General features: G+C 39.7%; 14 protein-coding genes across 21 annotated transcripts; 4 read left to right on the top strand and 10 right to left on the bottom strand.

Annotated features, from left to right (window-relative positions):
- Positions 1 to 13,928: 13,928 nt before the first annotated feature.
- LOC6579194 (lysosomal aspartic protease) lies at positions 13,929 to 15,370 on the bottom strand. The gene has a single exon (XM_002005055.4). The coding sequence runs from the start codon at positions 15,246 to 15,248 to the stop codon at positions 14,070 to 14,072; it is 1,179 nt and encodes a 392-aa protein (XP_002005091.1). The 5' UTR covers positions 15,249 to 15,370; the 3' UTR covers positions 13,929 to 14,069.
- Positions 15,371 to 25,561: 10,191 nt separating this feature from the next.
- Positions 25,562 to 37,950, bottom strand: LOC6579193 (diuretic hormone receptor). 4 transcript variants are annotated; one of them, XM_044010781.1, is made up of 12 exons: positions 37,590 to 37,950; positions 29,843 to 30,295; positions 28,888 to 29,089; positions 28,717 to 28,810; positions 28,464 to 28,638; positions 28,261 to 28,337; positions 28,087 to 28,197; positions 27,811 to 27,999; positions 27,614 to 27,729; positions 27,413 to 27,475; positions 26,162 to 26,378; positions 25,562 to 26,074 (listed from the first exon to the last, which is right to left on the bottom strand). In XM_044010781.1, exons 2-12 carry the CDS (start codon positions 30,174 to 30,176, stop codon positions 26,048 to 26,050), a joined length of 1,605 nt encoding a protein of 534 aa, XP_043866716.1. In that variant the 5' UTR covers positions 30,177 to 30,295; positions 37,590 to 37,950; the 3' UTR covers positions 25,562 to 26,047. The 4 variants fall into 4 exon arrangements, with proteins under 4 accessions (XP_043866716.1, XP_032586188.1, XP_002005090.3 ...); XM_032730297.2 differs by having other exon boundaries at positions 29,843 to 30,263; XM_002005054.4 differs by having other exon boundaries at positions 25,562 to 26,071; positions 29,843 to 30,263.
- A 2,288-nt stretch (positions 37,951 to 40,238) lies between these two features.
- On the top strand, positions 40,239 to 41,941 carry LOC6579192. Its single transcript, XM_002005053.4, has 6 exons — positions 40,239 to 40,346; positions 40,927 to 41,048; positions 41,110 to 41,181; positions 41,261 to 41,380; positions 41,452 to 41,608; positions 41,670 to 41,941. The coding sequence occupies exons 2-6, from the start codon at positions 41,001 to 41,003 to the stop codon at positions 41,882 to 41,884; spliced, it is 612 nt and encodes a 203-aa protein (XP_002005089.1). The 5' UTR covers positions 40,239 to 40,346; positions 40,927 to 41,000; the 3' UTR covers positions 41,885 to 41,941.
- A 614-nt stretch (positions 41,942 to 42,555) lies between these two features.
- LOC26528040 lies at positions 42,556 to 43,142 on the top strand. The gene is made up of 3 exons (XM_044010888.1): positions 42,556 to 42,703; positions 42,768 to 42,930; positions 42,993 to 43,142. Exons 1-3 carry the CDS (start codon positions 42,605 to 42,607, stop codon positions 43,109 to 43,111), a joined length of 381 nt encoding a protein of 126 aa, XP_043866823.1. The 5' UTR covers positions 42,556 to 42,604; the 3' UTR covers positions 43,112 to 43,142.
- A 170-nt stretch (positions 43,143 to 43,312) lies between these two features.
- LOC6579191 lies at positions 43,313 to 44,132 on the bottom strand. Its single transcript, XM_002005052.4, has 3 exons — positions 44,038 to 44,132; positions 43,872 to 43,967; positions 43,313 to 43,818 (listed from the first exon to the last, which is right to left on the bottom strand). The coding sequence occupies exons 2-3, from the start codon at positions 43,947 to 43,949 to the stop codon at positions 43,450 to 43,452; spliced, it is 447 nt and encodes a 148-aa protein (XP_002005088.2). The 5' UTR covers positions 43,950 to 43,967; positions 44,038 to 44,132; the 3' UTR covers positions 43,313 to 43,449.
- A 543-nt stretch (positions 44,133 to 44,675) lies between these two features.
- LOC6579190 lies at positions 44,676 to 45,392 on the top strand. The gene is made up of 3 exons (XM_002005051.3): positions 44,676 to 44,802; positions 44,861 to 44,944; positions 45,002 to 45,392. The coding sequence occupies exons 1-3, from the start codon at positions 44,713 to 44,715 to the stop codon at positions 45,365 to 45,367; spliced, it is 540 nt and encodes a 179-aa protein (XP_002005087.1). The 5' UTR covers positions 44,676 to 44,712; the 3' UTR covers positions 45,368 to 45,392.
- Positions 45,380 to 47,092, bottom strand: LOC116804184. The gene is made up of 4 exons (XM_032730770.2): positions 46,903 to 47,092; positions 46,695 to 46,811; positions 46,260 to 46,585; positions 45,380 to 45,672 (listed from the first exon to the last, which is right to left on the bottom strand). Exons 1-4 carry the CDS (start codon positions 46,996 to 46,998, stop codon positions 45,390 to 45,392), a joined length of 822 nt encoding a protein of 273 aa, XP_032586661.1. The 5' UTR covers positions 46,999 to 47,092; the 3' UTR covers positions 45,380 to 45,389.
- Positions 47,093 to 47,179: 87 nt separating this feature from the next.
- LOC6579189 lies at positions 47,180 to 48,257 on the bottom strand. The gene is made up of 5 exons (XM_032730769.2): positions 48,139 to 48,257; positions 47,967 to 48,080; positions 47,674 to 47,858; positions 47,492 to 47,602; positions 47,180 to 47,435 (listed from the first exon to the last, which is right to left on the bottom strand). Exons 1-5 carry the CDS (start codon positions 48,241 to 48,243, stop codon positions 47,273 to 47,275), a joined length of 678 nt encoding a protein of 225 aa, XP_032586660.1. The 5' UTR covers positions 48,244 to 48,257; the 3' UTR covers positions 47,180 to 47,272.
- A 138-nt stretch (positions 48,258 to 48,395) lies between these two features.
- LOC26527892 lies at positions 48,396 to 49,638 on the bottom strand. Its single transcript, XM_032729844.2, has 3 exons — positions 48,808 to 49,638; positions 48,636 to 48,746; positions 48,396 to 48,577 (listed from the first exon to the last, which is right to left on the bottom strand). The coding sequence occupies exons 1-3, from the start codon at positions 49,038 to 49,040 to the stop codon at positions 48,400 to 48,402; spliced, it is 522 nt and encodes a 173-aa protein (XP_032585735.2). The 5' UTR covers positions 49,041 to 49,638; the 3' UTR covers positions 48,396 to 48,399.
- Positions 49,639 to 49,728: 90 nt separating this feature from the next.
- Positions 49,729 to 51,168, bottom strand: LOC26528522. 2 transcript variants are annotated; one of them, XM_015163545.3, is made up of 5 exons: positions 50,860 to 51,168; positions 50,683 to 50,799; positions 50,163 to 50,395; positions 49,993 to 50,103; positions 49,729 to 49,934 (listed from the first exon to the last, which is right to left on the bottom strand). In XM_015163545.3, exons 1-5 carry the CDS (start codon positions 50,962 to 50,964, stop codon positions 49,757 to 49,759), a joined length of 744 nt encoding a protein of 247 aa, XP_015019031.1. In that variant the 5' UTR covers positions 50,965 to 51,168; the 3' UTR covers positions 49,729 to 49,756. The 2 variants fall into 2 exon arrangements, with proteins under 2 accessions (XP_015019031.1, XP_043867038.1); XM_044011103.1 differs by lacking the exon at positions 50,860 to 51,168 and having other exon boundaries at positions 50,163 to 50,623; positions 50,683 to 50,767.
- Positions 51,169 to 51,269: 101 nt separating this feature from the next.
- LOC6579188 (general transcription factor IIH subunit 1) lies at positions 51,270 to 53,870 on the bottom strand. Its single transcript, XM_002005049.4, has 6 exons — positions 53,777 to 53,870; positions 53,350 to 53,603; positions 52,946 to 53,284; positions 51,930 to 52,886; positions 51,691 to 51,866; positions 51,270 to 51,623 (listed from the first exon to the last, which is right to left on the bottom strand). Exons 2-6 carry the CDS (start codon positions 53,501 to 53,503, stop codon positions 51,498 to 51,500), a joined length of 1,752 nt encoding a protein of 583 aa, XP_002005085.1. The 5' UTR covers positions 53,504 to 53,603; positions 53,777 to 53,870; the 3' UTR covers positions 51,270 to 51,497.
- Positions 53,871 to 53,949: 79 nt separating this feature from the next.
- On the bottom strand, positions 53,950 to 55,130 carry LOC6579187 (chromobox protein homolog 1). The gene is made up of 2 exons (XM_002005048.4): positions 55,020 to 55,130; positions 53,950 to 54,951 (listed from the first exon to the last, which is right to left on the bottom strand). Exon 2 carries the CDS (start codon positions 54,733 to 54,735, stop codon positions 54,193 to 54,195), a length of 543 nt encoding a protein of 180 aa, XP_002005084.1. The 5' UTR covers positions 54,736 to 54,951; positions 55,020 to 55,130; the 3' UTR covers positions 53,950 to 54,192.
- Positions 53,958 to 60,668, top strand: LOC6579186 (calcium permeable stress-gated cation channel 1). 3 transcript variants are annotated; one of them, XR_001449242.3, is made up of 4 exons: positions 55,874 to 56,028; positions 57,564 to 58,377; positions 58,440 to 60,040; positions 60,103 to 60,668. XR_001449242.3 is itself a non-coding variant. In XM_015163544.3 (3 exons), the coding sequence occupies exons 2-3, from the start codon at positions 57,626 to 57,628 to the stop codon at positions 59,983 to 59,985; spliced, it is 2,298 nt and encodes a 765-aa protein (XP_015019030.1). In that variant the 5' UTR covers positions 53,958 to 54,047; positions 57,564 to 57,625; the 3' UTR covers positions 59,986 to 60,668. The 3 variants fall into 3 exon arrangements, 2 of the variants coding, with proteins under 2 accessions (XP_015019030.1, XP_015019029.1); XM_015163544.3 differs by lacking the exon at positions 55,874 to 56,028 and adding an exon at positions 53,958 to 54,047 and having other exon boundaries at positions 58,440 to 60,668; XM_015163543.3 differs by lacking the exon at positions 55,874 to 56,028 and adding an exon at positions 55,702 to 55,788 and having other exon boundaries at positions 58,440 to 60,668.
- A 569-nt stretch (positions 60,669 to 61,237) lies between these two features.
- Positions 61,238 to 65,591, bottom strand: LOC6579185 (cullin-4A). Of its 2 annotated transcripts, XM_015163542.3 has the most exons (11): positions 65,331 to 65,591; positions 64,790 to 65,255; positions 64,454 to 64,698; positions 63,928 to 64,388; positions 63,680 to 63,866; positions 63,423 to 63,615; positions 63,198 to 63,334; positions 62,750 to 63,139; positions 62,381 to 62,659; positions 62,169 to 62,321; positions 61,238 to 62,098 (listed from the first exon to the last, which is right to left on the bottom strand). In XM_015163542.3, the coding sequence occupies exons 2-11, from the start codon at positions 65,115 to 65,117 to the stop codon at positions 62,003 to 62,005; spliced, it is 2,469 nt and encodes an 822-aa protein (XP_015019028.1). In that variant the 5' UTR covers positions 65,118 to 65,255; positions 65,331 to 65,591; the 3' UTR covers positions 61,238 to 62,002. The 2 variants fall into 2 exon arrangements, with proteins under 2 accessions (XP_015019028.1, XP_002005082.1); XM_002005046.4 differs by having other exon boundaries at positions 64,790 to 65,591.
- Between the last annotated feature and the right edge of the window lie 231 nt (positions 65,592 to 65,822).

Below are 65,822 nucleotides of genomic sequence, written 5' to 3'. Positions count from 1 at the left end.
TTTCATTTATTTTTATAGGGTATTCGCCGACTGAGCTGGGCCACAGCTTTCCACTAAGCCATTCTAGTTTGTTACTATTTGATTATGTTTTGTATTTTTGGCATGCCAGTCACAGCGGATGTTGTGTCTGTGAACGTGACACAGCCGTGTGTGGATAGGCCCATAAAAACGCCTACTCACACACACACACACGCACGCACACTTAAACATGTATAAATACATATGGAGACAGACGGCGTTTGTGTGGGAGCGGCATATGTAGATAGCTATTAAGCACGCAAGTCGCTTAAACTAACGCGTTGAATTTGCAGACAGCGGGCTAAAACAAGGCAGGTTAATTTGGAAAATGGTCTCGAAGTCGACTCGTTGACATTGTTGTCATTGCCCCCTCCCCCACTGCCCTCGCCCAACGCAGACTGTCAGAACAGTAGCTGTAACAGCAGTCGTAACAGCAGTTGAGTTGTCAAGTGTTTGCTCGTTGATAAACAAACACAAGCACATACACACACAGAGGGAACAATGCCAGCCGAAAGGTAATCAACCTGGCCTCTACGGTGCTTATTGTTATAGATGTTTGGCTTTAGTTAACTTTTAAATGGGGCAAAATTATTGCCAAGGTAAGAGATAGGGAGAGTTCGGTTAGCTAAACAAGGCAATCAGTGTGCATGAGATAATCACACACAGTTTCCATTTCAGTTACAGTTTCTAGGGACATGCCTCCTGCCAAAAACAAAAAACAAAACAAAAAATTGTGCTGGCCTTTTGTTCTTGTGCTTTGGCACAAAATGAAGATAAATGCTTGGCCAGAACGCTCACAAGTTATGCTTAGATAACTAATGGATATGCCCGAGCGCCTAAATGCTCGCACACGTTTTGAGTGGCTGCGGCTCAGAGCCATTGTTGTTGTTGGCCCGGCCAGTTTAGTTTGACAGGTCTTTAAGTTGAGCTGGCCTCACCTCGTCTGGCCCGGCCCGGCCTGGCCTGGCCTGGTCTGGCCTGGCCTGGTTACTGGAGCGCACTTAAAGTAACGTCAAGCTGTTGCCCTCAATATATCCAAATTACAAATGCAAATCAAACTGTCCGATCTGCTTGGTTCCGGCTCTCGACAGGATTTGCCTTTGGCTTCCAACATACTGTTTATAACATCTATATATATATATATATATATATATATATATATATATATATATATGTATATTTGTATAGCTAAAGGGGCACGCCAGGATGTCAGAGTAATGTGCAAACTATCAGGCATGCATAAATTACAGGGTGTGTGGCCGTTGCTGTTGCCGTTGCTGTTGTTGTTGCCGTTGCCACAGCAGTTATTAAATGCATTTCTGGTTGCAAATTTAAGCTTTAGCACGTTCCCTCGCTTGGCTGCAGCGCACAAACTCAGCTGCATTTTATTAAATTGAATGAACAACAAAATATAAAAACAGAGCAAAGCAACAGCCACAGCCACAGCTACAGCAGCAGCAGCTGCAACAGCAGCAACAGCAACGGCTGGTTAAATGCACTCTGAGTGCCTCTGTAATGTCCTCGACTGCGCTTCAAAGGAACAATTCCCGTTTGCCCTTTATTGTTCGACTCGTTTGTTAAATTAGAGCTGGACGCGTGCTCTGTGCTCCGCTAATTGAGATTCAGGCGTCGAATCGTATTCTTCTATCAAAGCAAATTGCAGGATTTAATCAAAAGAATTTTTTTTAGAATACTTTTAATATTTTTAAATAAAATTAATTAGGCTTTAATATAAATTTTATATATTGACTACAAAATTAATAAAAAAATTTTATATTTAATTTTTATTTACTTTCAAATAAAATTATTTATTATACAAAAGATAAGAAAATTATATAAATTTTATTCGTGACTTAAATATGTCATGTAATTTATATATAAAAAAAAAAATCTTCAAGATAATACAGTATAAATTATACTATGAATTTTCTTCCTCTATTTGATTTTTTTTTTTTTTTTTTTTTTTTTTTAATAACAAATTTTGAAGCTAAAGCAACAAAGGCCTTCAAGAGGTCTATTTAAATTAATATTTATAATTGTAAGCAATTGTAGGGCAAGCCTCTAATCAAGACGATCAGGTTGCAAGCAACGATAAGAATTTCAAATCTGCAGAGACTGAGCAGCCTTTCTGGCTCTAAGACTTCTCGATTCTATCAACAGCAGACATTACCATCCAGACCACTCGTTCGTCATCCTTCTGCTAGACTGGCTTATCTCTAGCCAGTTGTAAACTATGTGGTTAGCACTTATGCAAAGGCAGCCGAACGAGCCAACCAGCATCCATTCTCAATGGCAATGCCGAGCCCTGATGGCATGAAACTGATTAGTGAGCGAGCGCCGCTATCAGCCGCAAATAATGTTTGTCTACCAATTGTGTCTATAAAGAAAAAAAAAAGCCGAAAAGGTCCTGTTGGCGAATCTTTATTAAAATTTAACAAAAACGAATGGCAATCTGACCGTCTGGCATTTCACAATTGGTTTATAGCGACCTTTCTATTTTAAGCTTTTGTGTTAAGTTGTCAGGTTCGAGGTCATGAATTAGTTCAGAGAAAATAACCACAATTGTAGCATTTTATTATATTTAAATGTTTATTCTGTGTTTTCGCTAAGGTCACTGCTCGATATTAGAAGTTATGTTTGTTCTTCTCCTCAGCTCCAGTTTCATTTATAGCGAATCCTAAGTGTTGAATCATGTTTTTGCCCATTGACAACAAACAGACGAGCTTAGAACACGTTTCCATCTCTATGCCGCAAGAACTTTCGAAACTTTTAGCTACAACTGTTGCTCCGCTCAATTTATAAATATTACATGAGCGAATGCGAGTGCGAGTGGCTACAAAATATGCAACTGTTGAATTCCTAACATTCAAGTGGAGTCTCTCTAATGCGTATATGCCATATGCCATATTCTTAAGTGCTGTTGAAGTAAATTAGACAAGCAAACAGACAGACAGACGGCATTGAGTTGCACAAATGCTTAGAAACCATCTCTTATGTGCTGCACATGTCTTGCATTCCAAAATTATGTATGCATTGTATTTTTGTTATTGCTGAGAACCTTCAACTGGTGCCCTTCATCATCTTCGTCCTGTCATCTGCATACAGCTAACAACATTTTGCACTCTCATCTGCTGAGTCTGATTGTGGGCGTGGTGGCTGTGGCCCCACCTTTTCGCCTGACTGTTAATTTGTTGCTATTGTTTGCTGCCTTTGTAGTTAATTAATGCTGCTTGTCTGCACACACACACACACGCACACACACACACACACGGACAGAGACATTCTTTAATACCATATTTGTTATTTGATATGCATGGCTGGGCCCTTAATAACTGCAACAATGTTATAAGCACCGTACGAAACTTCAACTGCGTCTTTGTCTTGCCAACTGCTGCTCCTGCTCCTGCTCCTGCTACTGCTCCTGCTACTGCTCCTGCTGTTGCCTTTCAGCATAAAGTCAATTTCTAGTCGGCAGTCCATTGTGTATGCAGCTGCATTGTATATAGCACATTATGTTTATCAAGTAAGACGAGGCAACAAAAAAGTAGAAAGAACAACAAACTCTGATTAGATGACTATGCAATGCCCTTACCAGCAGTTGTTAAATAAAATATGTAGACATATATGTATGTATATACATAGCTGCAGTTGCTGCCGTCTCTCTCTCCCTCTCTCACTCTCTCCCTCTTTATATATCCACAACTTTCTCCATATGTTACGTATTACAACACTCTCTGGAAATACTCCCCCCGCCTCTAGAGTATTGTAAACTTGCTGTTTTATTAGAAAATATGCTGCAGCCATACGTCTGTTCAATATTGCTCATACGCCCAGGGGCGCTGCAGCAAAATTGCAAGTTTTTCCCCCTTATTCATTCACACACTAAAACTTGCTTCGCCCTAACTTTAATTGAAAATTGATTAAGATTCAACTTGAAGACAGTTCAGGATTCAAATGAATTTATGAGATAATTACAAATATACACTTATATACATATACATATACATATACATATACATATACATATACATATACGTATGTATGTATATATTTATGTTATTGATTGTTAGCATATGGCCTAATGGATAATGATGGCTACGCCCCAAGTTACCTGACTTATGCATGTAACAACGTAGATAAGAAAAATGGAAAGACATTCGCCACGCCCCTGCCAGCTGGTTGAATAACCTCCTCTGGCAGACAACCTGTTCGCATTGATTGCCAAAGCGAAACGATTGCGTTTGCTTTTCAGTTTGCGTTTGCAACTGATTTGCATTTCAAATGAAGGCCAAAGCAAAAATTTAATATCTATTCAAATTCGGTAGCGCCATCTGAAAATATCAAATTTGTGGCCGCCCCTTGCCACGTGGCATGTGCCCCATGCCCCATGCCCCATGCCCCATGCCCCCTGAGCCGTGGTACTGTTGCTTGGCACTAATTAGAAACGACTTTGCTGCGTATTAATGTCCCATTAAATATTTCATTTGATTTGTTTTGCCCGTTATTAAAATTCAATTTCAAGTGTTTACGTTGTCTATTTTTGTGCTGTTTACGCAAAATTCGTGAGACGCTCTCCTGGCGTTTCTTGTGCCTATAAATCGAAATAAATTTGTTACGCCCATTAAATGGGGAATGAACAGGGGATAACCAGGGCGCCACAAGCACACATATATGCTATTTATGGAGCATGGGCGGGGCTTAGCCTAAGATTTATGCGCTATGCGGCGCAGACTACAGTTCAATTCTATGCCTGGGGCTGGCTTAGACATAAACAAAGTGAGCCGGTCGGGTCTAGGTGAGTTGCTGCTCCTGCTGCTACTCCTGCTGCTGGTGCTGCTGCTGCTGCTGCTGCTCCTGCTGCTGGTGCTGCTCCTGCTGCTGCTGCTGCTCCTGCTGCTGGTGCTGCTGCTCCTGCTGCTGCCAGCTGAAACATTTCAATTGTTGCCACATTTGAGCGGAAATTGCGCGGCAAACACTCCACGCCAAATGCTGAGCTGATTGCCTCAAATATTTTACAGCTGTCGCCACAGACAGCAGCCAAGCTGTCAGTTTTCAGTTTTCAGCTTGCAGCTTTTAGAACTCAGCTCTCAGCTCTTAGCCAAATGCCAGCTTTAAATTGCCGCATAAAAATATCAATTGATGCATATAAATTTTATTCAAATCAGCATTTCATGTCTCTGTAAAACTCTCGTCTAAGTAAAACTCTCGATGGATTTACGCATCAAACATTCCAATTTGCTGAGGTCCTTTTGAAGTTCAGCTTCAGGATTCGCACAGCTGGGATTTGCAACTCGATTGGCGGCATATGTGTGAGAGCCATTTCTTATTATTATCGGCTTGCTGGACAGTGCGACGGTTGGGCTAATCAGATGCGGATGAGGCGAGTTCTCCGGGGACTACTGGCACATTGGAGTGCCTCAGTAACTCTTAAAGTTGCTGCAATTTTACAATTCGTTTGTTCCGCGCTTGGCACTTCACATTTTGCGCAAAGTTTTGCGAGTTTTGCACAATTGTTGCAATGAGACAAACATGCTAAATAGCTGCGCATATTTAACACTGAAAATGTTGCACAAATTGTTTAACATTTGTTGCTGCACTCGAGTTGGGTGTCAGAGCAGCAGCAGCAGCAGCAACAATGGGGCGACAACAACAACAACAACAGCAACAAATACAATTACAAGCAAGTAAATATTGTCAGGCAAAAGGGAAAAGCGAAAAGCAGGAGCAAATGATTTATATAGTATTACAATTTTATGCTGATGAACTAGAAGAATATCTCTTAAAATTTTTAAATATACATATGTATTTTAGTCTAGGCTAAAAAATCGGAAAAAAAATATTTACAATTACCCGAGTTTCCTTTAGCTAAATGAGTTAGTTGTGAAGGACTTGGGAACTTTATTGAGTCATCAACGTGTTCATTTCCGAACTAGTTCATGTACTAAGAAGTTTATTTGTGAACTTGTGCATGTCGTGATAAATGAGTTGATTTGCAAACGAATCCATTTATGAACTTCCATTTGGAACTATTTCTTTTGTATACAATGGAACTAATTCTTTGAAATTTAGTTAAAGTTGCATTATTAGAATTAGCATATTTATATAAATATTTACAATTAGCATAAACATCACACATGTCAGCTCCATCAGACCCCATGTCAATGCCGTCTACAGGGTATAGGGACACGCAAAGTTTTGTTACAAATTTTCCAAATTAAAAGTTGCAGGGTCTAGCCAACCAGCAGCTAGCAGCCAGCAGCCAGCATGGGAATAGCCAAGAGGAGCCTCAGCAGGAGCAGCAGCAGCAGCAGCAGCAGGAAGGAAGAGTTGTTTTGCTTTGTTCTGTTTTGCTCTGCTTTGCTCTCAGTGCTGGAATCCCAAAGAGCGAGACCCTCAAAATAACCAAGCACTGATTCCGATTCCAATTCCGATTCCTATTCCGATTCCGACCCCAAGACCCAGCCAATTCGACTCAGTCATGCAGTTAAGCAAACAAATTTTCGTGTGCTGAGAGCATTTTGGGCATTGAACACATTGAGCACATTGTCCGCCTGCTCCGCACGTCTTTTGGGCGCTGAAACTGGCGCCGTTCTCCATCAAAGTTGCACAAAGCTCGGCGGCTGCTGCTGCTGCTGCTGCTGCTGCTGCTGCGGCTGCTGTCAGCATTTATAACCAACTGCCTGTCCACTGTCTGCGCGTATTGCCTCTGGCTAAAGCTGTGCAATATTTCCATTGAATTTTTTATGCCTCACGGAAGCTGCAACTTTGTCGATTTGTTCGCATCAGTTGTAACGGGCTATAGATGGATTTAATTGCAGCCCGTGCAGTGGAAGCGAGACCAGGAAACTACGTTGTGGAAATCTCGTTAGCAATGCACAAATACAAATGCATATATCATGCATATGCATATATAAATCAACGAAATATTTTCGCGCATTTCATTTATTTAAATACTTCCACACTTTTTTCACTTTAATCAGCTTAGCACGCAAATGCAATTGGGATTTGTGACAAAATATGTGAATATATTTGGATATGTATAATTCAATTTTATTATTTACAGAGCAGGATGGAAATAAATTATTATTAGCTATTGCAATGTAAGCTAGGCTTGCAGATATCCTGGACATACATATGACATGAGGTAAGAGTGTACAAAAAATTAAATACATAAATAAAAAAAATATTTTCTTGCACTTTAACTTTTATTGTGAAATGTAGTTAGATATCAGGTTTTCCTACATTTCGACAAATGCCTATTATGGAATGTCCATCTTGTTGTCCAACCCTCTGTCCGCCTGTCCACATGTACAATTAGAGCTTTGAAACTTGAAACATATATTTGGTATTGCTGGTATTGTCTCATGCTACAAATATATTGATTGTTTTGTTACGCCCACAAATGGCGTGGCAGTAAGAGAAATGCCATTACTTAAGATGCAAGAGACTTGAAATTTAAAACATATGCCCGCGTTGACAGACAGATAAATAATATAATATATATATATTGTATATGAAATTGTCATGTATTGTATATTACTTTAATTTTATTAATAAGAATAATTTTAATGACTGAAAGGAAAATATTATTTAGTAAATATGTAAGCCATTATATATTGATATCTATTATGTTAGATTTAAATTTAAATTATATTATTTACAATTATATTGTACTTCCGTATAAATAAATAATTTATGCAGTTCTCAGCTTCTTCTTTACAGGTTTTCCTTTCATAAACATCAATTAGCCTTAAAGTTAGATAAGATAAACTTAAATTTAAGTTCCACGTAAATTCACAAATATTTTGTTTGCTTTTTTAGGAACTTTTGAACTTTTCCTTTGTTGCTGCCCTTGAAGTAACACAATGAAATGCTTAAGGCACAAGCTCTTGCTACTTTATCCGAATAATCAGTATGGAGAAAAAAATAAGAGAAACCAGAGGAAAAATATACAAGTTGAAAAGCCTAGCGGACAGGCTTAGGGCGTCCATTTCCTATTCCAACTCGCTGGAGCATACTCGAGACAGGTAGAGGATGAAAAGCGCAAACTTTCTATATACACACAGTGCATAATTCTAATGCTAAGTAAGCAGGTGGACCGAGCAATGAGAGAGAGAGAGGGAGGAGAGTGAGAGAGGGAGGAGAGAGGAAAGAAAGTCAACTCGAAACGGCAAAAGCCACTCGGAAGACCACATGCACATTCGAATGTCATCCGCAACTTTTATGAGAGGTGCCCCAACAAAGGCAACGGCAACAACTGCCATCGCCCATATCGTATGCCAGTTGCTGTTGGCCATCTTCTGACTGAGAGCAGCGGCAGCTGCAACGGAAGTCAACGTCAATGCCAAACACTTTATCAAAAGTGCAGAGCGCATAAATCAAATTGTGGCCGCAGCAGTTGCTGCTCCAACTGTCACTCCCATATGAATGGCTGCTGCTGGAACACTCGAGTCACTCGCAAAAAAAAAAAGCAAAAAACAAAGACAAAAATCCAATAAATGTTCAATGGTTAAACCATTAAAATTGGCCCGGTTAAGCAAGCGGTTGCTCTGCGTGAAACCGTTCAATTATGCGCGCTTCCTTTGCTCCACTCTGACAGCTTGATGTGGCAGCAATAAAGCATGAAAGCTTTTTAAAAGGCAACAGCTATTCCTGTATTTGAAAGGAATTGAGCAGTATTCAATAAGAAGAACATAAAATAAAGTACAGTTCTTGAGTCTATATGTCTGTTTTGCATGTATGTTAACTCTGTCTCTTGTAGCAGCGCAATTGCCTGATCCTACTCTCTGTTATGTTAACAATAACTTACATAGTTAACAGCGCTCATTAACAATCGCTGTTAATGGGACTGTTACGAGCAGAACTGCAATGTTAAGCCAGATTCAAGCGAGCTGAAATGCAACTACTTGCCTCTAGGTTAACTTTAACTTAAATTTTAAAGCATTTAATTTGTATTTTTTTATTGCGCTTCATACGTCTAAAAATATGTGTAAACGTTCATATTTTCATTAACAGAAAGCGCTTTAATTATTATAATATATAATTATATTATTAAAGTTTAGTAAATGAAATTATAATATATAAAATAAATACTTCTTAACTAATATTAATATTAGTATATATTTTATATTTTATTTATGTTTAATTTACATATATATCTGCCTTCTAGATCTGCCTTCATTATGGGCCTGCAATACAACTTCTTATACATCTAAATTATATAAAAGAGAACTTACTTACGCAGAAGAGCCTAGAACTCTTACAAATGTATATTAATATTAATTATTGTGAAATGGAATGAAAATGCAATTGAAATGTTTATCCCTTGAAACTTTTTGTACTTATACAGCTTCTGCGCATCTCCCTCACTTTCAAACTTGCGCAACTTTATCAAAGTTAAATTGATTTTTTGGGGCTTACCAGCTCCCTCAGATTTCCATTATAATTTCTGTTTAAATATATAATAGACATTAAATAAAAAAATTTCCTTTTATATTTCCAACAGATTTCATTCAATTTAAATGCTTCCTTGACTTGTTTGTGGCAACTCAATTAACACAGTTGGAGCATGATTTGGCACTTAAGGCCAACTAAATTATATAATCACTGTCACTCATAAAAAACACCCAACTAGCTGAAACATGCCTGATTTCGTATATTTACCTGACAGGTTAAAGAGCTTTCCATGAAATTGCAATTCAATTAGCTGCACTTTTGCCAGCAACTTTTTGGGAAACTGTGAAGAGAACTAAAACTCGTTTATCTTCTTTTTAAGGGCGACGCAAGTTTTAGCATTTTAGACTGAAATCGCAGCCTGGCAGCTGAGGTTTGGGTCTCACTGTGGGTCCCAGTGGGTCTGGCCGTAAACAACTAAAAATGACTTTGCGCTTTTTGACAATGGGGCGCCAACAAAGTTACATTTTTTTTTTTTCTATTTTACTGTTGACTGTCAAGCACACACTAACACACACAGAGATACTCATACACTCTCACACTGAAGTGCTGTCAAGGTGTTAAATATTTTATGGGGATTTGCTTTGCTGGCGCCCTGCGCTTGACGCTGCATGCCACATGCCAAATGCCACATGCCACTCCAATCCAGACTATCCTGCCAGTCACTAGCTCTGCAGCGCCAGTGCCCTAATTAGGCTCCACATTGCAGCTAGCAGTTCAGTTTTTCAAGTGCGAGACATTCGTAAATTCGCATATTCTAAAACTCGCGATTCAAATTCAAATTCCCATTGAAATTTCACAGTTTTATTTAGCGCTAAGCTCGTAAACGTAAAACGCGCCTGATTAGCTTCATTATGCAGCATTTTCGAAAAGCCATTTTAAGCTGCGATGCGTGTGAGTATGCGTGCGTGTGCGTGCGTGTGCGTGTGCGTGCGTACGTGTGTGTGTGTGCTTGTGTCTGTTTTTGAAATTTTAAAGCCTTGGCAAACTGCTTAATTAGTATGCATGTCACAGGCGTGCGAAACGAGCTGCACGCCAGCTGCTTTGACAGCTTACAAAAGGCTCAATGCCAATGTCAAACAAACACACACACACACACACACACACACACACACATGCGCACAAAAATTGAACTGTGCCCCAGTGACTATCCATGAAGTGTTCTAATTGCTGCAATGCAATCAACAAGCCAACGTTCAAGCAGCACCTGCCATACGCTGCGTATGCGTAATATATGGCTTTAAGCACACCTTAAAGTCCAAGGAGCTGCTGATCGATAGAGCGTTGTCATCGGCACGTTTGTCGCTTAAAAAATGAGGCATGCTGACAGTTGAAGTTGTTGCAACATTATTGGAAACAGACCAACCCACAGGTCTCTCTGTGTGGGTGTGTCTTAAGGACAGATGCTAAGACTTAAGTTAAGACACGTAATCTTGCGAGTAAGAAAGCCAAGACAGGACCATACCTACGACCAAATATATTGAGCAGCAGCAGCATGGTTGGCCACCGCGAATACGGCAGCCGAGCGCCATTTGAAATGCCAAACTGTTCGAGCGCCACTCGCCAGGCGGCTTAGATTAATGTGTTTTAGCTGCAGACACACAAAAGGATTTTTGATAAATGATGTACAATTTTTTTACAGGCAGCTCAAGTTGTTATACCTTAAAGCACTTGCACTTAAACTAATTGCCAGCATTGCTGCAGACTTCAATTGCAATGATTGACAGAGTATTCAATATCTGAGTGTGTATGTGTGTGTGTGTGTGTGCAGCAGCTGTGCACACATATATAAGTTTAATTGCTATGGGCTCAAAAACTAATTGACATTTACAACGCAGACAGGTGTCCACATGGCAATGCAAACACAGGACACGAGCTACCTAGCTAGCTAGCTGCCTGCCAGGCCAAGCTGCCTATCAAAACAGTAGACAGGCTAGAAACGAGACAGATAGAGGGCGAGAGGGAGCGGGACAGAGCGATTGTTGTGGCTAAGCAAGGCATTTCACATAAATGCCATATTAAAGTAATTAAGTGGCATAATAACTTAGGCATAGCCTACTCCTCCTGTCCCTCTCTCTTTCTCTCTCGCTCGTATCTCTCTATTCTCATTGCGTGCGGTCCCTGGCCACAGCTCATTGAAATTTTTTGCCAGTCGGCAAATTGCCTTATTGACTCATTAGCCCAATTTTTGAGTGTCATTAGCTTTGGGCTTTGCTTTGCCGCCGACGACCAACAAAAATTTAATAAAAACAGCAAGCAAATAAATTTACATAGAAATGTTGGGTCCAGGCAGGCTGGCAGGACAATGCCACTGGCGATGACAATGTTTGCATAATCTTATCGAATGATTTAATTCAGCTGTGGATGCTGCTGCTGCTTTTGCTGCTGCTGGTGAGCCTGTCAGCGGCAGTCGCAGGCTCTTTGCCATTTAGCTTTGTGATGCTTATCGCGTTATCCTGTTGCCCAGCCACTATTGTTAAAACAAATGAGCTGGCTGTGTGGGTCTGTGTGTGTGTGTGTGTGGTTGTGTGTGTGTGTGGACTGTAAGCTGCCTCAGCCAATTACTTACTTACTTTTGCTGACTGCCTGATTGCCTGACTGGCTGGCTGACTGGCTGTCATGGTGATTATGTGGGTGTTTACAGTTTACGGTTTACAGTTTTTTGATGGCCTTTTCGGGCCGCCCAAAATATGTGACAAACTGTTTCACATATTACAAACCCATGCACACTTGATTCAATTTGGCCGTTTGGCGCTTGAATTACCAGACAAGTGTCGACACAAGTGCTTTTTATTAAAATACGTACAATACGATTTTATAGTTGTACCATTTAATATTGCGCGCGTAAGTATGCTACACTTTATTTTTGGACAAGTATTTTTTGCTGCGCTTAAAAGTATGCTACAGTTTATTTTCGACCAATTGCTTTGCTTTGCACTACGATTTGGACACGTGCTTACTCTTTTTTTTTTTGGGCGGAGACTCACTGAAGTGGCAGTGGTTTGCTTTATTTTACATAACTGATTTTCACTTGAAGTCCTGCTTGTTGCTGTTGATTGCGCAAATCCCCAGCGCTCCGTTTGCGCAAATGCTGCAAGAACTGGCCACAACAGCCACAGAAAAAATGCTGTGAAATATTTTGCGCTTTAAACGCAGCCATTCGTATTGCACAATGCGAAAGTAGCTTAGAGTTCTTACTGCTGTTGTATTGGTAACTGGTGGCCAGCAAAAAAAATACACAAAAACAAAAAAAAAAAAAGGGCTTAGCATTTAGCAGGCAAAGCGTCTGGCGATAAAAACCACTTAGAGTCCCAAGTATTTTGCAAATGGATTTTATGTGAGGTAACTTTCGGGTTCCAAGTAAAGGAGACTTGCAAGCAAACAGAAAATCGACAGCATGCTTAGCATAGCAAGAAAAAAAGTCAACATTGGGCTTGCGCTCGTATATTGACCACTCATTAAGGGCCAAAAAGGAATCCACAATTCCCTGTTTTACTTTGTATTGAAATTATGAAAAGAAAAGGTTAAACGAACAGCAATCAAAATCAACAATCTTAAAGCCACAACTATGCCGGGCGGAACGATGAGTGGAAGGCTTTAAAAAGGCCTCAAAAGCAGCTCGCCAAGAGGCAAATATCAATAAAGGTCTTGTAAGCCACAGAAAACCAAACAAGGCCCATGCTAAAAAATTTAAGTACCAAAAACCAAATATACAAAAAAAAAAAAAATTGGAAGAGAGCTGTGCGACTAACGGTTACCCTATGCCGTTGCATAAAATAACATCTATGCTGTTGTGTTTATATAAGCGTGAGATTTCGAGCATAAAAAATAAAAACGTCAACTCGTCTTTCACTCAGAAATGCGAAGCGTTCTATGTGCGGTCGTAAAACTCGCTGAAAAGAAAAAAAAAACTCGTCGAACCCTAAAACGTGAAAGCTAATGGATGCTTAGGGTGCAGGCAGAACTCGCGCGGGAGAGGGTGTGGCGGCAAGGAATCAAGGAATGCAGAGAGATTGGTGTAGCGGTTTGCCAAATTTAAATTCAAATGCGAACGCAGCGCATCAGTTGTTAACTTAAAGCTATTCATTTCAGTTTTTAAGCAGCTGCGTCTGGGCTCCAGGATGTGGATTTGCGGCAAAGGACATTGTTTATTTCTGGGCAAATCAATTACAGCTGTACAACTCCGCAAGGCAACTTCGTCGCTCTCTTTTTTTTTTTTTGTCACGGGCTTCACTTGCTGCGATTGCTGGGAGCGAGTTTTGATTAGCTTCCGCCCACGCAGCTTGGCGGACATTTGACGTCAACGTGGCGTATACGTAATACGATTGGTCCGGATGGAGCCTGGGCCAGGGCCAGGGCCTGGGCCTGGACCTGTATCTGGCGCCTGTCTCTGTGCCTGCCTGGGTCTCCCTCCCCCGCTTGCCGCTTCGAGCAGGTAATAAAATAATAAAATGCCGTTTTCTGATGTTCCCTTAAATTTGCGTCAACTGTGCAGACTTTTCGCTGTCATGGCAGCCATTTAACAAGAAGAAGAAGATGAAGAAGACAAAACGCACACACATAAAAAACAGAAGAACACTAAAGCACTTAAAGCTAATTCAAGTGATGGCATCAGCGAAGCCAATGCGATGATTGCCCATGTCAAACTCCGTATAATATTTGCCCAGAAATACATCGCCCAATATCCAAAGTGGTCCGCTGGGCGAGGGCAGATCGACGGCAATGAATGCCGAGGCGCAGACCGTGCGATCCGGAAAGATATCATGGAACACATAGTCCTCGCCCTTCAGCTGGAAGCGACGATTGCCCAGGGTGAAGGTCAGTGTGGGCAAGTGGGCCACCTGGTCGCAGGGCACCGAGAACTGGCCATAGGCAGCGGGCGTGCCGCCTATCGACTCGTTGATGAGTATCGCCTGCTCGTAGGGCACGGCCAGGAAGGAGGTGCCCGTGTCGATGATGACCTGGCAGCCGTTCAGGCACAGCTGCAGCTTGCCGATGCGCGCCGTCTCCAGCTTGACCTGCCAGTAGGCGCGATGCGTGACGGGCACGTAGGTGAAGTTGCCGCGATAGTAGCGCGAGCTGGAGCCGCCGAAGAAGAGATAGCCGCCCTGGTTGCTGCCCAGCTCGCGATTGAGATAGACGGAGAAGACGGGCCGCTTCAGCAGATTCTGCTCCATGATGGCATAGAAGGGCGGCTTGATATTCTGTATGGAGATGCCGCGATAGCCCAGCCCAAAGATGCCATCGAATTTGGCTGCCAGAAAGATGGGGCCGGGCATATCCGTGGCCTCGGCAAACGTCTGATTCGGTATCTCCAGCCCGGCGACGCGCACCGTGTCGTGGGACAGATATCCGGCCAGACTGCCCGACCCGTATTGTATATCGAAGCGTTTGCCATTTGACCTATAGCTGCTCGACTTTTTGGCATTGAAGCGACTGTGTATCTGGCAGGCGAGCTTCTTCTGGCACGACTCCGAGGGCACCCACAGGTTCGCCGAGCCCGTGTCGAAGATGACGTTGAACGTCTGCTGGGGCGTGCCAATGCTAATGGGGCCAAAGTACTGTGCGTCCAGATAGTTGCTCAGCGGCACACTGCGCGCCTCCTGCTCGTTCGCCCAGATGCCGTACCTGAGCCGCAGCCGATCCATGCGTATCCCGAACTGCTGAAAGCGATGCCGCACCGACGCGAACCGAATCAATGGCACGCGATACAATTGGGAGCCCCAGCCGTCGGCAGCGAGTGCCAGCAATGCCAGCAGCAGCAGCAGCAGCTTCATTATGCCAGCCAACAGCTCAACAATACTTGTAGCTCTTAATATTCAGATGTTGCTGCTGCCTCTCCTGCTTCTCCTGCTGCTTGGCAGAAAAATCAAAAGCTGATATGCTTGACTGTTGCCGACTTGTTATGAGTGTATAATACATTGCATTTAACTGTTGTCAGCAGCTTAAATTTCTCATGCATAAGAAATTTTATTTGAGTCGAGAAAGTGTGAAGCTGGCAATGCCCGACTAGCAAATACCCTTGAACTGCAGTTGCATTTAGTTGGTGTACAAAATGTGAAATTCAAGTGTGAAGTGTGAACTAAAATTTGCCGATGCTCGACTGGCAAATACCCTTTGAACTGCAGTTGCATTTAATTGGCATACAAAATATGAAATTTAACTAAATGAAGCGTAAGTTTAATGATCTTAGATCTAATCTAGTACAGCTTATTATTTTTATTTGTTGCATTTTATGGCATTGACATAGTATTTAAGAAGATAATATCAAATTATCCCAAATTTAGTGGAACGAATGATGTAGCAGCTTATTATTTTATACTCTATAGTGCCTTCTGCTTTAAGCCTTAATGAGTGGGTGAGTTATTTTCTTAGACTGTACAACCCATTTATTAAATTCTATTCTGCTACATTACAAGCTCATCAGCTTCTCCTGCTATGAAGGGCATATTATTCTTTCCGCCCTCGCCTGTTTTTATTGGCTAGTCAGATTAGATGGGAGCTGCTTTGGCTGAGCTGTCAGTCCTTCCGCGTATTCGGAGCTATGGCTCCAAATGAGCTCTGCATTCGTGGGCAGAACTAAATCCTATATTAATCCTCATAAACCAGTCAGCTGCAATCCATTTTCGCAGAACTTAATTCAGCAAAATTTAAATTTCGTAGTTATTAAAACGCGCCGTAGTGACACAGAGAAGCATTCCTATATAGACTATAGCCTTGTAAATGCTGAATTTTGCTGTTTAAACATAATTTGCTGGAGGCTCTGAGCATCGAATTCAGTTTGTTAAAATTTAAATTTTATACATGGCGATTACCTGACTTATTCATGAAGTCTGCTTAATCTGGATAGAGATGAATAGGCCATTAAATTATTTTCATAGAAATTTGTATTTTTATTTTTATTCTTAAAATTTTTAAAAATTTATTTCATTCTTTTATTTTATTTATTAGTGCTCCGCCATTTTTAGTTTATTTTATTATTAAACATTTTTTATGCTAAATTAATTTTTGTTTAGTATTATTAGAGCTTTATTTTTATGGAAATTTCATTTTACTTTATTTTTTTGTTAAACTACCTCGTATGGTTTTAATAAATCAAAAAAAAAAAAAAAAAAACTTTATTTTTGTTTTATTGTATTTTCTTTTACGTTAAACGTCTGCTTTTATTTTCATGATAATTTTATTATTATTTTTTTTATTTTTTTTTTATGAAATTATTTTTTTTTTTATATTATTATTTTTTTGTTGTTTTTAATTAATTTAAATTAAATTAATTTTTTATTATATTTTTATTTATATTTTATTATTATTAAGTGTTAAATCATTCCCATTCAAATTAGGCATCTTAACAACACAATTAACCGAAATGAAAAAGTTCTCGAAAGGCAATAAACCAAGTAGCACTGCTTTACTCCTGCTCGAGTAGGCACTCTTCATGCCTTTAACGTCTGTCAGCCACGCGATAATATCCAAAATTTCTCAGTTTCAGTGGGCGCAGGGTATATTAGACGTAATTGGAAATGTGAGAGCGAGAGGCACAAATGAAATCCAGCGCAGCCCTGGCAACAGCAAAGCGAGCGAAAGTGTGCCAAATCGAAGTGAGCGTCGCTGCGCTGCTCCTCAATTATATTTTTGACAGGCAGCTCGATCTATGCTATGCTCAATTACAGCGGAGGTGACCCGGCCATGATCTAGCTATAATCAATCACATTAAGCGACACGCCCACCCACACAGCCAGCAGACGTTCGCCTTTGTGTAGCATACTTTTCAGCGCATTGCCAAAGATTTCTGACAGATTACGACAGAAGCAAACGAAACTTGATTTGTTTTGTGTATTTGTCTTAAATGTTAAATGAATGACTCACTGACTGACTGAGTTGACCAACTTGAATGACTTTTCGAGCGAGGGGGCGGTGGGCGGGGAGCTCTGGCCATTAGAGACGAAGTATGCCAATCAAGTCAAGAGCGACAGAGCCGTAAATCACGCATTCGCCTTGTAGCACGCTGACAAATGTGTTGCAATTAAAATGACACTACGGCTAATGCGGCAACAACAACAACAGCAACAGCAACAGATAAAAGAATAAAGGAGAAAAGGCCACCAGCTGCTGGTGCTGTCAATGGCAGCACTTACCACACCTGCCACACGGCAGGCTAATGGCCAAAAGCTAGACGACAACAATGGCTTGGCGCTCCGTGCTTGGTGCTTGGTGCTTGGCATTGTTAACTGCTCTCGGCTGCTGAGGGCTTGCCAATATTTGAGGGCAGGCACAATTAAATATGTATGGCGCGCGCTCGTTGTTCTGTTTGCTTTGGCCTGGCAGCAAAACAAGCCTTTGATGTGATATATAATTGACAGCGCTACCAAAAAAGAGAAAGCCAGAGAAAGGGGGGAGAGAGGGGGAGAGCGCGAGGTGACGTAAATAATATTAAATAGTAATTGAAATTGCATTACTGCCATTAGCAGCTGGCTGGACAAGCTGTCAGCTTCTGACAGAGCTCTCATTGAATTAGTAGCAGGACTCAGGACGCAGGACTCACCGGGCGCAAAGAACTTTTGGCCAGGCGCCGAACAAGTTGTCAGCGAAGTTTAGGCCAAAAGTTTTCAACAAGTGTCAAACTCAAACCGACAACAGGCGCCATTGTGTGTCAACACTTGTTGCCCCAAAAGCAAAAAAAAAAAAAAAAAAAAAAAAAAAAAAGTGTAAAAGGTAGCCGGAGACAGAAATAATAAGGTAAAAGGCTGAAATGAAACGAATCTCAGACCGGAAATTGCGAGGCAGCATTTGTATCCTTTTGATGCTCTTAAATTAAGTTTGCCCAGCAAAGTTTTCATTTCTCTTTTTCATCCTTTCTAATAATGTGGCCAAACAGCCTTAAAGTTTTTTATGCTCTGCAGTTGACCTTTCGCCAAGGGACAAGCCTGCGCCTGTGCTCTCCATTTAGCTGGCCGCCCATAAAACTGCAAGTTCATGCGGCACTTGCAACTTGCACTCGGGCACACTGAATAAACTCTAAAGTGCTCGATGGCACTTGAGTCTTTGATGAGCTTTGTGCTAAAGCCAAAAACCCAATTAAATGGCCAGCAAAACCAAATACACTAAACTTTATCAAAAGCAACCACAAGCGCAGCTCAATGTGGTCAACTCTCTCCCTCTCTCTCTCTCTCTCTCTCTCTCCCCTGGCTCTCTGTTTCATGTGTGTGTATTTTTTTAACTACCAGCTGAAGCAGCCAAGTTTTCAATACACAACACAAAGCTCGAACTTTGATCTACCCAGCCGTCCTCATAGATATCAGATGGCAAACGCCCAACCACAATGAAGCTGGAACCATGCCTAAAATAATATTTTTGGCCGCAAAGTTTTGTAGGTACAAGTCGAATGACTTGTTGCCCTATGAAATATCAGCAACAGGCCGCATTATTAATGGCCCAATTAGTGGTTCAAACAGGTTGCAACAGTTTTCCGCACGCTTGCGTTCAACGGCAACAAAAAAAAAATAACGAAAAACAAAATGGTAGGAAGGAAGGAAGAAAACTTTCTGCAGCACGCACAAAAGTATGCTACAAATTCTGCTGGCAGCCATTTCTCCCCACAGAGTTGTTTCTGCCTTTACATTACGCTACGCACGGCAGCAGCTGTTGCTGCCGTTGCTGTTGCTGCTGGTGATGCAAATGTCGCCGCAGCTGCTGCAAAATATGAATATATTGCCGATGCGCCGGCGAGTGTCGTATGTTAAAGCTGAAGTTGAAATAGAGCACCGCGTTGCATTAAAGTGTCATCTTCTGTTGCTTTATTGACACACACACACACACGTACACACACACACTCTTACAGCAGCTACTTTTACACTTCACTTTGCTGCTTGAAACGTGTTTGAGCAGCTAAGCTTACTTGAGTGCGTTGCCTGTTCGCGATAACCCGTTAGCCACAACAACACACGACGTTGGCTTATTAGATTTTGGCACTCAAGCACTTGCAATTATGCGACATTTTAACTACCCAACTGACTGCAAAATTTAACTACATAAACACAGCGTCTACTTATTGAGGTAGTTAACGCATTCAAACCTTTGATTGGCAATAACTCAATTTTACAGTTTGAAATGAGCTTAACTGTAAGCTGTTGCTATTGTCCATTGCTATTGTTGCTGCGGCTGGCGCAGGTTGCAGCCTTTGTTGCTGCTGCTAAGATTATACACAGCTGTTGATTATTTCAATGTTTGCTCTCTGCATAGCTGCAGCTTATGTGTTAAAGTTTTGTTTAATAATCCCACTACTGCTGCTGCTGATATTGCTGCTGCTGCTACTGTTGTTGCTGGTGCTGTTGCTACTGCTGCTGATATTGACTGGTTGTTTGCTGGTTGCTGCTGTGAATGTGGCAATTATTAGTTAAAGCTAAGCTGCTTCTATTGTTATAGAAACTATTGTGGCTGCTATTATTGGGTGCTTTGTATTCAATGTTGCTGTTGCTGTAGCTGTTGCTGTTGCTGTTAAACTGTTATCGTTGATGTTGCTGTAGTTACTATAGTTGTTGTAGTTATTGATGATGCTAAAATTGCTGATATTGATAATGATTTTGATGTTGCTGATGTTACTGATATTGCTGATATTGCTGATGTTGGTGATATTGCTGATGTTGCTGCTGTTAGTGATGCTGCTGATATTGCTGATGTTGCTGATGTTGCTGATATTGCTGATATTGCTGATATTGCTTATGTTGCTGGTGCTACTGATATTGCTGCTGTTGGTGATATTGCTGATATTGCTAATGTTGCTGATATTGCTGATGTTGCTGATATTGCTGATGTTGGTGATGTTGCTGATATTGCTTATGTTGCTGATGTTGCTGATATTGCTGATGTTGCTGATGTTACTGATGTTGCTGATATTGCTAATGTTGCTGATATTGCTGATGTTGCTGGTGCTACTGATATTGCTGCTGTTGGTGATGTTGCTGATATTGCTAATGTTGCTGATGTTGCTGTTATTGGTATCTGCTGTTGTTATAGCTGCCTTATATAGAGCAATAAATTCTTGTGTTGCTGCTACGAATAGAGTTGTTACTGATGCTATACATGTTGGCGTTTTCTCACTGCTCTACTGTTGTTGCAACAGCATAAACTGCGACAGTTACCAATGCTACTCATAAGAGTAGCTGCTAACAGCTGCTTTGTTGCTGGTGCTGTTATTTTAGTTAATGTTTCGCTTGCAGCTGCTGAGGATATTGCTGCGGCAGCTACAGATGGCCATTGCTGCTGCTGTAGTTATTGTTGTTGCAGTGCTCTTAATACAACGGATGCTGCTGCTGCTCAGATTTGATTTCCTTTGTGCTCATTGCTATTGTCATTGAAGTAGCTCCTTTCGATAATTCTATAAATGTATACCTATCTCGGATATATGCTCCAATCGTTGTTGTTGTTGTCACATATGCTGCTGCTATTGTTGCTCTAAATGTTCTAGTTTAAGTTGCTGTTGCTGTTGGCAATACTTCGCTAGTTGTGGCTCATGTTTTTATTGATGTTTGCTGCCATAGCAATAATTGGTGTTGTTGCTGCTGCTCCTGCTGCCGCTGCTCCTGCTCCTGCTGCTGTTGTTATTGTCAGCTGACTGGCACATGCAATCAATTAAGTCTGCGATTGATCTGATGTCAAATGTTTTGCTACTTTATATTGATTGATTTCTTCCTTTCGCTGTGTGGCGAATAGAAAGCAATCTTGGCTGAATTCTATGGAAACGCCGCAATTGTGCGCAAAATGCTTGGCGGGCAGGCAGCTCGACTGAAGGCGGAGCTCATGAGTTGGCAACTTGAACGTTTAAAGAGTATTTATAGACGGGCTATCAAAATAATTGGTATGCATGACAGCCAACAGCCAACACAGAGTGTAAGCGAATAGATGATAATACTGATGATATACCCTGTATAAGGAAGTGAAGTGAGAGTGGTTAAAGAAAAACTCTCTTTAAGACTGTTAAAGAGATTTTTTGCCTATGGTTTTTCTATGTCTATGCTAATTCTCAAGGGCATTGGCTATTGAGCCGGAGACATAGCTGGACACGCTTCGACCATCAATTTACATGTACGAGTATAACTTTATACATAGTAACTAAATATAGTCAAGTTGATTGACAGCCAATTCCATTTTGTTTTGGCGGAAATTGTTTTTTAAACGTTAACGGGCAGTGCTTGAAGTTGTCAGCAGCAGCAGGAGCAGCAACTTCGTCAGTTGGCGACAGCAACTTAACGGGAAGAACTTTCTTCACTAATCTCTCGACAGCAGTGACATGCCTTTGGTCAGAGCGAAAATATTTAATTAGCTATAACACAAGACACGCCCTGGGGACTGTCAGGCGGCCGTCCGACCGGCCAGCCCGGCCTTGCCAACCAGACAGTCGAGCAGTCGAGCAGTCGAGCGGGCGACTGCCACATCCTGTGCCTGGCGGCCCAGGCACATTTTCCGTGGCATTGGAGCGTGAAACCATGTCGATGGAATTCATTTTGTGGCCGCTAGATTAAAGAGAATTCCCCAAATGAGTCGCCAACTTGGGCGCACAAAGTTCAAGCTTTAATGCCAGCTACTCAAACTAAAATAAATGTGCGAGTCGAGCATAATTAAAATGGATTTGCCGCGACGTGCCATAAATCACAGCAGCATATACCAGAGCGCTGAGTGTTACCTACACTCGAGCTTCATTAATAAGAAATAACTGTAATAAGTTGCTTAGTTATTCATTAAATCCTGGAAATTCCACTGAAATCCATTTTGACAGTCTGCTATGAGCTATTAAATAATTTTTGTCAAAATAAATCTATTTCAGGATCTTAATTATCTTGCCTTTTATAGTTCGACATATGAGCTCAAGGGGCGTAATAATTCTTAATACAATTATTATTAAGATTTAATATTTTTTATTCTTAAATTTAAATTTTCTCTTACAAACACAAACGCAAAAAATATTTGCGTAAAAATTTCATTGCATACCCAAAGAAATGACACAAACAAAACCTTTGCCTCTCTTGAAGTAGACCTGTATATTTATATACTTATATTTTCTCGTATAATGCTTTCAGGGTATGACTGTTTTATAACTAAAAAAAATATATGTATATATATATTAATTTCATAAGAAATGTCAAACTCAAACTTTCAGAACTCGCATCTCGTAAACAGGAAATTATTTAGTTTTCTCGGCATGTTCCAGACAGAGAGTTATTACTTCGCTCTACCAACTGCTAACTTTTCAATAAAAAACAAATAAAATTAAATAAAATTGTTTACAAATAAAAAAATAAAAATAAAAACAACCCTTTTAAGAAATAGTTTAATAAAACATTAAAAAATATATATTAATTTATTAAAATATCAACTAATAATTTTTACGAGCTACAAAGGGTTTATTTAAATACCTCGTATGGCTTTACTAAAAAAAAAAAATTTAAAAAATTAATTAAATTTAAAAAAAATTTAAATAAAAAAAATAATTTTATAAAAGCATAGCTAAATAAAAATAATTTACAAAAATGTATAATATAAATATCCAAAAATGTGAATAAATGAACATTGCTTAAGCTTCTTTAATTGATTATTAATTTAAGCATCAACTTTTTCTTGAAATAATTAAAATTTCGTGTTGAACTTAAAGCTGGAATTATGTGCTTTAAGGAGAACCAAATGAAATATTGTAAATTGTGTTTTGTGTAACTTGGCTAATTATTTAGCCCTCCGCTGCTGTAGCTGTTGTTGTTGTTGTTCTGCTGGCTTTGTGGCAACATTTTGCGGCCGTCAATTTGGCGACCCAGCCACACGGCTGACCTTAAACATAATTTTTGGCTGGCAGCGGGTCGAGTGGGTAATGTAACTCACTTTTGATAATGCGGCAACTGGAAATTATGCTCGCCCGTCCACAGTTAATTAAAGCGCCTTCAAAATTGAGTGTGTGTCTGTGTGTGTGTGTGTGTGTGTTTATATCCTCAACAGGCGGCAGCAATTTGAGCGTCTAAGCGACTTTTAATTGAGTTTGCATTTCGCGCTCGTTATGTTGGGCAAGCTTTTGTGCTTCTTTGTTGAAAGGAATGAAGGAATGAAGAAAGCAACGCACAATTTGGTTAATTAAAATGTTACAATTGACGTTGGCATTTTTGTGGCAGTTGCCAGTTAGCAATTGCCAGTTGCCAGTTGCCAGTTGGCATTCTGCGGTTATCATTGTGCGGGGCCACAAGCAGACATACTTTCAAGTGGAAACGGCGCAGTCAGGTAGCAAGTGCCAAGTGTCCTTGTGCTCAGCTGCATTTGATGGGCATGTCTGTGTGTGTGTGTGTGTGAGGGTGTGTGTGTGTGTCTGTGTGCCAAAAGTTGTGCACTTCATCAACAGCAAGCAAGCAAGGACATTGCCACAGCCCCACACACACTCACACACATACACACACACACTCACACATATACAAACGCTACTTAATTTCTACAGTCTGTAAAAATCTTTATTTATTGCAACTAATTTACATAAACATAAAAAACCTTTGCAATTGCCGCCACACATATGAAATGACGCCCACAATAAATGCTCGATTGTTATTATTATTGTTGTTGTTGTAGTTTATTTGGCACTTAAGTGCTTTGAACTTTGCCTCTGTGTGTGTGTGTGTGTGTGTGTGTGTGTGTGGGGCCCGCAAATATTGCCATTAGCTTAAGTGCAAGCACTCGCTGTTATAACTGTTATACATTTTCGGCACTTACTCTGTTTAACTGTTATATTACTCATACGCCGCGTAGCCAGCGCATTTCCTAACTGCCATTCCTTAGCCGTGCTATGCACATATATTAATAAACATATTCATTATTTATGCACTTCATGCGGTTGCCTCTACAGCAATGCTCATGTTTTGCATTCATATTGCCCCCTACACAAATGTGTATATATGTATGTATGTATGTATATAAAGCCAGGCTCGGCTAGCAAAAATATGAATAAGTGGCAGCAGACAGCATGGCTGACCCTAAAATATTCAAGTGTTCTTTATATGCCTTATCAGCATGCACAAGCCGTGTCCTTTGAACTATTTTCAGCTACGTGAACCCATTGAACTCGAGAACTATAAAGTCTGAGCGGCACAAGTTTTGCTCAATTAAAATAAATTTTTACTGAAGACAACAAAAACTAAATCAGTGAAATCGGTGAAAAGTTAAAGCTAGATATAAAAATTGAAATTTACAAATTTGGGTATAGAAATGAAGTTCTGTAATAAAACATATTTTACCAGTAGAAAAACTCGCCCCAAATATTTGTTTTAGGCCTTGTCCAGGGTATTTGCACGCCTGGCCTACTCTTCACACACAATTTCCACTTGCTTTCTGTGCTCAGCTTGGCTCGGTTCATGCAATATTTATAGCCCGTGGAATTGGACGGTGGCAATGCATTTTTACGGGCGTCTGCTGCAATGGTTTATTCATAAAGACGCAAACGTCAGGCCAGTGGAGCAAAGTCCTTGTTAAGGAGTCCTGCTACGGCACATAGGCGCGATAAACCCATTAAGCTTACGAACTTACCTAGTCGTGATCCATAATTAACAAAAGGCGGCACTGACAAAAGACGCGTCAGGCAATCAAATTTGAAAGAAAATTTTGCATTAATTTTTATGATTCGGTGAACCACAAAAGCAAACACTGCAGAAATGCAATTAAAATAAGAAAAGAAAAAAAAATGATTGCTGCCATTCAGCAACTGTTGCTGGGCGCAACAAAAATTGCTTTGATGTGTGCAGCCGCCTTCCATGTTTCCGCTCGTTCGTTTTTTCTGCTTTTTATTATGAAAACAAGAAAATTAAAATTTCATTGCAAAGCAGCAGCACAATAAGCTATCAAAATTAATGATATTTTCCAGACCCCAAAGAGTGAGAGAGAGAACGAGACGGGAGATAAATAGAATATGCTGATAAAATTTATATGCAAAACATAAAAGAGAAACGAATTTTATATTTACGAATTGCAGAGATTTATTTATGCTGTGCATTGCAATTATTCAAATGACAGATTCCATTTAACATTTACTTAGCCAGGTGGATAAAATGTGTTGTTGATGCTGCGCTTCGTATACACTCAAATAAATAGTTGCTTTATTAGTTTCATCTTTGTCGTTTTGCTGTGTTTCTTTAACATTTAGTTCTTGACTTATACATAAATACATTTATATAGATTTGTTAAGGTAGCGTTCGCATAGTTACCGATGGGGCGGAAGGAAAACACTTACAACATCCAACAGTTAGATTTAAAACTACATTTAGCTATGCATTAGTGGAAAGAAGGAAAGGAGAGCTTATCGAATGTTGCGTGTGTGAATCGTGGATTAAAGTAAACTAAAAGTCGAAAATGAATAATTTCAGTTCAGTCTCTTAAGATGCTTGCAACTTGCTTGCCATTTGCTAAAATCTTGACTACTTAGTTGTATAATTTACAGTTTCATCAATGCCAACAACAACATCAATATCCTAGGAGACATCATTTAAGCTGTATGCGAGTGTCTGTGTGTCGGTTCGTGTGTGTGTGTGAGTATTCGTCTCTGTCTGCGCCATTCGTTCATCTACACAGAGTTCTCCTCGAGTCCCTGCTGAAATTAATCAAAACTTCCTTACGTATTCCATGTATATAAAAAAAAGAAAAACAACAGAAATTTCTTATTCCATTTTGCATTTACCTTCATTAGGGGACTGACTGCACGCGGCATGACGCTTAGCGTGCTGCCACTCGCTGCATTATTCGTGGGCAGCATATGCAACGCATTGTTCGAGCCACGGTGCAGGGTCAGCGGTGCATGCTGACCCACCAGCGTGGTGGTTGTCGCCGACGATACGCACGATTCCCGCTTGCCACGGCCGTAGTACGAGGTCAATGGGCTGATTACAAATAGACAACTTAATACAAATCAAATCAGCAATTAACTTGGGGCAGGGCAATTAAATGGGGAGCTAAACTTATACATATGTCGAAAACAGTTGAGTTAGAACTAGCTCAAATAAATTTTGTCATTTAAGATATTTAAAAAAAAATAATAATAATAATAATGATAATTATATAAAAAAAAAAATAAAAATAAAATTTTAAATTAATATTAATTATATTATATTTGAACTAGCTCTAACTCAAACCATTGCAATGCTTATTAATGGTTTTATCTATACAACTTGGTAGAAGTGTCTGGAAGTCTCTTAAAATTAATTTTAATATAAATTGTTTTTACTATTTAAAAAAAAAATACAATTATTTATATACAAAATATATATATTTCTGTAAGAAAATAAATTATAAAGAATAAAAAAATATAAGTAAATAAATAAATAAATAATATAAAATAAAATAAATAAATATTCTAAAATATATTTAATTTTTTATGCAGCTCTCAAAATTTAATGCCTAAAAATTTTAAGACAAGTTTGTTTTTTTTTTTAGTTTTATAAGAAAAATGTTTTCAAATATAAAAATAAAATTTTATATATTTTTGTTATATATATTTTTATATTTGAATATATATATATATTTTTGTTATATATATTTTTATATTTGAAAACATTTTTTTATAAAATTAAAAAAAAAAATATATATATATATATATATATATATATATATATATATATGTATTCAAAAACAAAAAAATATTTTTTTTTTTATATTTTATATATACAAAAACTAAACTAAAATCTGTTTCTGTAAATTGCTCGCTTTACAGCCTTTTCGTTCTTAATATTCCAACTTTACTTAATGGAACTTAACATAGATTTGAGTTTAAAATTTTAATAGTAATTAACAGCAAAATGAACTAGTTCAGGCGTAACATAATCTGATTGTAGCACCTGCCCGCTCATTACGCTCCTAACAGACACTCATTAAACGCAGCAAGTGCGTGTAATTAAAATCTCCGAAAAAGACTTTAAGACAGTTTTTGCCTTACCGCATGCTTTCAGCGCGAGGCGAACCACCGCCTCCGCTCTTGGAGAAACTTTTTGTTGTATACCTGTCCGGATATTCGAAAACAGTTTTTAAACCAGCACAGACATGCAGAGAAGAAGAGAGATAGATAAAGAAAGAGAGAGAGAGAAAGTATAGAGTGAGATAGTGTTAGTGTGAATAACTATTTGAGGGTAGCACCCACCTTCTGTTCTGGTTGCGTTGGATGTTGCGTGAATCGCGCCAGGTGGATACATGATGTCGCAACGCATTGCGCACCTCCGAGTTGAGGAAGCAGTAGAAGAGCGACACCCAAAAGCCCTGTCAAGCGTAAGAGCAAATATTTGTATAGCCAGCAAAAAAAGAAAAAGCAACAAAAAAGATGCAAAGCCGAGAACTTGCCTGGGTGCTGAGCAGAACGGCGCGCAGTACGGCAAACATGTGACCCATTAGGCCCGATTCGGAGGGTCCTGCCAGCACCACCAGGTAGGTGATGCCAAAGAGCGGTATAAGCACGAGCAGGGCCTTGGCCGCCTTGCGATACTGGCGCGTCTCAACGGTATTCGCCGAACGGAGCTTGGTAATGAGTACCTAGGCGAGAGAAAAAAACAAAGCAAAAAAAAAAAAACACAGTTGAGCTGTTTGCAATACTCTGTGTGGGCATTTCAAAGAACTTACAAACATGATGCGAAGCAGAAATGTTAAATTGATGATGAGCACCGTGCAGACGGGTCCCTGGAATATCCAGTCAACGTTCGTCTCCTCCATCCAGGGACAGTTGATGTCGTACTGGGCGCGAATAAAACTTTAATGAGCTACCCAATCGAAGCCAAAAGTGCAGCCCTCACTCACCTTCTCCACGTTGCTGTTGTAGTTCACTGTCAGGCCCTTGGCCACGGCCCAGGTGACCACAAACAACGCCGGACCGCCTGGCCAAAAAGAGACGAGAAAGCAAAAAGCAGCGGGATAGTAGAATTGGAAGTGTGTAGATGACAGCTTAATTACCCAAGTAGAAGAAGAAGAAAAAGAAAAAGAAGAAGCCGATGAAGACTTACCCCAGCCAATAGATGCGTAGATATTGAAGCGTATATTATCGCCGGAAAAGGTCTTGACCACCAGCATATAGAGGTAGAGTCCCTCGACCAGCATCCAAAAGAAATTGGTCAGCGTAAAGAAATGAAAAAGCGTGACCAGGGCGATGCAGCTGCTCAGGCCGCTGCGCACCGAGATCTAAGGGCAGAATAGATAGAGGTAAAAGGCAAACAACAAAACGAAATGAGCAATGGACGCTGTCTGGGCATGACTCACCTGCACGGACAGCAAGAGTATCCAGAACAAAGCCGACATGATGTACGTGAAGAACAAATTGGCATGGATGGTGTTGCGTAGGCAACGCAGCTCCCTGCGAGAGGAGGACGGAGCAGGCAGGAGGTAAAGAATATATAGCTATGTAGTTAGATAGAACAGCTAGACACTCACTTGTAGTAGGCGAAAACAATCAGCGCCAGGGTGAGCGAGACCAGGCTTAATGCATAGCCAATATAATAAATGATGGTCGGCAGCTCCACTATCGTCTCGAACTCCGGCACCGTCTCCGTCTCCGCTGGCAAGTGGGCGCAGGCATCGTAGTTTGTGTACTGCGCCCAGCTGCCATTCAAGTGGCAAAAGCGTGTTGCATTCTCTGTGGAGTCCGAAATGTTGCAAAGGTGAAAGGTAAAGGCGAGGGTTATATAATGTGTACAGTGAAAACTCTATGAACTGACTGTACTTTGGGTACAGTTTTAGAAACGAGATACATTCTTTAATTATGTTTAGTATATACTAAATATACTACTATATATACTATATATACATTCGAAAGGTGCAGGATATATAGTACTAAAAGTAAATTTAATGGATTTTAATGAATTTTTTTGTCTAGAGCATAGTTAATTTGCTTCCCATAGCTAATGAATTTAATTAAGTACCTTTGGACTTAGTGTGATAAGTACATTTTTAGGCTTTATCGTACATTTCTTTGGGAAATTTAGTACATTTAAAAAATAAGTAAATGTAGTCAATTTAAATGTAAAGTATAATTTCTAGTACCAATAGTTCATTTACTTCATAAAGATAATTTAGTAAATTTAGAACATTTGGTACATTTAGTACACTTAAAGAAATTGTAAATATCTAATAAAAAAATGTTTAGAATATTTCGTTGATTTTAGTATGTCCAGTAAACTTTTAGTATTTAGTACACTTAGATAATTTAGTACATGTATGGGAATTTCATGTTTTATGTAAGGAAAAGAAAAGCTAAAGACAAATGAGGAAATATGAAGCAAAATTGTTATATATTTGCTATCAGCTCATTCAATAATACAAATTCATAGCCGTTGTTCAACATTGGCAGTTTTCACTGTATTTTCATAGATGATTGCACTGTACTCACTGCTGCTGTCGTAGTGTATGCCCTGCAATTCGTCCATGCACTGCAGCACGGCCAACGTGCCCCGGGCCGTGCGTGGCCAGCAGAGTATCGAATCGAATTGAGTGAGGCAATGGTCGCTGGCATTGCCATAGGTCAATGTCTCGATGTGCTGCTGCAGCAGGCAATTCAGCTCGACGCTTTGATTGATCGCATCCAGATTGCTGCCTGACCAAACGTTGCTGCTGCTGCTGCTGCTGCTATTGTTGTTGTTGTTGTAGATGTTGTCACTGTTGTTGTTGTTGTTGTTGTCATTGCTTATAGTGTCGGTGTTGTCGTCGTTGTTGTCGTTGCTCATTGCTGCAACTCTCGTGCCCGCTCTGGCAGCGGGCGCCTCTCACACTCGGCTCGATCCTGGCATGTCCGGCATCTACAGTGTTGTTACCTTTGGGTACATTCAAATTAGAAAGAGTTGCGCTGAGAACAAAATTGTTTGATTGAATCACGTTCTATAAACCAGAAGCCATTAAAAGCCAATCAAAATGACTGAGAGATGACAGAAACTTCCCGTTCAGGCTGGAAGCCTGAGTTTATTAAATGCTTCCAGTAGGAAATACAGAAATATATATATATGAGCGTGTACTGAAAATATATATATATTATTTATTCGTTGAATGTTTCTTTCATCGGATGTCGATTTTTAATTTTTCGATTAAATCAGCAACAAAAAAATTCGCCTCTATCCTGAACCACTCCCACTTTTACTCTAAGGACTTTAAGGACAAGAGACATCAAATTTGATATATCAGTTCATATAAGGCATATACGTATATATTTCGAGCAGTTCCGCTTTTTAATAGCTCAACAATTGGCCCAGTTACAAGGGAACTGTTAATACCTTAAAGCCGTAAACTCAATACTTCTCATATACGCTTATCTTTACATGTGTGTTTATGAAGTACATAAAATGATGTCACATGTCAAATAAAAACCGCTAGCAATAACTCTTAAAAGTGTTGCGGCCTTAGACCGCACTTAAAGCATGTAAATTGTGCCACGAAATGGCTTGAAGCTAACCCAGAACAGGACAAACCGCAAAATGGCTAAGAAAACAATGTTATATGGCTGCGTGCCTGTGTATGTGTGTGGGTGTGTGTGTGTGTCTAGGTTGAGGCTTGGGCACGGCAACAGGGATCTAGTCCAAACAACCGCAGCTTCCGGCTACTAAACTTTCTATATAGATGTATGTGTGTGCGTGTGTGTGTGTGTGTGTGTGTGTGAGTTAATTGCACTGGCCAACAAAGAAGCCAGCGTCAGGGGCAACAGTTTAAAGGGCTATAAAATCAATGAGGAAAATTGCATTTGATACCCAACGGCTTTAACTTGGCCTAGACACATTCTGTTGCCTGATTTATTAATATCACATGAATCTCCCAGGCGAGCAGGCGTGGCAGGAAGCCGTAAAAATTCATTAGCCAGCACAAAACTTGGCCATCAACGATTGCCTGACTGACTGACTGACTGACTGATAGTGGAGTAAGGGCAGCGAAAAGAAAGCAAAAAAACATATAGGATATAGACCAAAAGGTAGCGCACGTTAGAGAAATTAAAGGCCAGACAGTTAGCAAAGGGGCGTGGCCAGCAGGGTCTACTCCTACAGCCTTCAAGTCAGCAGGACCCAAATCTTGCATTTATATGCTGATAATAAATGGCATAAATGATGCATCGTTACATTAATGCATGGCATAAAAAACTCGTACACACACACTCACACACACACACACACACATGGACAAATATAAACAGATAATAAATATGTAGAAGCTGTGCCCAGCCAAGCGTGCAGCACAGTGCGCGCGTGTAGTATGCGAACGGGTGGCATGAGAAGGCGGAAGTGGTTTTTGTGCTGCTGTTCAGACCGTAAAAGGGTTTCGCATCCAATACTCGCAGTTGCTTTTAATGCATGTGTAGGGGCGGCATAAATAAACACAGTTTACGGTAAATAGCTAACAATTATTTATGTATTAGCAGACGGCAAAAATAAGGGGCAAAAAGATTCAAATGCAAATGGAATGTTGAATGCTGAAAGTTCAGCTCATGAATATTTCAGCAAATATTCAACTAATAAATAATGAAAATGCATAATTGAATCAAAGACTTGTAAAACATTAGTTTATAAAATAGAAATGTATGAAATGAATTTATTTTCATTTTTTACAACGACGAATGAATTATTTAATAGAATAAAAACAAAACAAAAATGTTTATAATAAAAATGCATATTTTTGTATATATATTATTATTTATGTACACATTTTCTTAAGGCGGAATGCTTTCATTTGTTATTAATTATCATTATTTAATTTGATCAATATTTGATCAGAATCTTAATAAAACTCAAAGTTATAAAATAATAAAAGTTATAATAATAATAAATAATTTGTATAAGTAAATTGAAAATGATATATGTATGTAATATGATATGAACATTCTTATTAGCACTAGATGAACATTGCTGTGAAATTAACACAAGCTCTTATATTCATTAATATGAACATTAATTTAATAATACTATATTAACATTCACAATAAACTGATTTCATTTACATAGCACAAAATATTAATATTAATATTAAATAATCATTAAATAAAAAAAAAACACCGCACCGCACCACACTGCATCCGATCAGCACCAGATCAGGAGCTCGACTGATCGAGCTCTGTAGACTACCATCTGGCTCTCCCCTTTACCTGACAGAAGATCACTCAAAGCTCAGCTCATGAGTTCTTTTATGCTAAGCCCTATTGGTGACTCACTCAGGAAGTCTTTGTCGCAGAGCTGAGAGTAATTGGTGTAAAGAGATGAATGCTTTTATAGGCAGGTAGACGAAAAACTTTATATGGATGACTCTGGCATTATATTTCTACATTACTGATCAAATTTTTATTTATATTTCCCTTTATCCCATACTCCTCTCTCTCTTCAACTATTACTAAACCCCACACTCTCTGTGATACACTTGTCTTACTAAACATTCCCTCACTTTACTTTAATGAATGCTCTGTGTACAATGCATACATAAAATTTTCATTATGCCTGAGCTCTTAATGTTTCGTTGCCTTTTAGCTATTACTCACATACAAATAAACACCTAACATATACATATGCATATCTAACTGAACGGTCTGCATGTGGGTGCTCTGCATTTCTGACTCACTGTGCACTCATAATTTCTTTTCTTTTGTTCAACGCCTTTTTGCTGTAATTGTCTGTGTTGTTGTTGTTGTTGTTGTTGCTGCTGATGCCGCCTAGCTCGTAAATTAGCGTCCTATAAAGCCGGCGAGTAGATTATTTCTGCACATGCCCGAAGCTTAGTTGCTTTTAGCCCAGCTTTCATTAGCCACGTTAGCTGTGGTTAGCAATTGCGGCCTGCCACAATTTTAAGGCCACAATTTTGCTATTTTGCCTAGCAACCAAACTCGAGCATCTAATTGGCTCATAAATAATACACGAAAAACAAAAAAAAAAAAAAAAAAAAAAAAGAACAAGAAAAGGAAATGGCAAATATATAAAAATTAAAATGGAAATTTGATTGCTAATTGCATATTTGATTTCAATTAGCCGCAACGAGATGCGAGCACAATTCATTGGACCCAAATGCAAATTCGTTTTGACAGCTCGACACACACACACACAACACACAACACACAGCACACACATACATATATGGAAGGAGAGAAATGAAATGTGTTCATCTGACAATCTCATTTATGACGTTCACAACTTGATGAATGTCCGGCTTGCATCATAAAATATTTTCAGCTTGGCCAAATCAACGTAAATATAAAAAGCACATTAGGAAAACTGCTGCCGGCTGGCGAAAAACTGAAAGGAGAAAGAATGAATGTATTCAATATGAAGGAGGGACTACCAAATATCCCTTAGGCTTACAAAAAAAAATGTAAAAAAATAGATAATATATTTTGTTTAAAAGTTTTACTGAAGTTTACTTAGTTATAAGATGACAAAAAAAATACTAAAAATAATTTACGATATTAAATTATTATTATTAAAATTTAATACCAATATACTAAATGGATTTTACTATATTCTAATTTTATATACTATCAGAAATAAAAAATAAATAAAAAATATACTTTTTTCTCTATATTTATACAATACACAATAAAATATTTTACAATCCATAATAAATGAATTATTATGCACTAAATATAATATACGATACTTAATATTGCACATACGATAAACAAAAAACTTTATGGAAAGCTAACAACTTTATACGATATTCAACAGAATATGCGAAAATCAGTCAAAGTCCTCCCGCAAAGTGCTAGAAATCAAACTTTTTATTTAATTTGGAGTGCCCAACCTAATTTCTGATAAACTCCTCGGAAAACATTGCCCTTTATCTGCAGGGTATCAAAAGGACACATATGTACGTAGTTGAGGAAATAAAATGCAAACGCACATTCACACACACTCACACACACACACACACACATAAATAGCAGCAGAGCCAATGGATATACGCTAAAGGGCATCTGTGGGCGGGGCGCCGGCCCAGTGGGCGGAGGTAATGTATAACGTTTGCTTATTTGCTGTCGCAGCCTTGCCTCGTAGCTCCCAAGTCCCCATTTCTTAGAGTCCTGCTATTATAGAAGATTGTATCTAATCTCGTGCGATTGCACACAATGGATTTGCCAAAGGCGACAACAAACACACACATACACACACGCACACATAGAGAGATAGAGACGTTTAGTTTGGTGTGTGCAATGCCTGAGTGTGTGGATCGAATTCCTGCGGCCGAATGAGTACCGCAGTATTAGGAATGCGAATTGCTCACACCTCACTCCACGCTTCTTGTTCTCTCCTCGTCCAGTCTCCATCTCCGTCTTCGTCTCCATCTCCATCTCCATTCTGTGCGAGCTTCTGCAATTTCCGGCTGCTGCTCTAATGCTTATAAATGTTTACGCTCCTCGTTGCCTCTCGTAATTGTCGAGCATTCCGATATATAGAATTGAAAATATAATAATAATCATACAAGAGACCAACTCACACACACACACGCACATTGGGGCAATTGTTTGGCAACACTAAATGGCAGCGGTTGAAGCGGCAGCTCGCCAGCTGTCGGCCTGCCGCTGACATGCGTAGACAAGTCGCGGTTGAATTGAAGACATTTTCATTATCAAGAGACAATAAAGCGCCAGGACGCACACAGGCCACACAATAAGCCAGGATGCGCATGGGCAACAAAAGGACAGCGCAGCTTGATTGCTATTTTTAGCTTTTGCTGCTCTGTTTCAGAGCTCATTATTATAGCTCATTAAATTTTATATGAATGCACACACATACACACACACACACACGAACAATGAGACAATGGCGCACTTAAAAATTTATAAGCAAGCATTACGCATACGACGCGTGCGTAAATGCGCAAATGCTAGAAAGCGATATAGCACACCTCTGCACATACCTTATCACATCTTCATTTAAGAAATCATTAACCATTAAATTAGAAAACTATGCATTTTCACAAGTGCATCGAAAGCTGATTTAGATATGCTTTAAGGCTCAGCTGGGTTAAGAGTTTTGATGAGATTTAAGATTTTTAATATGGAAAATAAGTACAAATTTAGCGATATGAGTTAAATATATTTATAAAAATACCTAATGCTGGGCTGAACTATTAAAAACTAATCCCAACAACGACGACTATAGTAAATATATATAAATGAATATACTATTTGTATTGTAGTATATGAAGCATTAGCCATTTGAATTATTATCTCTTACAAAATTAACATAATTTTATAATGTAAAACCAATATCTGGATATGGATTGAAGTAGCTCGATTATTATTAATGAACTGAAATCTCTCTAATAATTTTAATAAGTTTCATTAACTTAGTAAATATAAATTTCTGCTTTCCTTTCTTGCTGCTTTGGTTGTAATTATTATTATTATTATTATTATTATTATTATTATTATTATTATTATTATTATTATTATTATTATTCGATTATATTTTAAGAATCAATCGAAATTAATAGATTTTCTTATTACCTTATTGTTATTTATCGATAGCAAGCAAGCGATAATTTTATATCATCGATATATCAGTCTACGTTGATTGTATTTCTAATATTTCCTGGTAGTTCTTCATTTATTTTCATAATTCTAACTATACCCAATAAAGGCTAACTTTTATGCTTCAAGAGCTATTAACTATAATCTATCAATTTCTATTTAAGCCCATACTAAACCGCATAAAGAGTTTCAATATTTTCCTGAATATTTCTGTAATATTCGTATATCCTTTGATTTTCACCATTCAGAACCCGTTATCTCAAATGTTAACCAAATTTCATTTGCATAAGACTTTGATACGCGATCCGTTTACAATGCCTTAAAAGTAGGAGTTCGCCTAGCAAGATGACTCCCTCAGGCACAATCTCAGCCACACATTAACGTATACAATGTAATATAGATGTGTGTGTGTGTGTGTGTGTACATACATAGATCGACTGGGGCATAAAAGTTTTGTGGCAAGTGTTTTATTTTTTCTCATGTTCTCTCCCAACCGACTTTTATGCATCCGCAGGCAGCAATGAAATTTGATGATGGGCAACATGAAAAGGCACAAACGTCAAAAGGTTGGGCAAAGGTTTAAATATTGCCTTGCGTCTGCCACACAGCGGTGCGGGTAGTGGATGAGGGGGGTGGGGGCTATTACATACGTGGGCCAGGCTGAGCTAGAAGAAAGCGACAAGCGATGCTTGTCTAGACGACCATCATAATTTGCACACATCCGCTTGGCTCTCGCTAGGACACGCCCACACCTGGCTGTTGCCCAACAAAAACTTGATGGTCTGCCATTTCGAACTGGATCAGTGGCCATTGCCAACAAGTGTTGCGTTTTATTGTCTCGCCATTAACGGTTTTCCGTTTCAGCTTTTCCTTCCTTTGGTTTTTTGTTGTTTTTTTTTTGGGACACGTGCAGCATCACAGCCCGGAACGGCACGCGCTGCAACTACGTGAGAGCTCGAGTGGCTGAGTGTGGCTGAAGCTGTGGCTCTTTTGGAGATGCTGCTAACAAGCTGGGGACTTATATTCGGCTGCTGGCTCGCATAAATCCATAAAAACTTGCACAACAAAAGCTAAATAAGACAAACAGAAAACCTGAGTGTATTTAGGGTGTTGGAGGAGTCGGACTGCGTTGCTGTGTGTGTGCCCATGTGTGCTGCGAAATCTGTTATTTATTGAGTCAATAAAAATTTGGTTTAATGCATTGCAAGTTTCCTTTTCTTTTTGTCAGAGATTTGCCAACAGATTTACGGCCTTTGTTACGGGGTTGTCGAACGGCTGCTTCATAAAGGAAATCAAATTTGTGCGAGGCCTAAAAGTAGGCAACAAGTTTTCCCAATTGGCAGCCATTGTCCGCTCTGCGTTGCTAGGGCTATCCATATCAATATGTATTAGAGTTACATTCATTCATCTTCTCTTTTTTTGTGGCAATCGATACTGCACTTGTTGTGCACACACACACACACACACACAGGCACACGCACACCCAACAACAAGGAGGCCAATTGGCAAGCCTTTGTGCGGCGTGTTGCTGGGGCGTGTATTGCTTACTCGCTTGGCATTTTAATTAAAGCTGCAAACAGTAACTGATTGTTGTTACACACCACTCCCACTCCCACACACACACACACACAGACACACGTATTGCACATACCTTTCGTGTGCTGGACGCAGCTAACGCTAGATTTCCCATTTGACCACAGCTTGGGCAAACGATTTGCTTATCCTTTCTGTTCCTTTGCGCTGGCTTAAATGTACTTAACGCCTGCTAAGCTGCGAAATGATTATGCTTAAGCGTTTATTACTTGTTTGTTGTGGTTGTCTTGGATATAATATGCACAAGCACACACACACACACACACACATACAGCTACACACATCAGTTGTTGTTCTGATTTATGCTGGATTAATTGCCATGACATTTGCTTGCGGCTGCTGATAATTTATATATAAAAATTATTATTATATGTATATTTTTGTTGTGCATTTAAACAATAAATTAAATACATTTTTTTATAAACTGGACACAATTTTTATTAATTTTCTTTTTTTTTAATATTTTTTTTCGTATTTTTTGCGATTTTATTTAAAATGTTACTTTAGACCCAGCCTAAAGCCTAGCCGCTCGCTTTACGAACCGCACTCGCCGAGAAGCCGCTGATAACTGAAGGCTTCGCATCTTAACAAGCTTCCAGTTCTTACCACTTTAAGGGCTCGGCAAAATGGCGCGAAAGTTTTTGCGTTCCACATGGAAAAAGCTCTGCGCAAAAGCTGCGTTCCACTCAAGCAACAAGACGACGGATGCTTCGGCTGCCAAGCAACAGGTGTGCGTGTGTGTGCATGTGGGTGTGCGTGCGTGTGTGAGTGTGTGTGTGCGTGTGTGCTTAGCGAATTTTGTCTAAAATTTTGTAAGGAAATGCAATTTGTTCTTTTTTTTTTTGTCTACTGCTAATCCGCTCATTTGATTTATGTAAATATTTATTAGAGGCACTGTTTGCTCGGCACTTTCAGAGCGGCAAAGGACACTGTTTGCTTAGGTGGCTCTGTTGGCCATGGTAAACATGCTGGCAAAAAAGGATATATTAGTTTTGAGTGGCAGCAGCCGCCATATCGTTCTTTGAAGCAGCGTTCAGCTCTAATCAAATTAAACTCGAGTGCGACGCGTGTCGACATTTATTAAAAATCCCAATATGCTCCAGGTGCGCCGAAATTGCCGGAAAGCAAACTCAAATTGAAAACGAAGCAAAACAAATGGAAAATGGAGAATGCAAAAAGAGAAAAAAAAAATGAATCAGTGCCAAACAATGCTAACCCAAAGCACACATACACAAACAATCATACACAAACACTCAAACACACACAGGCGGGCGCACTCACGTATTTAAATAAAAAGCCAACATGGAGCCTACTGATAATAACACAATGACAAAACATTTTTTTTTTTTTTGGCCACCTCTCCTCGTAATATATAAACAGCTGAGGGCTGAAAATGTGTCTGACACATTCGCCAAGCGTCCTTAACAGCTTAACAACAACAAGAACAACAACAACAACAGCAACAACAATAACGAGAACAAGCGAAACCTTCTAAAAATGCTAATGTCAACTGCCAGTGGAGAGCATTTAAATTCCATTTGAAAAATTCATTGCCAAGAGCAAAGACATGTTCGCCGTAAATGTCCTGCGTGCGTTGTATGCGCATATCCTTATGCATATTAAAGCAGCGAAGGACATGTCAATTGAATTAAATGCCAAGCATTTTAGCTCTGCTAAACAAGCCATAAAAGTGATTTTCCAGTGTGTGTGTGTGTGCGTGTGTGTGTGCGTGTGTGGGTGTGTTGAGTCTAAAACGCTTTCACTTCGAATCCTAGATTGATTCGCTAAGACAGACAAAAGTTTTTCAATTTAACAGCAGCAGCAGCAGCAGCTGGAAAAACTATCAGAGTTAACTGTTTGATTTTCTTTTTAGCCAAAGAGCTAAACGAAATTTCTTGGCAAAGGGTGAACGAGTGTGGATGGCTATTGTTATAAATTAAGCTTAGCTAATGATAGACAAGCGAATACCCTGTAATTCAAGTAGCTGAAGTCTTTAGACTTTGCAAAGCGTCAACAGCTTGGCTGAGCCAAGTTTTGCTAGTACAACAGGACGTATGCGTAATTGAAATAGATTTAAAGCCTAACTGCTGCCTAACTGCTTTCACTTTTCACTTTAAGGTTATTTATATTTTATAGGCTTTTTAATAAGGCCAACTTCTTTAGACCCCTCAAAGCTTAGCTAACAAGTTCTAGCTTTTACAGCATGTCGCATGCTTAACTTCACTTTATATGTATGATTAAAGTCCGAATACTTTTCAAATTCCGCAGCAAATCTTAAAAGCAACCGCAACATCAAAGATTTGCAGTCTATGAAAAAATGTCGTCAACTCTTGTCTTAGCGGTTCAGCCAAATGTCGAACATGTGACACCGAAACCAAAGTTGAGATGAATACGCAGACGATGCTGACAAAGTTGTAGCTGAACAATGGGCTAACTGAGCCAGCAGACAAGAGAGTAGCATCAGCAACAACAACAACAACAACCATGGAGAATCTTGTTATGCATAAAGCTCAGCCAAGCATGAACTAACTTCTTCTGAAGGCTGCCGCTGCACTGATAAACGAAATTGAGTCGTGAAATAATATGTGAGCAATGCTAATTAGATTACGAAATATTATAAAATTTTAGAAATATGTAAAATATATTTTAAAAATATTTTTATTAATAATAAAATGACAAATCCTTTATGGCATAGCTGTAACCTTTTCGACTCAGTAGTAGTCAAATATTTCAACATGAACACATAAATAAATTTGAAAAAAAAAAATTTTTAAATTACATAGCAAATTTTAGTCAGAAATGGAGCGTACGTAAGGTAAAAATATTTGAAGACGTAGCACAAGTGCTAGGTGTGAAGTATTACTAAAAGTAGTGTAATTTATGTTTTTATTTAAACAAAAAATTAAAATAAAATTATTTATTATAACCAATTCAGTATAAAATCAATTTGCCAAATCTGACATCACCGAGTACGCCTAGAAGGTTCCCTAAAAAAACACCCCATTGACAATGGCAAAGCAATGTCTAGTCGCACATTATTTTGTCATTTTAAAGCCTGATTGAATCTAAATCAGAGTGTTTAGTATGTATTAGCTGGCATTTGGTTTATCTGCTGGTATTTCCCCTGAACTACAGTTTAGGCGCCCCACGGTCACGCACGGTGTCCGCTCAGCTAGGTGAAAGTAATTCCCATATCAGTCGACGCACTCGAGCCATCAGTTGGTCAACATTTTGTTATTCTCGATGTGTCACCTTCAATGGACGCATTGAACCACGTTGACGTTAAAGTTATGTTTTTTATTATTATTTTGTTTTTTGTTTTTGTTTTTTTTTTTTTCCATGGCGATGACGATTACAAACTCATTAAACCATAATATCTGAATGACTATATAAAGCCTCGTTGGGTTGGTGCACAAATTTTATTCGTTTTTCCGCCACACGTTCGTGCGAAGGCAAAAACTTGCGCAAAATGCAGACGAGAAAAGTTGAAAAATCTGCGGGCGTTGCATTGTTAATGGTAAGTAAATACCCTTTAATGTTGGGACTCCACCTGCTACTGATTACTAATTCATGCGCAGCTGCTGATGATGCTGAGCCCCGCCCAGGCAGCCGCCTACAATTGTTCAGCGCCGCCGAGCTTCGACAATTTCGTAAGCACATTATGAATGCCTGAATAATGAATGCGATTTCGCAAATATTTTTTACATTTTATGTTTTGTTGTCTTTCAGGATGTGAACTCGTGCTGCCGGACGCCGGAAATCAATTTGGGCAATGTGCCACAGAAATGTCAGCAGCATGTGAACCAACTGAAGTCTGCCAATCCCAAATATCCAGCCTATGCGCATCTGGTAAGCTAAAAGTTTAGATATATCAATTAGATTCACACTCATATGGGTTCTTTGCTCCTCTGTTCTTTCAGTGCTATCCGGAGTGCATCTATAGAGAGACTGGCGCCCTGATCAATGGCCGCTTGCAAATGGACAAGGTGCGCGAGTATTTGCAGGAGCATGTGCATCGACGTGATCGCGAGGTGGTGCCACACATTGTGCGCTCCTTCGACACATGCCGCAAAAACAGTGCGTATACGTAATATACAAGGGACTTTATATGCCAACAAATATATGTTTCTTTGCTCAGTTCACGGCCATTTGAAGTCCGCTAACCTGGAGAGCTATAAAGTGCTGCCCCAAGGCTGTTCGCCCTATGCAGCGATGCTCTACAGCTGCGTCAATGCGGAAACCTTTCTCAACTGCCCCGCCAAGCTGTGGAAATCGGACGAAAAGTGCCTGGTGGCCAAGGAATTCGCCCAACAGTGCAATCCACTGCCCCACGTGCCGCTGCCCATAAGCTGAGCCACCTGAAAATATTTTGTAATTTGACTATATAAAAATATAAAATTTTCAAAATTATCTAAGCATTTTTGTTACTAAATGCAATATATATTTATTTTTTATTATATATATGTATATAATAATTATTTGTGTAATACTTTTCCTTTATCAATTTTTTTTTTTTTTAATTTTTTACCTTTGTTTATTTTAAATATTTTTGTTTCGTATGTTTTTATCTTTTTTTTTAATTTTTATATAATTTCTTTGTATATATTTTTTTAAGGAATAATGTCTACTTTATTTTTTTTATTATTTATTTTTTTATTTGAATAAATTTTGAGTTGTTTTTGTGTAAAAAATTTTTCGAACTTTTTATTTTTTTTTAATTTTCCACATTTTCTAAATTATAGTTTTTTTTAAATATTTCTTATACTTATATTTATATTTAAATATTTTATATATTATATTTCATTTAACATATACGTATTTAAAAATTTAATATTATTTTATATATATTTGATCTATTTAAAATATCATTAAATACTTGTGTAATAACTGGAATCTTCCTATATCATTAATATTTATATTATAATCTGAATGTTTTGATCGATTTCCATGCCCATTTAATGAGCCATGTCAAGCCGCGTTCGGCTAATGATCTCTCCCAGGGCTCATTCAAGGTCCAGTTACCAAAGAGTTCGGTTCGATCTCCGATCTGTGTAGTTTTTACTGTTATTTGTCATGAATTATTCCATTGTACTGATAATTAGCTGTCTGCTGCTGTGGAGCAATGTTCGAGCTGCGTTCAAGGACTTTGTTGTGGAGCCAGGAGATGAACAGGTTTACAGTAAACACACACTACAAATAACTACAAATATATAAATGTTAATTCATCTACCAACAGTTTGAGTCCAATAATGATTTTAGCCTGGGCTGCGCTGCCGAGGAGTCTGAGCACTTGATATCCTTTCAGGATGTGGAACAGGATGGCGTTATAGATACACAGCTGCTGATCTCAGCGCTCGTGCAGCATGCTCAACGTCTGGGCATGAGCCTGGACCAATTGGGTGGGTATAAAGCTCTATTCGTAAATCATTTCAATTTACATACATATACATTAAATTTATAGCAAATCAAGCACAAACAATTGAATCAGATGATTTACTGGAAGCGGAACTTGGCTGCGGCTCAACCGAGTCGCTCAGCTATCATGAGCAGCCCAGCTGGTATGATGTGTTTTTCAGCTGATTCTCAAGAGCTGCTCGAAACTGATCTCCAATGAAAGATCATTCGTAATGAAACTTTATCCGAAACATTTTTTAGTACAATAAAAGTTTCTAAAAACAAAATTATATTGTAATGCTATAACAAAAGCTGTTTAAGAGAATCATCTTCAGGGTATATTCTAGTCGGACACTCCGAGCTATAGAACTATTTGATAAATTTAAATTGATGCTAAAAACAGTTGAACTTTATTGCAATAAAGACTTCCAAATAAGAACCAAAGATTGGCAGACTGATAAGAATTCATGATTATGTAATACCCACTCATAGATATCAAATAATTACTCCATATTGCCAGATTCTTAATATCTTGGTCTACATAGTCTTCCAGTCAAATCGCACTTGCAGTTCACCTTATGCTCACGCGCCTCCTCGCACGCCTTGCTGCTCTTCCAGCTGCTCGGTGGGCAATTGACGTAAATATAATCCACGGCGCACATTCTCAGATAGAGCGGCAATAGGCTGCATTTGTAATTGCCAAAGAAGCGTCGCTTCTGAAACTTCTCCCACTGCTTTCGATTGGCCGAGCAGTTGAGCAGCGCTGCCACAGAGACGTCCACAAAGTCGGGATTAGCCCTCAATAATATTTCAGTCATGTTGCGTGCATTATCCGGATTCAGCTGATTTACAGTTAGCACTTGGCTGGCATTAAAAATGCAGTCCACTAGGCACTACGCATAGCAGGAGTTAAGATATAAATATGTCTATGGCTTCTTCTACTTACTGGTATCAAACCCAATTGATTTCTGCCCAGAAAGTGAGTACATCTCTCCAGATATGGATCAATATCAACGTCTGGCATTTCACAGCATCTAGCTGTCTATATACATATATATTTATATTCGAATTTCGGTATATATTCAGCATATATCCTTTTTAAAGCTACTCACACTCGCATCCAAACGTTTGCTGCAGTTGCTCCCTGAGCTCCAGCCCAAGCATGGGTTAGCCAACAGACAAACTGTTAAAGCCACCCAAATGGCCAGCATTGCGATTGCTTTAAGCCATAACGGTCGGAAATTGTTGCTTTATATATACAATTAAATGGAATCAAAAAATTAATGAAGCGCTCACAATTAACATGCTTAATTAAATATGTTTATATTTTTAAAATTCACATTTTCCATCTATAAATAGCATTGGGGATTGCCTTTTAAAATCTTTTTGCCAACTTCGGTTTAAATTTAACATGTACTTTAACAGTGAAGCTAAATAGTTTATTTATTTATATATTATTTAATCATTACATAAATATCTCTCCATATTTATAACCCTTCACAACAATTTTCATTTCATACAACTTATTTAAACTTCGTTGCAATATTAAGTAATCATCAATGTTTTATTAAAAACGTTAAAAAGAAATAACTGTTATAATAATGTTGTTCATTCTATTTTGTTAACAGATCTAAAATATTAATCATTGTGTATCTTAGTGCACAACATGCAACAGCACTTGTCAAGTTGCACATGCAACAGCAGCACACGCAAGTGCAATATGTACATAATAGAGCTGTTTATCCAAATGAATTAGGTCTAGTCAGTTACTATTCAGAGCTTTAAGCATGTGGTCGCATTGGATATTCTTGTCATTAATTCTACTTCCAGCTGCCGTTAGCGCAGCCAAGTGCAAAGCCGCGCCTAAATCTGTGCAGGTATCTTATTTGAATTAACGCATGTTATCGATTAATCGCATGCCATCGATATTTGCAGAACGTTCAAATGTGCTGTCCCTTACCGTTGCCCAATTGGGGCGCCTATAACAGCGAATGTGGGCAATCAGGAATTCAACCTAGCGTAAGTTTAACAAACTATGTACCCGATCAATATATATTATCGTTGTGATCCACATAGTGCCGCCTGGCTTGCATATTCAATGCCACTAGGGCGCTGCAAGGTCGACAGCTCAACTTGACCCACGTACGTCCGATGTTGGAGCGCGCCTTCACTAATCCCGACATCATCGATGCGTATGCCAGCAATTTTGCCAGTTGCGCCTCTTTGGTACACAGCAAATACCAGGAGCTGACACAGATCAGTAAACAGAGTGATGCCTGCGATCGACACGCCCTCTTCTACAGCCTTTGCGCCTACTCGCGACTGATGCGGCGCTGTCCAGCCAACGTCTGGCAGCGCGCCAATAAACAGTGCCAAGAGGCGAGAGCTTATATGAAAACCTGCGCCTGGCCAGCGCTCAAGATGTTCATGAAAAGCACATAGAATAAAGCCAGATACACGTTTGCTACAGCAGAGCAGTTTTATTGCCTATATAGTCAATCAGGGGACGCGTTATCAAGTCCAGTACGCTGCGTTTACACTTGGTCGAGAAGTCCGCGCAGTTGTCGGTCTTTCCTTTACGCTCCGCTTCGTAGTAACGCTCGGGCAAAGCCTCGTACTGCGAGCTGCTGGGACTGAACATCACCCGCATCAAGCTGCCCAGCACGCCATTTATCTCATGTATTGGGCCGCTGTTCACCTCACAAATGAGCCGTAGCAGGCAATCATCGCCAGTGCCAAAGCCATGTCTAATGGGAATAGAAAAGCTGTATTTTAATAGTTGACTTAAGCAAGTCATCATACGAGGAATATAAATCGTTATAAATGACTATCCAAATGAAAATACAAACATACACACACATATATATGTGTATGTATGTATATGTGGTGTGAAGTAGGAAATATCAAAGGCATCTTATTCTAATTACAATTCACTTCAGCAAGCAGCAAGTTTTACGCACACAGTTACATAAATGTGCGTGCTTGCGCGCTTTTCTCCAAAAAGCTCTTCACATCTCACTTTTATACTCTTCTCCAATATTATTCTCTGTGAGCGCAACAAACCGTTGGCACAATTTGCTATGCTCACTTACTCTCAGAGCGCAAAAAAACGGAAATTCACACATATGCATTTATGAGCGCAACGAGAGCACACAAAACAAAAATGAGAGTGATAGGCCATCTCGCTCGATCGCGTAAGGGCATAAAGGCAGTCAGTTTCCTTTACACTTTGGGAGTTAGAGTGGGAGGTCCGAAGCTGACTCTTCACACATAAGAGTTTGTATGTTCGCTGCAACTGTAATTGTAGCTGCAAGCTTTATACATACATACGTACTGTTGGAATCGTTGGCTGAGTATATGATAGAACTTTGTGCGGGAGAGCAACGATTGCTGCTCCAAGTCGCGCGCCCAAGCATCCTCGAAGAAATCTTTGTAGTCATCTTCGGGCGGTGGCTTCGGCTTATGCTTCGGCTTAGTTTTGTGTTTGTGTTTGCGTTTGGGTGGTTTATGTGGCTTTGGTCTCTTGCGCTTTGGTGGCCCTAAGATGGGCGGCCTGTGGTGTGGCTTATGATCCTCATAGTCATTATAGTCATCATAGAAATCGTCAAAGTCGTCCATAGGATGTATGTGTGAGTCCGAATGTGTGTCGTTGCCACGGCGCTAAAAAATATAACAAACTCATTATATAGATATACCAATAAAACTGCTGTGTTGGTTCAATAATCTTAAAATTAACATAATAATAAAATAAAAATTTTAGTGAACTTACAAAAAATGGCCGTCTTCTGTGCCAATGCCGTGGCAATCTGTAGCTGGCCTCAAAATTATAGGAGACAAAGACATGTCGCGTGGGCAGATCAATTGGTATAGCTATCGATATAAAGAGCTGTCAACACTAGATTAGACTAACAGATTTATAGGTAAGATATAGATTTACATAGCTAACAGATTTGGAGTTATTTCAGATGTAGACGTACCGCCATCTCGCCACCTGTATTCCATACAACCGCGGACCTTACGCTGTGCGCGAAGCAGATGGCCAACAGCAGATTTATCAAGCACATAATGGCCATAGAACTTGATAGCTCCGACGCTTCTGAAAAACAACTGAAAATGAAAATGTTTTGACAAGTGCCAACAGCAGAAAACTGTGTCGACTGACGTGCCAATTAGCAGCAACAGCAACTGGAATCGTTCTCTGGAAGTGAAAGTTGTTAATTGAAATGGAGCTGGATATGAAATCAGGTCATACAAGAAAGTTGTTTCCGATTAAATATATATTATATATTACAAGAAATAAATATAAACTAATTTAACTAAAATTAATGAAATAAGGTTTATTTGCAACTACATTTCTATGCGCTTGAGCATCTCTTCAAAAGGTTCCGATATCAGCGCCAACAAGCTGTGCCCACAGCTTTGCTCATAGTGATGACAATGACCATGCCAGCCATCCCGTTCCGCCTGATAGAACTGCAGCGGCAGCTGCTCCGGCTCCGAGGTGCTGGGACTACAATGTATTTGGTAATCCATGTAAAAAATTCCAGAGATTATAGACTAACCTACCTGAAGAGCACATGCATGAGACTGCCCAGCACGCCATTCAGTTCGCCCAGCTCAGCGGCATTGGTCTCGCAGATCAAGCGCAGCAAACAGGACTCGCCAGAGAAACCGCTTCTAAAAGCAAACATAATCAACACCACCATCATCATCATCATCATTATATATTCTATACAACTCTTATATACCTTTTAAATTTATCCATTAGTATATGATAAATATTGCTGCGTGTTAGCAACGCGCGTCTCTCGCGCTTGGGCATTGAAGTTGCTTCTTCCCCCTCTGATCCGCTGCCCTCCACATCAGCCTGCTCTAGCCTGCTTGTTGCCTTGCGAGACAGCTCCAGTTCTTCGGATTCGATGGGACCATTTTGCTGAGCAAACAATAAACAATTCGATAAGAAAGTATTGTTGTTGCCCGTGACGGTGCTAATTGACCTTTTAAACGCATGCTAACTGACATCGTGCAGCGCTAGACTTACAAATAACGTTGGCAGACTCCAGTTGTAGGGCGAGTTATAGTTGGCCTCAAAGTTATACGAAACAAACACGTTGCGATGCGGCAGCTCCAGCGGCACAGCCAATGCGGCGAAGACCTATCGAAGAAGCACAGTCTTAGCCGCTAAATTAGAGCCCAATTTATAGACAACCTACGCCATGCGTGCTGGAGGGCGTAAAAGCCAAGTAGCCACTGCAACATTGTGCATAAAATACCACACACAGGGCCAAAAGCCAGCACAGATTACGAACTAAACCCATTTCAATTGATCACTCTGAGCTTCAGTTAAGAACTGAATTCAGCTCTGCTGGCAGCAGCAGAAAATGCGTTTGCTCTATAGGAAGATCTCGTTAACTCGCAGAGCAAACAGTGAGTGCGAGAAGCCATTATGTTTATTTTAGCATATGTACACTGTTTTATTTTCTTCTTCTTCTATGTACAAGATCTTGTATTACTCGCTCCACGGGCACCGATATTAGATCCAATACATTGTGTGGACAGTTGTCATCGTAGTTCGCACATCGCTGCTGCAGTCCATCGGACTCGGCTTGATAGTAGGCATTGGGTAGTTGCTCATCCCTGGAGCTGCTGGGGCTGCAAGCAAAACAAGAAAAGTTGACCCATGCCTTATGAAACTCGCTTGCCACCTTACCTAAATATAACATGCACAATGTTGCCCAATAGTCCATTGATCTCGCCCAGCGTTGAGGCATTCGTCTCGCATATCAAACGCAGCAAACAGGCCTCTGCGGGATAACCAGATCTGCAGTGGAATTCAGACTATTATTATAATAAGTGGAGTATTTTTGAAAAAAGACTCTCACCTATCTAACTTATCCCTGATCATAGCGTAGAAGGTTTTACGCGATAAAATCGGCAAACTGCGTTTTACTCGATGTTTTGCTGGTGTCTCTGATGTTTTCTGCTGCTCCGCTTGAATTTTCATGCTCTCTGTTTGCGTACTATTAGCACTCACTGTACAATTCACACACGATCTACCTTCTCGAGCATCGTGTGTGGGATATGTCAAATAATCATCCTCAAAATCTTGTCCCATCTTTAGACAGAGAATTGAAATATAATATAATAAAAGACTTATGAAACAAACTTATCAAAGTAGTATACATGTAGATATCGAAAAGACTTAGGAAACAAACTTGCTTAATCATACCAAAATTGATGGAAACTTATAAACATGCTCAGGTTTATAGTAATTAAACTCGTAATTATAGGATAGAAAAACATTGCGATGCGGCAAACTAACTGGCACAGATATAGCCATAAAGACCTGCAAAATAGAAGGTCGTTAGCCATACAAATACGCAAGGCTCTAACACCAGTTAACAAGTTACACCAGAATACGAATTTGTGGGATAGAGCAGCGCCGCGTGATTGAAGTATATGCAACAGTTGCACAAGAGGCACAGTGCAAGAACCGAACTGAACAACCTCTGCATCTTAATGTATTACTAAACTAAAATTCTTGAACATTCGGCGGTTTAAACTGGATTGTTCTTGAAGGCACGGCTCGCACTGAACTGCCGTCCATTGTATCCACAGTCAAGCAAGAAACTTGTCTATTCTATTCAAAAGTTGTTAATTAGAATAAAAGTTAGGGTTTCTTTAACTGATGCGTAACATTGGAAGTGGGTCAGGTTGAAGTGAAATAAAGTTAAACAATAGTTGAATTAGCAATCGGATGTATAAATTTGGGATCCCCAGATCATAAGTAATGCATGTACATATGTATTTGAATGCGTTGCGCGCAATCATTTATTTTCTTCTTCTTCTGTGTACAAGATCTTGTATTACTCGCTCCACGGGCACCGAGATCAAATCCAATACATTGTGTGGACAGTTGTCATCGTAATTCGCACATTGCTGCTGCAGTCCATCGGACTCGGCTTGATAGTAGGCATTGGGTAGTTGCTCATCCCTGGAGCTGCTGGGGCTGCAAGCAAAACAAGAAAAGTTGACCCATGCCTTATGAAACTCGCTTGCCATCTTACCTAAATATAACATGCACAATGTTGCCCAATAGTCCATTGATCTCGCCCAGCGTTGAGGCATTCGTTTCGCATATCAAACGCAGCAAACAGGCCTCTGCGGGATAACCAGATCTGCAGTGGAATTCAGATGATTATTATATATTATTTATTTATAGAATCCCTACTCTTACCTATCTAACTTATCACTGATCATGGCATAGAAGGTTTTACGCGATATCATCGGCAAATTACGTCTTTCTCGGTGCTTTGCTAGTGTCTCTGATGATTTCTGCTGCTCCGATGGAGTTTCTATGCTCTGCGTTTGCGTACTATTATCACTCAGTGTACAATTCGCACACGATCTACCTTCCCGAGCATTATGTGTGGGATATGTCAGATAACCATCCTCAAAATCTTGCCCCATCTGTAGTGAAATATCACATATTAAAATATATTAAAAGACTTAGGAAACAAACTCAACAGAATAGTCCAGTGGACCCTTGGCCAACGAAAAACTACGTGTAACGAGCACATTTTTTTGGGAAAATCAGTTTTGCTTAACGAATACACATTATAGTGCTTTCCATCGACCGTCTTAGCATTTTGTTATTCACTATTTCGCATCCCATTAAGGCGCTTAACGAACAAGATGCTGGAACGAATTGTGTTTGTTAACCGAGGGTCCACTGTATCTGAATATCGCACACTTACCAAAATTGGTGGAAATTTGTAAACATGCTCGGGTTGATAATAATTAAACTCATAATTGTAGGATAGAAAAACATTACGATGCGGCAAACTAATTGGCACAGATATAGCCATAAAGATCTGCAAATGAGGATATTAGTCCCAAAATGTGCAAGGCTCTGGCAACATTTAGAAAATTACACCGTATTCAGAATTTGTGGGATAAAGCAGCGCCGCATGATTAGAGTCTATGCAGCAGCTCCACAAGAGGCACAGTCCAAGGACTGACCTGAGCAAGGTCTGCATCTTAATGTACTAATCAACTAAATTTGTAGAACTATCGTAGGTTTGTAATCGGAATGTTCTTCTCGGCACGACTCACATTGAACTGATGTCCATTGTATCCATCGTCAAGCAAGAAGCTTACCGTTGAGATCTATCCAGCAGTTGTTAATTAGAATAAAACTTGGGTTTCTTGACAGCGCTGGATCAGGTTGAAGCTGGTTAAATGCAGTTAAAACTGTGCACGTTAATTGAAGAGAGGCGCGTCTGAAATATATCTAACATAACAAATCTCATAACTAAATATATCCAGTTAAACAACTGTTGAGTTGACAGTCTGATGTATACATTTATAAGCACCTCATAATGGACACGTTACAGTGGTTATATGACTTAATATATTTATACGTAATTCAAATATGTATATATGCATGTATTTGAATGCGGCGCGGGCTCAAAACTAACGCCCTTAATATGTAATGCTCTGCTATTGTTGATTCTTATATGACTGGCTGCTTCTGCTGCTGCTGCTGCTGCTGTGGATGATGCTGCATTTGTTATCTGTTGTTGCGCAGCTTGCGCTCCTTCCATGTTGCATACTTGGAGTTGGCGGTGCGCAGCAGCAGGTTCATGTGTTGTGTGAGTGATGAACGCAGAGGCGAGAGCTCGTGCATGGCACGATTCTAAAAGAAACATAAATTGTTATTTCAATAATTGTGATTTGAATCGAATATTATAGCATTCACTCACCTCGAAAGGCACTAGTTTGGCCATTTTGAAACGTTGTAGAGTTTCATGCATGCGCTGCAGCTTAGTTTCCAATTCTTCAGTTGTGGGCGGAAAGCAACTCCAAAAGTGTTTCAACAGCTCCAAAAGCGACAAATACAAATGCCGCAAGTCCCGCTGAAAGTCGCGTGGCACCAGCTCTAATGGATTTGAAACATGTTTTTAATACTAATTATAAATTACGATAAGAGATCTCGACTTACGTCCTGCTGACTGCTCTTGAAAACCACGCATAAGCTGGCCACCGGGGCTAAGTTCACCTAAAGCATTGACAGCCGCCTTGGGGCAAATGACATGGCGCTGTGCGTTGCGATTTAGCCAGGACTCGGAATCGCGCACCAGCTTATACTGCACTTCGTCCAAACTGAGTGCATCCTGTTGATTCTCGTATATATTATGGTGCAGCGGACCGTTGAGGTAGCGTTCCACTTTGGACAGTTCGAATTGTTTGCTTTTATTGGTCGATTGGAGCGGATCTTCGGCTTCGATTACTGGATCGCCCAAGTCTTCGTAGTGTATCTTTTCAATGAGTCGTTGCTTCTTGGATGGCGGTGCATCATTACTACTCGTGCTGGTTGCATTCTCAGTGACCGCATGCTTAGCTGCCTTGCCATTGAGGCCATTCGTGTAGGCGGATTGTCCTAGCGGGCCATTGGCCGCATTTGTACCGTTGGTGACAGTGGATGGAGCGCCATTAACATTTGCGCACGTTTTCAATACCATTATGGAATGCTGATTGAAACGCTTGATCATGTTTTGGTGGACAATGTTGCCACTGTTGACCACATTGCGATCTCCAGCCACGCTTCCGAACCCTTCCTCCAGCGGCACATCCTCAAACTTTTTCAAATCTAACAGCGGATCACCTGCGCCCTGCTGCACGGCTGCCTTCAGCGCTTGATCATCAATTTTACCGCACTCCGTAAATATGTCCTTGGTCCCAGCGGTCAGACGATCCCGATGAAAGTAGTGCGACTGAAAGAATTTTGTCCAGAATTCCGATTCGGGCATTTTGGAAGGAACGTTCTCCATGTGCTTGCGCTTAACGGCGGGATATGTTTTAAAAATGCAGTGTATGACATCAGAGGTAAGATTGTATTTAAGACCATTGCAACCGTCCGTCTGTGGCTTGATGTCGGCCAAGAAAGCGCCCGACACACCTGTGAACCAGAAGGGGAATATTAATATATATATAAACATATAAAATAAATGTACTTACCGATTTCCTGGCTCTTGGCCATCTTCTTAAGGGCATGGTCCTTAGCGTGCGTTGCCCAGAACTCATCGCTGGTAAGTACTTTGGTAATGACCAAATCCTTGTAAAGCTGCAGCAAATTTGGATTCTCCACCAGAATGCGATTCTTGTCCTCTAGATCTTTGTCAACCTTACGTTTGAAATTGGGCAACAGCTGCTGCAGGAGCTCTTTAACTTTGTCCCGATCAGCCAGCATGGCGGCCTGGCCCTGACGGTTAACAAAATGGAACGTCGACGTGTTGCCATCGTGCAGCACCACCTGTAGCTGCACCTTCGGCTTGCCTTCGGGCGAGATCTTCTGTGCTGTATTGAAGAAAGGCAAATAAAGTCAATGTCGTGTCCAGTAAACGACGTTAACGCGCACTTACTTTTGATATCCGCATAGCGATGGGAAACGGTAACGGTGTCCCGGTGCTCCGCCATCCATGCCAAGCGCTCGTTCATAACATAGAGTGTGCCATCTCCCTTCTTGTAACGAACCTCGCCCATCTGTAGCAGCACATCTTCGCTGCTAGTGGTCATTGTTGTCGTCTCGTCTGTCTACGTTTGCAGCCGGCGGCAACGCTTCAACAAAATCCCCAATGACAGCTCACATCAATTTCACAAATGCCAGCCCACACACCTGCAATATGCAGAAAAAGAACAAAAAACACGCATTTTCATCGTATCGCATCACAAATTTCATTTGCACAGATCCCAGTGCCAGTCAGTCACACGTGGAATCATAGTGCGCAACGTGGAATAGCCAAATAGCACAATACTTCGCTATTTTCACGAGATTACTAAAAAACGCACCTCGCAGCAAAGTGAAATTGCCCAACAGCGTTCGTGGTTCGTGATTGAGCGAAAAATACAAAGTTCACTGAACTAGTTTTTTTGGTTAAAAAGTGTAACACGATGGCAACACTTATTTGCAGTTACTTTATGTGCCGGCGCCAAAAATGCTTCTCAAAATAAAACAAAAACAATACATTAACAAAGGTCATGTAATTTTTCAACTGTCAACTTAATTACGATTTAACAAAATTGTGAATGTGTAACAATGATTTCACTTCAAATAGATATGGTATGTACTTAAATCAAATAAACTCTTTTATATTCATACATATTTAGGTATGACTGTATATATGTCTAACTGTAAATGAACGTATATATGTTTGCATATATGTATGTATGTGCACGTACACTTGCACATTTGCCGTTGCTCCGTCTCAACAATCGCCCTCTGTTAGATCAATTTGTACAAGATTTTCTCTCTTCGTTGCGGAGTTTGCATTAGAAGTTCTTGTACGTTTTTTCTCATCAATGTCCGATTGCCAGGTGAGACGCTCTTCGTAAAACTTAATGACCACTTGCGGACATTTTATGTTGGCCACCTTAGCAGGTACCAGATCAATGTAATTTGAATTTTTCCAAGACATCAAAAACATAAGCTTTCCCGAAGTATCCGTAGCTCCCAATATTTTCGAAGCGATCAATCCACGTTGAAAACCAATACTGCCATCTAATTTTTTCTCCGCCATAGTAATTCCGTTGCTTTCTACAGAACTTTGTGTCGATAGCTTTCTCTTCCTATTCTTGGTCTTCTTTTTTTCCGATTCTTCGAATTCAGCTATAAAATCGGGACATGAGAGATTTTCAAGCGGCTCCCAAGTATTTTCACTGCGTGGATATCCCAGCCATTTTAGATAGTATTGAACTTCTCCATTTACAATGCGTTTTCCCTCAATGCGTTCAACAACGTAATCCGACATGATTGCCTTTCTTTTATATATATATATATGTATTAAAATTTGGATAATGGTATATTCTTCACTAAGATCGGTGGCTTCCCGGTAAATTCTGCTTGAAAGCAATACACGAGCTGGTTCACAACGCCAATAAAGCTTTTGATCTGGTGTGGCAATACTGCTTCTTCAGTATGGCAACGCAACAAAAAGTCGCAGAACTTTTGAATTCTAAGAAATAGACTTCAGAAACATATAATTTTTAATTGAATTATTGTATTATATATAGTATATTTTTATATTGCACTTACCCTTTTCAACGCTGAGCTTGTATGTATATGAGTCAAACTGCGTTGGATTTCATTAATAAACAAACTATTTATTGCTGATGAAGCGTTTTTGTCTCCTTGTGCATATGTGAGCGAGATCTACACAAACTTTGCTTACGGGCTTGTATATGTGTATAGTTAAAGAGCGCGTCTGCTAAAGATCAATATACATATGTATACATGTGCACATACATACATACATAAATGTCACGAGCCAAATAGCTTCCACTCTTTCATGATCGTAAGAGAACGTAAGCATGCTCGACTAATTAGGATCCAAGCCTGCTTTTACGCTCTTCCTTTGCTTTTCAATATATATTTACGTATGGGCGTAAGTACAATATTGTTTTGTCTGATAATTTTGAACTCTTGTTGAGGGTTTAACAATATATATATATATATATATATATATATATGTTTGTAATGTGGATATTAATAATGTATTTATTGTTTTAGATTTCGAGTTAATTATATGTAGTTTGCCAATATTTAAATCAGGCGCAAATGAAATCGTTTATAGTAAATGTCGATTTTAATATGCTTACCATATTCGTGTATAGATGTGCAATCGATATTTTGTCCATGTCTAAAAAACAATTACTCATTTGGCACTGCTAGACATTACTTTTAAAACATGTAAATCTTGATAACTCATTGGGATCTGTTTCACTTACGAAAATAAACTGAACAATTACTATAGTAAAGTTGTGCCACATATATTTTCATTTTCCATTGGGATACAGCTGTGCAAGTATGGAGCAATATTTCCATTTTTTAACAAACAGCTAACAGTTCCACCGTTATATTAACTGTTCAATATTGAATTTCAACCGTTCGAGCAAAAATTTACTGTGGCTGCCAACAACATGTTAGCGAGCTGTTAGTTAACAGACAGACAAGAAAGAGAGCGTATCGTAGAAACAAACAAATATATTATTAAATGCAATAAATAACTGGCAATCAACGTATAAATATAAAAAAAACTGTCAAGGTACGCAATATCATGCAGTGTAAACGTGGCAATTATAAATATGTGTAAAACAAATCCAAGACAAATTTAGACTACCAAGCTAAATTAGCAAATAATAAATTAGTGTGAAATCTGCTAGTTAAACTAAGGCGTAACACATCGTTAAAGAAAATGTGTTACTACATTTTAAAATGCCAAATGCTGCCGCTGTGAAAAATTCAATTTGTACTGTGCGATGATTCATAGTTAAATGAAAAAAGTTATACAAAAAGAAATGGAAAGGTGGCAGTGACGCGGCTGCACACCAACCACCTCTATACCTTTACCTTTACCTCATTACCTCGGAGCCCCCGTTACCCAACACTCACAATAATAAACAGTCAAAGACAAACTCCAAAGAAAAAAAAGAAAATATCTGCAATTATTTATTGTACAATTTGAATTTGTACATTAATAATGCACGTCAATATGCGTGTATGACAGTGTTTAGTGTCCTTCGTATTTAGTTTAACAAACAACAAAAGAAAGCGAATATTGCAACCGTGTTAAGCACATGTATGAGTGTAATTACATACATACATATACACGCATTTTACAAATAGATGCATGTCATCATGCTCTATGTAGCAATAGTGGCAATACTTATCTCATATTATCTTTTGTTTTCCATTTGAGATAAGTGCAAATAAATGAATTTGCTTTCTAAAAGTTGTACGACAAATGTCTAAGTAAATACTTACATATACAAACGCAAATATGGTTTATTGCTTCTTATTCTACCGCCCACAAACACACTACGATCAGCTTGATAACGCTCTCTGTGATTGTGTTTGTGTGTGAAATTTGCAGGCGTTACACTCTACGCATGGACTTTGTTGCGTTTGAACGCGACCCAATAAGATAAATCCCAATTAGAATCGTTTCATGTATTTTCAGCAATTGCGATGTCCCGCATAAAAATCAAATTAACTTTGATGATGTTTTGTATGGTTTCAAATTGTCTTTGCTTTCGTAATTTTATTGCTGCTAACCGTAACAAAACTAAATTTATTTTATATTTTTATTAAATAATGTTAACAATAGGTTTTATTTCCTCCTTATTGCTATAGAGATTGATGGAGGCTTAAAAATAAATAAATTACAGATATCAAGATGTAAATACATTATTTATTTAATAATGGAAAATATTTATTTTTGTAATATAATATACAATTTTTAAAGAGAAAAACTTAAAAATAAAATAAGAAACACATGCTCAAATTTCAAGCTCAAATTTGCTAGTATTTAATTTATATTTAAATATTTATACTTAAAGAAATCCCACAACTTATTCAGTGACAACTTCATAATACCCATTAAATTAAAGTAATCAGAAGTTGAGGGTGGTTGTCGCTGCTGTGTTTTTATACGCTGCCGGTTTCTTATCTCCGATTTATTTCTTCTATTTTTTTCAATATCACACGTTTCGGCTTTGGCCGAGGTGTCAGCAAACAGAAGAGTCCATGTTTGTTCTCTAATGCGTGAATGTTTCTTTACGTTTTGCCTTACCATTGCAGTGATTCACCCGCTCTTGGCCATTTAACTTGTTGAATTGTGATCAGAGGGTTAGCTTACGAAAATGGATATTACGGTGCACGATAATGGCTACCAGAACAGCACCTATTGCCAGGCGAGTAATCGCACCACACTCTTCATCAGCGCCTACAATGGTATACCGGAGACTTTGATATTGAACACGATCTTCTGGGTGCTGCTCATTCTGTTGTTTACGATGCTGCGACATCAGGCGAGCGACTATCGTCTGGCTCTGGTCAATGCCAATGGGACTAAGAAGCGTTGGACGGAAATATTCTATTCCCGAGCCGCCAGCGTTGTGGAACCACAGCCGAGCACGTCAAATCCCTCGAATCCCTCGAATCCAATGCCCCGGCCAAGCACAACATCTCAGCAGAGCGACTCGACACCGCTGTCGCCCATCCAAACCGAACCGGGTCTCTTCAATTGGATTCGGGTGACCTTGAAGCTGCGCAAGGAAACAATTCTGCTGCACTCCGGTCCGGATGCCGTTCATTATTTGTCCTTTCAGCAGCATATGATGGCTGTCATGGCGGTGGTCACCGTCATTTCGCTAGCTATCATCTTGCCAATCAACTTTCTGAATGGCCCGCGCGATGAGCTGTACGATGTGAATGCCTTTGGACGCACCACAATGGCCAATCTGCAGCCGGAATCACCCTGGCTGTGGGTACACACCATCATAACCATCCTGTATATACCGCTGGTGGTGCTCATCATGCGGCGCTCCTCGGGTCGCAACGCCTTCAAGAAGGCTGCCACGCGCACCATCATGATATCAAATATATCAAACAGGTTGAACGAGCTGCTGTAATTTCCAATTAAATATATATTTAATAAATTCCCTTTGCTTTTAGTGATCGGAACAAGACCGTCATACGCAACTATATGCAGGAGCTGTTTCCGGATGTCACCATCGAGAGCGTCAGCATTGCGTACAACATTTCACGTCTCTTCGTGCGCAATGCGGAGTTTGAGAGAGTGCACGAAGCGCGTGTCTACTGTGAACATCATCGGGACCGGGACACGCTGATGGCCAAGCCGGAGATGTGCTCGTGCAAGAAGGAGAATGCCTACGAGTATTATCAACGCGAAGAGCGTAAGCTCTCGGGCGATGTGGCACGTTTGCGTGCCTCAACGCTGAATGAGCCCTTGGATATTGCCTTCTTGACCGTGTCCACGGTGCAGGAGGCACAGAATATTGTAAATCATTTCACACCAGGCACATATAGGCAATGGCACATCGTGTTCGCACCCTCGCCGGATGATATCTTCTGGGAGAACCTGAATGTCAACAAGAGCCATTGGTATTTGAAATTTGTGTGCGTGAACGTTGTGCTCTTCATAGTCCTGTTCTTCCTGACAACACCGGCCATGGTGGTCAATTTGCTGAACAGCCGTCCGTGGGTGTTGGATACGGAGAACAAAATCTCGCCACTTGTCTCTGAGTTCTTGCCCACATTGATGCTGTGGACGCTGTCGGCACTGATGCCAGTGATTGTCTCTATATCAGATAAATGGATGGGCCATTACACGCGATCCAAACAGAACTACTCGATAATGTGCAAATGCTTTGGCTACCTGCTGCTGATGATTCTCATCCTGCCCTCATTGGGCTTGACGTCGGCGCAGGCACTTCTGGAGTGGGGCCTGACGAACGACACGGGGCGTTGGCAGTGCATCTTCTTGCCGGATCGTGGCTCATTCTATGTCAACTATATTATAACTGCTGCCTTTATTGGTACCTCGTTGGAGCTGTTGCGGTTCCCGGAGCTCATTGTCTACATTTGGGCGTTATTGAAGGCCACTTCCAAGGCGGAGACGCCCTATATACGTAAATCCATATTGATTGAGTTCCCATTTGGCACACACTACGCCTGGACCACACTCGTCTTCACCATATCGATAGTGTACAGCGTATTTTGCCCATTGATCATGCCATTCGCCATGATCTATATATGTCTCAAGCATATGGTGGATCGCTACAATCTGTACTTCGCCTACGGACCATCCAATATGATATCACGGAAGGGAGGCAAAATTCATTCCACAGCGGTGACCATGACCAAGTTTTCGGTACTCATTTTGGTGCTGGTTATGGCCATGATATGCTATTTCCGTGGCGATGACGGCATGGCTAGATTCCTGATACTGATCATCACGCTAGCTATAACCGTAACACTGTTTATCTTCATGTCGCCGATCAAACGTTGTGCGGCCACGCGACGTCCAAGTATTGTGGAAATCGCCGGCCCCGCACCCGCCTACATACCGGACGTGCTCCGAGCTACAACCACACAGACCAGCGCCAGGCCGTCGACAGTCGGTTTTCCTGGATACGGCTCGGACAATATATCTGAATACGATAGCTCCCAGTATAGTGTCAATAGCGTGGAGGCGTAAGCGAAGCTAGTTTCTGTTGCTCCTTTCCTTGGCTAGAAAGAGACTCGCTCGAAAAGTAATTAAAATGTTGACATATTTTTGTATAAGGATTTTATAAGCCGTTGATAACTTTTTCAGAAATTTATATGGACTTTGCTTGCAAAAATCGATAATGATCAGAAAATGTGATAGAAATTAGCCTCATGATTTGCGTCTGAGTTCGGTTGCGAAACGCGTTTTCAAAAAACACGTGCCCCGCTGAGCCCCCTTCTATTAAAATTATTATTTTTTATTTTATTTTTTTGTACATAAGCATATACCTATAACTAATATATATATACATATTCTAATTTACCCTTTTATGATTATTTGTATTCTTAAATTTTAAATTGTAAATATTGCGTCATTTTGATCAAAAAGTATAAACTGGAAGTCCCCTCCATAATATTTGTCAGTACTTTAGCGATATAGCAATAAAAGACCACAAAACAGTGCATTATATTTATATATACACACATACATATATATACGACTAATTTTATAAACGGAAGATGGAAGGAAGTTGTTTATAGACAGATCCAAAATTACGTGTATTTTAGTTTATTATTTATTTAAGTCTTCGTTTTAATAATAGACCGAAATTTGTAACTTTTATTGTTATTCCAAGGAGAATTATTATTAATAATAATTAATTTTAAATTATATATAGTAATATATCAATAAAATATTTTCAATTTTATCAGCTTTTTGTTTAATCTTTAAATCAATTACAAGTGTCTAAAAAAAAGTATTAACTAGATAAGATATACATTTGTGTGCCCCTGACTGTTTCATGAATTGCTTTGCAAGTGTTTGATATAAAATTTTGATAATTTTTTGCACTTTTCATTGTTATGAGGCGCGAAATTCGGAACCGTATGGCTTTATCGAGATGTATATGAAATAATATTCGTAATAAACTAAGTTGATAAAATGTCAAATTATCTTCTCTATATATCCGGGGTAAAAAAAGTAAGCCATGGGATCTTGTTATATTGATTCTTGTCAAAGGTTTATAACGTAAAGCCAGAGCTGCCATTGACCGATATATTCAAGTTGCAAAAGTATTAAGTAGATGCATGTATGACGTCATCAATCGTTGCCAATATCGTAAGCACACCGTAGAAACTTCTAGGTGAACACCTGCCGAAATTTCTAGTCGCCCGGTAGATGCGCCAACTCTCAACCGATGGAAACTCAAAGAAGCAGCAATAAAAACTCCATTAAATACATATATGTATACAAGTATTTCTTTTTGTTTATTTATCGAAAAAATCATAAATAAAAACGATCTAGTTTATGCGCATCTGTTTTACATACAGATGCAGAATTACGTGTACAATTTTTCATTATTTATTTAAGTATTCTATTAATATTAGCCTGCAAATGTTTTTTCTATTGTTATGCGAAGGGAAATTACTCTCAGCATCGAATCTAATCAAATTTCTGAAATCCAACAAAGATATACAATTTATTTTCTTTTCCCTTCTCTTAGCAAAAATTACACAATGTTTAGAATTTATCGTTCTTTTCTCATAAATTTCAGTAAAAGGATGCTCTTGACGATATCTTGATATATGGATATATATGTATATATTTATATATCACTCTCGTTGAGGAGAGACAAATGTTTGCTGTTAGTTTTCGTAAATAAAACGCCTAATTTATTAGATGATACAGTATTAACTTACAAAGGGAAACGGTTTGCAGCAACTACACTAGCCACCACAAACGAAACTTTCGTGTGGGCTCAGCATGTGTGAACAGCTAAGAACTACAATAGGTAATTGATATTTGTTCCAGGCGCTCGCTGCACGCAGATACCAAATGAATTTTTTTTCGCTGATCTCGTATTCGAAACAAAACAAAAATAGAGAGAAAACCTACAATCTTTCTATGTGTGTAGAGGTGTGTGTGTTCAAGTGTGTGTGTGTGCGTGCATATGTATGTTTGTGTTGCTGTGTTAGTTGGCCAAAAATAAAAGTTATCCTTCGCACATTTATGCCACATAATTATATTGATTTTGATTATCCTTGTCTCGCTCCATATAATCACGATCAATCAGCGACTCAATGCGCTTTTTCAGATCAGCAGGCTAGGGAGATAAGAAGCAAAAACAAATATAAAAGCCATTCAATCAGCCTAATTAGTAGTAGTCTACGCACCTTAACGGGAAAGGTTAGCTGGTTGAACAACTCGGTGATGAGCAAATTGTGGCTCAGTGTCTTACGCATTTTCATAATGCGCACAATAGCCGCATCGATCTGATACTGGCGATCCTGGAAAACGCGCTCCTCCGTCGCCTTTTGCTCCTCGTTCTGCAATAAGTTTAGTTTTAGCTGTAGTGAGTAATATTTTTTTTACAACTTTTGCTTACCGTTTCCTTCATTTGAATTTGATTAATCTTGATGCGGAACAATTTGTTAACGAACTCATTATTAAAATCAAATTGATCCCGATCCTCAATGTCGCGGCCTTTCGGCGTTTTGGTAATGACACGCGCACGTCCGCATGCTAGTGACTGCAGTGTGCGTCGCAGTTCACCATCCTCAATGTTGGTGGCAGCCAAGATCTCCTCGTAGCTGAGCGTAGGCTTGTCGTTAAACAGCAGCAGAACGAGCGCTTGAAACAGCGACACCATCAGCTCCTTGGGACCCTGTGTGTTGCAATACAAACATAATATATTAATATAAATGTACAAGTTTATGTCGCCCTAAAATGTTGGCAATCTAAACGTTTCAGCTACCGCATCGAAATGTGCCCGCAATACGCAATTGCCTAGAGTAGGCTGCCATTGAAGTTTTCGCCCGCTGTGTTTCTCCAGATAGAACTTGTTGAATATCTGCTGGGGATTGATAAACTGTGGTGGCATTGTGACCTCAGTGGGCGCATATGTTGGCCAATAGCCCATGGTTAGGATGCTGACTGTCAAGTCCAGATTGGTTACATCCCGATCATTGCTAAGCGTATGACCGCGGAAAGCCAAATTCACATCACGACTTAATTCCATATCCTTGAACATGCCCTCCAGCTTCGATGTAAAGCCGCCGCCGCATTCCTGTTTCAATTTCGACAACATACTCTTCTCGGAATCAACCGAGGCTGATTTGCCCACCAGCAAGCGTTTGGCCAAATCCTGCAAAGATCAAATTATAATTTCTTTACATACTAAATATATTTATAGTGTCTTTAACCTTTTTGTAGAATGCTTCAAAAACGTCCTTGCCGTGTATAAAACGAAACAGGACCATTATCTTGTCCAAGGTCTTTTCCAGCTCCTCGTCGGTGGTGCCCTTGTTGCCAGAGCGCAATTTCATATCCACATATTTAGCTACAAAGATATATATATATACATAATCATATTACGACATTGGTTGTCTATTTATATATAAACAACAAGAGAGACAAAGAAAACATACCAATAAGCTCAGCGGGCTTGTTGGCGCGCTGATTGATGAAGAATTCGAAGGCCTCTCGCAACGAATTTGTGAATTTCTCATTGTGCTCAAAGCAAGTGCGCACAATAACATCCATTTTATCCTTGAAGTCCAACAGATCTTGCACCATACTCTTATCCTTCTCTGGATCAATGACAATAGTGCGTCCTTTTTTCTACAATATATAAGAGTGTGATGTGTAAATGATTTGCAAAATACGTGCACTTGGTTCCCCATACCTTGATGTAACCATTAAAGTTGCCGCATAGCTCGGAAGTGCCGTTTTTGACGCGACTAAGCAGGCCATACAAAAGGGTTAGATCGTTCAGTCTGTTGTCCTCTAGAAGGGAGTCAAGGCCCTTTTGCAGAATGGTTGTTAAGTGTTCGGCAAGCAGTTCCTTTTCCACATTGTATATTAAAGGATGTCTGAAAGAGCATTCAATGAAATTAATTGATAGGAAATAAATATATATATTATAAAGCCTACTTTGTGCTGGAGTCCAGATAGTGCAACAGACGCTCATTCTCCTCGGCCAGTCGCTTGCTCACATGCTGTAAGTACTCGGGCACCTCCAATTCCTGCATCTTTCGTTGACTCTCAGCCTTGTACAGTTGATTGGTCGCATCCAGGAACTTTTCCTCAAACGCACTGCTATATATCTGCAGATCGCACAGCATACGCACTAAACTCTTGAGCAATCCACGATCGACTGTTGAGCCCTGGCGTTCCTTTTCGATCAGCGTCAGTAAACCATCAACGGTGCGTTTCTGCACGACGCTATTCTGGGCAAAGTGTATGCGAAAGAGGTCCAGCCCCATGTCCCAAATAGAGTGTATGGACGAATTTTGCAGCACATAAGTCCGATCCATATATAGAAATATGCTACGTATCATGATCATTTGCTGACAAAACGATAGCCACCAATTGTTGATCTTTTCCAGCAAAACCTAAAAACAATTTAAGTGCAATATAATTGACGATTGGCTCTCACTCTCACTCTCTCTTCACTTACCAGTTTATCCATACTTCCGCCAGTTAGCTCTTTAAGTTTGATGTTTCTTTTGACGTGCTGCTCGGTTAGCTCCATCAGTTTTATATATAGCTGTGCATCCATTTTATGACTGCACATATTTACAACGGCCTGGTAGAGCTCCTCCAGTGAATATTTGATGGGCTTTGATAATTGAATAGCGATAACGGCCTCCTCAAGTTTCACATAAGTGTCCTCTGAATAGTTATCGGGCAGTGTGGGTTTAGCTATAACAATTATATGTAAATGGTATGTGAATCGTTATCGTATATCGCTTATCCTTATCGGGGGCTCACTCAATGAATGCTTAATGCTTACCCTTAAAGTTCTTAATAACTATCTTTTTGACATCACCCGGCTTGGTGTTGTGTATGGCGCCCATCCGATTAAGCAGATTTGAGGTAGTTGATGCCGAACGCATATCGCTGCCATGATGCGAGCCCAATTTCGAAAAATTTGGCAATCGTTCGCCGTTTGTGGACGCTGCTGAATTCATATTTTGGGCAGCGAAGGCGCTACGGCCAAGGTTGCTCCCAGTCGTTGCGTTGCTGCTGCCGTTGTCCCCCTTCTTCAGGCAGGAGGCAATATTCTCGGTGTCGTGCAGTTCAGTCGTATCCATGAGCTTGTATTTCTTTGCTGCACTCATTGCTTGGAATGAGTGTGCGGTGCCCAATGCGCTGGAGCTGGATGTGCTCACGGCGCTGGCGTTGGCGATGACGATTGCAGATGACTACTGCTGACCAGACACTCGCCTGCTCTGAGCACTGTCACCCTAAAGATTATACTGCTCCCAAATTTATAAGATTTTGGTGATAATCAAACGAAAAAAAAAATTGCACTCGTATTGGCATAAATTTACCCCGTGCTAGTGCTAAACAAATCCGACGATATCGATAGAAAATGCCTTTCGCTAGTTTTGCACACTTCTCAGTGTCGCCATCGGCAATAAACGAATAGCTTTGGTAAAAGGCACTTTCTTTATTGAATTTCAAGTGACTTATTGTGACCGGGCACTAAAATTCCAACGGGCAAAGACAATGATTACTATTTACGCGTTAATTCTTTATTTGCACTGCACAGCTCAATTTATGCATTGGAGATTAGTGACAGTAATCGATAATATATTTACATACCACCACAAATCTATACCGCACACGGCAATTCCAGCAATATCGATACCTATCCGATAGAATGAAGTATGTGCGAACGTATGACAGCACGACCATGCGTAACCTGTATGATGAGTTAGCTAGTTCACTCATACCCGTTTACCCGGTCATTATTTACCGTTTCATTCAAACATAGATTTTGTTTTTGGTAAAAACACAACCTTATATGTATGTATATATGT

Source organism: Drosophila mojavensis, unplaced genomic scaffold, assembly GCF_018153725.1.
Source record: "Drosophila mojavensis isolate 15081-1352.22 unplaced genomic scaffold, ASM1815372v1 contig_80, whole genome shotgun sequence".
Taxonomy (NCBI): Eukaryota; Metazoa; Arthropoda; class Insecta; order Diptera; family Drosophilidae; genus Drosophila; species Drosophila mojavensis.
Note: the sequence above shows the minus strand (reverse complement) of the source record. Positions and strands in the feature narration are given on the sequence as shown.

Bases quoted from the DNA above. Each gene is read 5' to 3' on its own strand.
- LOC6579194 (XM_002005055.4), bottom strand. From the start codon at position 15,248: ATGAAGCTGCTGCTGCTGCTGCTGGCATTGCTGGCACTCGCTGCCGAC.
- LOC6579193 (XM_044010781.1), bottom strand. From the start codon at position 30,176: ATGAGCAACGACAACAACGACGACAACACCGACACTATAAGCAATGAC. The intron at 28,000-28,086 runs GTAAGTTCTTTG...TCTCTCGCCTAG, and splicing joins TTCTGCTTCGCATCATGTTT to GTACTCATTACCAAGCTCCG. The intron at 27,730-27,810 runs GCAAGTTCTCGG...TACGCTTGACAG, and splicing joins CCGTTCTGCTCAGCACCCAG to GGCTTTTGGGTGTCGCTCTT.
- LOC6579192 (XM_002005053.4), top strand. From the start codon at position 41,001: ATGCAGACGAGAAAAGTTGAAAAATCTGCGGGCGTTGCATTGTTAATG. The intron at 41,049-41,109 runs GTAAGTAAATAC...ATTCATGCGCAG, and splicing joins CGGGCGTTGCATTGTTAATG to CTGCTGATGATGCTGAGCCC. The intron at 41,182-41,260 runs GTAAGCACATTA...GTTGTCTTTCAG, and splicing joins CGCCGAGCTTCGACAATTTC to GATGTGAACTCGTGCTGCCG.
- LOC26528040 (XM_044010888.1), top strand. From the start codon at position 42,605: ATGAATTATTCCATTGTACTGATAATTAGCTGTCTGCTGCTGTGGAGC. The intron at 42,704-42,767 runs GTTTACAGTAAA...ATCTACCAACAG, and splicing joins TGGAGCCAGGAGATGAACAG to TTTGAGTCCAATAATGATTT. The intron at 42,931-42,992 runs GTGGGTATAAAG...TTAAATTTATAG, and splicing joins CATGAGCCTGGACCAATTGG to CAAATCAAGCACAAACAATT.
- LOC6579191 (XM_002005052.4), bottom strand. From the start codon at position 43,949: ATGCCAGACGTTGATATTGATCCATATCTGGAGAGATGTACTCACTTT. The intron at 43,819-43,871 runs GTAAGTAGAAGA...TGCTATGCGTAG, and splicing joins ATCAATTGGGTTTGATACCA to TGCCTAGTGGACTGCATTTT.
- LOC6579190 (XM_002005051.3), top strand. From the start codon at position 44,713: ATGTGGTCGCATTGGATATTCTTGTCATTAATTCTACTTCCAGCTGCC. The intron at 44,803-44,860 runs GTATCTTATTTG...CGATATTTGCAG, and splicing joins CCGCGCCTAAATCTGTGCAG to AACGTTCAAATGTGCTGTCC. The intron at 44,945-45,001 runs GTAAGTTTAACA...TGATCCACATAG, and splicing joins AATCAGGAATTCAACCTAGC to TGCCGCCTGGCTTGCATATT.
- LOC116804184 (XM_032730770.2), bottom strand. From the start codon at position 46,998: ATGGCCATTATGTGCTTGATAAATCTGCTGTTGGCCATCTGCTTCGCG. The intron at 46,812-46,902 runs GTACGTCTACAT...TAGTGTTGACAG, and splicing joins ATACAGGTGGCGAGATGGCG to CTCTTTATATCGATAGCTAT. The intron at 46,586-46,694 runs GTAAGTTCACTA...TATATTTTTTAG, and splicing joins ACAGAAGACGGCCATTTTTT to CGCCGTGGCAACGACACACA.
- LOC6579189 (XM_032730769.2), bottom strand. From the start codon at position 48,243: ATGGGTTTAGTTCGTAATCTGTGCTGGCTTTTGGCCCTGTGTGTGGTA. The intron at 48,081-48,138 runs GTAGGTTGTCTA...CTTCTTCGATAG, and splicing joins CGCCCTCCAGCACGCATGGC to GTCTTCGCCGCATTGGCTGT. The intron at 47,603-47,673 runs GTATATAAGAGT...GTTTGCTTTTAG, and splicing joins CTAATGGATAAATTTAAAAG to AAGCGGTTTCTCTGGCGAGT.
- LOC26527892 (XM_032729844.2), bottom strand. From the start codon at position 49,040: ATGGGACAAGATTTTGAGGATGATTATTTGACATATCCCACACACGAT. The intron at 48,747-48,807 runs GTGAGAGTCTTT...ATTCCACTGCAG, and splicing joins ATCAGGGATAAGTTAGATAG to ATCTGGTTATCCCGCAGAGG. The intron at 48,578-48,635 runs GTAAGGTGGCAA...TTTTGCTTGCAG, and splicing joins ATTGTGCATGTTATATTTAG to CCCCAGCAGCTCCAGGGATG.
- LOC26528522 (XM_015163545.3), bottom strand. From the start codon at position 50,964: ATGCAGACCTTGCTCAGGTCAGTCCTTGGACTGTGCCTCTTGTGGAGC. The intron at 50,104-50,162 runs GTAAGAGTAGGG...ATTCCACTGCAG, and splicing joins ATCAGTGATAAGTTAGATAG to ATCTGGTTATCCCGCAGAGG. The intron at 49,935-49,992 runs GTAAGATGGCAA...TTTTGCTTGCAG, and splicing joins ATTGTGCATGTTATATTTAG to CCCCAGCAGCTCCAGGGATG.
- LOC6579188 (XM_002005049.4), bottom strand. From the start codon at position 53,503: ATGACCACTAGCAGCGAAGATGTGCTGCTACAGATGGGCGAGGTTCGT. The intron at 52,887-52,945 runs GTAAGTACATTT...TCTGGTTCACAG, and splicing joins GGCCAAGAGCCAGGAAATCG to GTGTGTCGGGCGCTTTCTTG. The intron at 51,624-51,690 runs GTGAGTGAATGC...TGTTTCTTTTAG, and splicing joins CCAAACTAGTGCCTTTCGAG to AATCGTGCCATGCACGAGCT.
- LOC6579187 (XM_002005048.4), bottom strand. From the start codon at position 54,735: ATGTCGGATTACGTTGTTGAACGCATTGAGGGAAAACGCATTGTAAAT.
- LOC6579186 (XM_015163544.3), top strand. From the start codon at position 57,626: ATGGATATTACGGTGCACGATAATGGCTACCAGAACAGCACCTATTGC. The intron at 58,378-58,439 runs GTTGAACGAGCT...CTTTGCTTTTAG, and splicing joins ATATCAAATATATCAAACAG to TGATCGGAACAAGACCGTCA.
- LOC6579185 (XM_002005046.4), bottom strand. From the start codon at position 65,117: ATGAGTGCAGCAAAGAAATACAAGCTCATGGATACGACTGAACTGCAC. The intron at 64,699-64,789 runs GTAAGCATTAAG...TAATTGTTATAG, and splicing joins AGTTATTAAGAACTTTAAGG to CTAAACCCACACTGCCCGAT. The intron at 63,140-63,197 runs GTTAAAGACACT...TGATCTTTGCAG, and splicing joins TTGAAGCATTCTACAAAAAG to GATTTGGCCAAACGCTTGCT.